The sequence below is a fragment of the Mauremys mutica genome, chromosome 1 (genome assembly GCF_020497125.1).
Source record: "Mauremys mutica isolate MM-2020 ecotype Southern chromosome 1, ASM2049712v1, whole genome shotgun sequence".
Lineage (NCBI taxonomy): Eukaryota > Metazoa > Chordata > Testudines > Geoemydidae > Mauremys > Mauremys mutica.
In genome coordinates, this window is record NC_059072.1 from 251,462,151 (window position 1) to 251,534,239 (window position 72,089).

The window sequence follows — 72,089 nt, forward strand, 5'->3', positions numbered from 1 at the left end:
CTCTCATTCATCCCTACCCCGCCTTCCCACCTGATGCCTACTCTCCCTCATTCCCTTTGCCTAGTGCATGCATAGTTTAATCAGCCCCTTCTTTCTCTTGTTCCCTTCCTCCTCTCATTTCCCCTCACCTTTTCTCATCCCCAATCGTTTCAGTTCCTTCCCTTCCTTATTCCCTGCTCCTCTCTGACCCTTTCTTTTATTTTTTTCTCTCTCCCTCTTCTCCCTTTGATCATTCCCTCTCTCCATTCCCCATGCATGGCTCAGTCAGTCATTCTCCTTTGAGTCATCTCTCTCCCCAGTCCCCCCTTGCACTCCGATATCTCTCCCCCCCCCAGCTCTGACAGACACACTCCCCACATGGAAGAGGGAAACACAGTGAGCCTCTTAGCTGGAGTGATGTGTGACTGCCCTTGCGTCAGTAGTGTGCCGTGTTGTACAGGACACTATGTGCGTTTGCTCTAGTAGATGTGATGCTCCTGTGGGGCTGGAGCTCTTTGCAATGTAACTGTCCCTTTAAAAAAGGAGAAAGCTTCTCACAATCTACCTCTGGACAAAAGGCGCTGGGATCTGACTGCTTGACTCCAGTTCAAGAGACAGGGGAGACAGAGAGCACAGAAAGAAGGGGAAAGAGGAGACCCTGCCACAAAAGAGGTGAATGGGGGCAGGGATTGGAATTAGTGACACTGGGGAGGGAAAAGCTTTGGAGGGGAAAAGCTTTGGCTGAGTGATGCTGAAGATGCAGGGAACTGTGTGTGTCTGGATCCTATTTTTGCTGAATGGGAGAAATAACTCTAACTTGCTACTGTAGCTAGTAGGCAAGCTCAGGGTTTGCCTGTGCGAACTCAGAAACTACAAGCTACCTGCTTTGCTTGAATGTAAAGGTTGGTTATGTATGTCAAAGGTAGTGGATGGTGATATGTGGGGGATTGGAAGAATTTGCTACACTCTGTCTAGATGACAGTAGTATTGTCAATTCCTGGGGGGCGAGGGGTGTTAAACTTCACTTATAGACTTGTATGGAAACTTAAATACTTTTTTTATGTAGAGATCCACAGTATACATTAAAGATAGTATATTTTGCATCAATATCTAGTACATAAAAATACAGGGTTCATTTCTTTGTATAACTGAGAGTGAGTTCAAAGAAACTGTGTACAAAGGTGCACTGAATAGGGATATTTCTTAATAGTATCTATCCTCTAGAGTTTATTTATGTAAGATTATTTCAATTACACTTGTCTTCTATTTGGCATGTTTCACTGTTCTGACTTTTTTAAATGTACAGAGTTTTTCATTTATAAAATTAAAGACAAAATTGAAGAAATTCTTGTGGTGTGAGAGGAATTTTTCTTATCGAAAAGCAAATACAGATGTGCAAGAGCAGGAAAATACAGATGTATAAGTACAGGAGATGAATGGGGAGTTAATGTGGGGAGGGAAAGGGTATAGATTCCAAGACTTAAGTTTTCTAGTGTGGTTATTATTTGTCCACAGCTTTTGATATTCCTTAATGTAATTTTGTAGCATGGATTTAAACTCATTAAAAATCCTTTGTAAAAATGAACAGCTCATATTACTAATATCTTCTATTCTGGAGGCTGTACGCGAAAGTATTTCTTGAGTAGAGAGGTCTACTATATCAAGGAGTATATTAAATAATTAGAATTACAAGTGATTTCTTGCAAGGCCCTAGTTTTTAGCAAGATTGTTTTGTTTAACTCATGTAATGCTAGTTTTCTGTTCCTGAAACAAATTTTAAAAAATTAAGTAACAATTTGCTTTTAGTTTCAAGGGTTTGTCAGAAGTTTCTGAAATATTGGTGTAACCTGGATTGTTTTAAACACAACTCATATTACTTCTGGTTACATCTGAAATAACCATTTAATAAAATAATCCATATACTCTCTTTGATGAACTGCTGAGTTTCCTTTATATTCTGGTTCTAATTGGTCTCATGCCATGTATGATTTGTTTGCTTTGCTTTTATCAAATGTATAGTGTATAATGTATTATTGCATTCTCTCCAGAGATCTTAATGAAATAGCAATCCAGGGAACAGTCGTGATTTCGACATGCCTTTCCATGTGGAGGGGCTGGTAGCTATAATTGTATTCTATCTGGCAATCCTGTTTGTTGGAATATGGGCTGCCTGGAAAACCAAAAATAGTGGCAGCGATGGAGATCGCAGAGAAGCTATCATAGTCGGTGGAAGAGATATAGGCTTGCTAGTTGGTGGATTTACGATGACCGGTATGATAAACCCTCCTTTTTATACCTGAAACATAGCATCTCATTCTTTCTTTCATATGAATAAAAGATATAGACAATATTGTGTTTTGAATAATGCAAAGTGGAGAAAAGAAATCTTAATTTCAATGCACAGTCATGATTTAAGATGGATGATTTTTGTTTGTTTGATACTGTATTTGTTTAATGAATAAGTAAATATGCCAGTCATTTAAATCATCATTATTATATTCTAAAGGAAGAATTAACTCTATTTATTTTACACTGATGCCGTATTAATCAGTAAAATAGAGACATTTTGGGGGAGTAATGATTTTAAATAGAAGACCGAGACATCAGAATTTTTCAGTGGAATGAATATACAGTTACTTTTATTATAGCATCCCAAACCTGTGGGTTAGAGATGTGTTTTGGGGAGAAAAAACTTTAAATGCAGAAAGGAATGGGAAAATATGCTGCAGCGATGAGCATTTTTGATGCACTGGGCCAAATTTAATTCCACTGATTTCAATAGAATTACACAAGGGATTATTTTGGCCTATTTTGCCATAGTTTGGCAAAATGACTTAATAGTGTATTGTGCATATTCATATTAGCAGACAGAGATTAGGAGAAGATTTGAGTTCTACTTTCAGTCATTCCAGCGCAACCTCTGAGACTCAAAGGGGTGCACTGGAGTGTCTGAGAGAACCACTGGACTAACGGAAGACAATGGGGCTACTCGTGTGAGTAACTCTTCAGTAGTATGAGTAAAAGCATCACAATCTGGTCCTCAATTACAAGTGTTTTCAGATATTCTATCTAATTTGTACAAAATTACATTGTATACAAACTGAACTGATATCTTTTTATTTAAACATATGTCATTTTGGTTTAGAATCATTCACATTTGTGATATTCTTAATGCAATTCCAACATGAAGCCCTTACACCTCCAATTTGGATTGATCAGATTCTATTGAAATTTCTTTCTTGTGATGTATTTCCAGCTTCAGAGTTAAGGAAGAGACTCATAAAAACTAAGAGCAAAATTCTGTGGTCCTTAATCAAGCAGAATTCCCACTGACTGCAATAGGAATTTTGCTCATTTAAGGACTGCACATTTGGTTGTTGACCAGGAAAATTGTTCAGGATGTTGTTTAAAGCCAATAGATTCTGAATCAAGACCAAAACTCTACTTCCCTCCCTCCACTGTTGTGTAGTGTAGTGTGTTCCTGTTGCCTGCTGAACTGCCACTTCTCCATTCAAAGGGGGCTGGATATCACTGACTAACTCTGGTTGGAACTTATTCGCCAAAATGAGGCAGTAGAAGTGACTGGAAGATGACGATTCCATTTTGTGGCAACTTCTGAAGTTTCCAAATTTGTTTTACTTCCACCTTGGAATGAAACCAAAACCTCTCAAACATTTTCAGGAAAGGAGGGTGTGGGGAGGCTGATGGTTAGGGTTAGGCCTCCGCTGTGGGAGACCCAAATACAAATCCCTGCTCTGCCTGATTTGGGATCAAAAACTCCACTCTGAATCAGGCAGAGCAGGGACTTGAACCTAGGTCTATTATATCCCAGTCCTAACCACCAGGACACACACATCCTCCTGACACAATGCCATTATTATGAAAACATTCCAAAGGTTTTTCTCCCAAAACAAAGGAAGAACAAAAACAAATTTTTTTGAAACCTCAAAAGTTGCCACAAAACAGAATTGTCATCCTCTGATCATCTGTGCTGATGATGTTTCCTGTATTTACACAGGGTCCAGTCCTGATGTCTTTGCTCAGGTAAAAATCCCATGTACTTTAAAGTGTAAGGCTCGATCATCCAAAGAGTGATGCACATGCTTAATTTTACATGCTGTGAGTAGCCCCACTGAAGTTAATGTGGGACTACCAACCATGCATAAAGTTAGTCCCATTCTAAGTTCAATGACACTTTGCACAGTGCTCAAATATACACATATTCATACATTTATGCAGAATCAGGGCCTAAGTCTTGTTTGAATAGGGATGATTGGACCACACAGTTTGTAAAGCAGGATTGAAAGGCAATTTTTAAATGCAAGATGATGATAATCAACCATAATATACACAAAACTGCCATGTTACACCTTGGTATTTTGATGCCTCCGAACAATGGGGGATTTTGATTTTTGTTGAGTATCTTGTGATATCCAGGCAGAATGAGTTAAAGGGCAGTATTTTAGTTTGAGTTTTGAAATTCCTGAATTTTAGGAATATTATTCCAACATAAATATATACCATTAATTCCCTTAATTGTTTAAATGCTAATTCATTAACAATGCCTGTCTTGTAAATGAGAACATAAATGAAAAACTGCTTACTGAGCATCACAGCACACCCATAGCACAAACATGTGGAACAAAAAAACTTCAAAATTTTAAAACTTCCTTTTTAAAATTGTATTTATTAGAATAGGACCCAATTCTGCTACCTTGATGCCTGCTGAGTAGTGCCTTACTCCACAAGTAGTACCACTGAAATCAAAGGAGTGACCCCTAGGGTAAGGTGTTACTCAACACGAGAGTGGCAGAACTGAGTACCTAGATTTTAATATCAAATTGATGGCCCATTTCTAGAGTCCATGGGAATCTTTGGATTGAATTCAATGGGAGTAGGATTCGGCTTAGATTTATTAAAATTTATTTTTCAAATAAGCATTTGGACAGTTTATAAAATGTATACACCCACTTAATAATGTCAATGGGGAAAATCTAAATGGAGGTTTATGTTTCTTAAGAAACAGCTGTATTAAAAAGTAAATAACATGTTTTAACACAAAATGGTTCAAAGCTGAACATATCTGCTGTTCTCAAAATACAAAGTGTTAGAAGACTGAATTATGGACAAATCACAAAATTTCATTTTAAACCTGAAATTGTTTAAGATGTATTGAAGAACAAATTAAGCCTTTAACTCATGTATCATTTTACATGTATAAATTTGAATATGAGCAAAGTATTAGCATTTTATTTAGTAAAAAAAATTACCTCGGAGATGAGATCTGTGGCAAATTTCAGCCCACCATAAATGTTTATGGTTGTGACTAAACCCTGGGGGAAACCCTGGGAGTTGTTTAATCAAAATACTGCCACAGCCTAACAAAAGTGCTCCAAATGAAGCCATGATAATAATGATCCTCGAACACTGTTCTTCATTTTAGTCAGAGAGAACGCTACATTTTCTTACACGATGAAAAATTATCAATATGCTTGTGTGATCAGTAACTTTGTTTTACAAAATCTCATTAGCTTGATAACAATTTGAGTGATCAGTCAGCAGATTGTTTTATAAAGAAATGCTAGCTGGTTTTCTATCTGCGTAACTACTAGAAAAATCCAATATTGTGATACGTGTTGACATGGAAAGATCATTTAATATAAATTTCTGTATTTCTCATCTGAACTAAAAGCAGAATTTGACTCCACATCATAATCTATAACATTGTAACCTATAACATAATCTATAACATTTCTCTTGGTGTACATTTAAAATGGAAAGTTGGTGTTGTCTGTATTTCATCCAAAGTGCAGGCAGATAAAAGATTAAAATAGTCTCCCTTATGTGACTGACTCTGTAGATTACTAGTTTTTTATTCCCTGTGTCTGGCTTGTTTAAAAAAGGGAGATCACACAATAACTACATTAAAATAACTTAAAAATTGGGGCTTAGCAAAGCTAAGTATCAGAAAATATACATCTAAGAATGAAATTTCATCCTTCTGTCATCCCAGCCATTATGGCGCTTATTTACTTATTTATTATGATGTATGCATTCCCAAAAGAGCACCTTCCCAATGTTCTAGGTTCTTTCAACAGATGTTTAAAAAACTTGCAAATTAAAATATAATTAGAAGCCACTCCTCACCGCCAAATCCAGAAACTGACCAACCAAAAAATTAACACTGAACAATATTCCACCATATCCTCAAATACCAGCCCTTTCTCCTGAAAGCCTGGGAAAATAGATGAGCTCTGCAATGTCCAGTGAAGATTAACCAATTTGGGCTATTTGTGATAAGAGTGGAAAGTCATGGTGCTTCCATGGAGAATGTCCTATCAGCATCCTCTCTCTCTTACAGACTGATTTTGCTCCTGCCCAAGCACCTGCCTTGATCATAGCTATAGCAATGAGAGAGGCAATACCCTAATTGAGTATAAAATAGATTTCCTGAGGTTTGCACATATCTCAGAGATCTGATTCTGGGGGAAGAACTCCTTGTTCATGCAGGGAGGTGGTGAGAGCTAACACCACCCCCACAGAATGGTTCAGGAAAAGGTCTATTAAGAGATCCTTGGGTATAACCAGGTCAAGAGATGTTCTGCGCCATTGTCAGAACATTCTAGATATCAGAAAGAACAATACAATGATCTGTTATCTTACATATGCAACCATGTATATACATTAGTATTACTGCATGAGCAGTTTTGTGAGGGAAGGAAACCGAAATGACCATGAAGTGAAGCCCAGCTGTTCTTTCCTAAAATGAAAGATTATCCCATTAGAAATGTGCTAATATATTAGAAACAGCACCTCAGAATTTTTGTCTTATTCATATAGTATATGATAAAATTTAAAAAAAGAGTTTGGTCTGGTACTAAGGAAGCGGGTCAGTATTTCTGGGTGAAAAAAAGCTGTGCTGCACAAAATAATCCCTTCAGAGCCCTGATATACATACTCCTATATGATTTATAGCAGGTAAAATGACTAAGCAGCATAGGAAGAGAAGTGGGTGCACTGGAATGAGAAAGTCAGGGGTCCAGACCTTTACTCCCCAACCCAAATGCAACCAATGCTTGGTGCAATTGATCTGACTCAGCCAACAAGTTATTCCAGCCTGGGACTTTGAGTACTGGGCACCACTCTACAGATTCTATGTCCGCCTTCCCTAGTGAAGAAGGTAAAACTTCCGTCCATCCACCTAAGCATTTTCAATGTAGACATTACAATCATAGTATCTAGGCACTTCAATCCCATTACTATATACTCTTTAACATACAGCTAGCAACACATATCACAGGCATGTCAGGACACTGGAGAACCAAACTGGACCATGTTTTCTCTAGCTTTTCCACCCATCCCTGTTAGGCGATACAAAAGCCTATAGTATGAGCAGTATGTCAGTGATTCTGTAATACTGGGCCCTGGTGCCAGGGATCAGTAGTGGGGTGAGTGCTCTTTCTATCTCTCGATATCTGTGCATGCATTATTATCATTGCCAGTGTCTCTGTATCGTGCAATAAATCTTGGCAAGCTACCAAGATGTCTACTGACAACAGCAGGATCACAGGTAGAAGGATTTGGCCACTCTTACCAGGAGCAGATCTTCCGCTGCTGTCCCAAATACATCTCCTCAAAGATTTGCAGCTGAATACTGGACCAGGGCTATGATTCTGAATGCAGAATAGAAGATATTCATTATTTCTCTTTGTAGCCAGAACCAGAAACTGTTAGCTTTGTTCCTTAGCCTGTGGAAATGTACAAGATTTAGCTTCAAAATTAAAAAACACACAAACCCATATTTTGTACATGCTCAGTGGCTGAGTGATATTATTACGAAAAGTCTGAGAGAATACTGTAAACAATCTCCCATAAAAGTTTATTAACATTTTTACATAATTTGTTTTCATTTGTGTTCACCCCCCACTTGTCTTTGCTTTCTTCAAATATTCTAACAAATTAGTTTATTGGCATGAATGTTTGTAGAAACAGTGATTGCTGACAGCATATTGCAGAATACTCAGAAAAAGTGAATTTCGAATCACAAGTTTTTACACTGGAATTATGATTCTAAGAGTTACATTCCTTCTCATCTAATCAGGAAATAAGAACAAAATCTTGTGACCTCCGTGTCCAATCAAAACTGCTCAGGTTTTGCATTTCTAAAATCTAACATTTGTAATGAACTGCCCATGAACAAACTACAGAGCCAAACATTAATTCATAAATCTTATTCAGAGAGTATCTGTACAAATACATTAGAGAAAATAAAGATCTATTTGCAGACAATCTGCAAACAGGAAAAGAAATCATATTCACTGCAATTATTTGCTATGAATTATTTGCCCAAATCTAATTACAATACACTTCTGTGTGTGAGCTCTGCATTTGAGACTTCGTCTTGATCCTCAGCCTCCCAGGTCTGGTAATCTGCCACCAGAGACAGAATGAGTGCATTAGCTTCCAGTGGTTGGGAATATCACAAATATTGCAGTTCTTTGTGTGAATGAAAGCAGGACTTCTACATATAGCACAACTCAGTTCAGAAATGTATCTTTAGAAGGCTTAAATACAGATGAGACAAAGTCTAAATATTTTGGTAGAAGGACATGCCCACCATAGCTCTAATTTTTTTAAATGGCATTTGTAGAACTGAAAACTGGCTAAATCTGGAGATTTTTTTAATTTAGCTGGAGAGTGAAACTTGAGACACATTTTAAGGACCCTCATTGGTTAAACTCTTGTTCAATTTAAATGTTAAGAATTTTCTGAGTTGAGTTCTGTTTATAGTTGTATGATAAATGTGGACCATCAAAATAGGGTTTATGTTTTCAGTTCTTCCTCCTCTTCTTTTCAGCCACCTGGGTTGGAGGAGGCTATATCAACGGGACAGCAGAAGCTGTGTATGTCCCAGGCTATGGGCTGGCTTGGGCTCAGGCACCCATTGGCTATTCCCTTAGTCTGGTTTTAGGTAAGCAAAAATAAATTAGTCTCTCCATTTCTTAAAATATACAGATGTTAAAATTGTTATTGGAATGCCCGCAATTAGGGCCTGATGCAAAGGGCATTAACATTAATGGTGGGCCTTCCAGTGACTTTAATGGGCTTTCAATCAGGCCCTTAGAAAGGAAACTAATGCATTACTAATTACTGGAAATAATTTTATATCTTAACTCACCAAGACTTCCTTTGACACCCAGAGGTTAACCCTTCTGAATGCACTCGAGGACTACTATAACAATATAAAGCTTTTATTTTGAGTAGATTTTGTTTCTTTCAGATTGGTCAATGAAAGGTACTATATATGGCCCTCATCACCCTAATATCTGAGAACAATCTTGAATGTGTTTATCCTCACAATACCCCTTTGAGGCAGTGAAGTGCTATTATCAAGATTTTACAGGTAGAGAGCTGAGGCAGAGAGGCTAAGTGATGTGCCCAAGGTCACACAGGAAAGCTGTGGCAGAGCAAAGAATTGAACTGAAGGTTCTCAACTCCTATGCTAGTGCCCTAAACAGTGGACCTTCCTACTCCTCAAATTCAGAATGAAAGTCAAAATATACCAAAATTAGGAGGCTTACGCTGAATGGCTGCTAGTACGTAAGGTATAAAGTATTGACAGTGTAGTTCTTTGTTTGTTTTTTAAATACAGTACTTTTGACTTCATAAATATAGTCTTACAGTTGTTTTAAATGGACATAGTATATTTTATTTGCACAAAAGGGAGTTGTTCTGACATCACAATCCCTTTTTTAATTAAAAAAAAACAGAAAGTAAAATTCATTGTAGAACAGGGGCTCTCAGATTTCTTCATAGGATGGAGCACCACTTAATAAAGCTATTGTCTTGTGAACCACTTTCCTTCCCATGCACAATAGTATAGATTAACTCCTGACTGATTTGTCATCATCTTATTATTTAACATGAGATCCCTGTATCAACTACAGCAATTGTTTGAATGGAAAAGTACTCTCAGGAATGTATGTATTTATTTTTATCTCTTGGTAATGTGCTAAGTGTCCTTTCTGATAAAAATGGATCCCACTGTTTAGTTTGGCTCTTCACTTCATTTCCACTCCCTTCTATTCTGTTCCTTTGTCTCCTGCTGATGCTTTTCTGCCTCTTTTCCTCATCTCTACCTGTACATCCTTCCCCTGCCAGGTGGCTCCTTGCTCCCCCAGATATGCTTTCCAGTCATCTAACCCTGTTCTTCTCTTAGACATAATGTTGGGTAAATTCCTTCCTTTCTCATGCTGGGCATTCATGTCTGGCTTGTGGATACATCACCAAATAAAATTAGAGCAAAAAAAAAATTGCAGTCCTGTTCCAATATGTTGATCCCAAGCTAAGCGCCTTTACATTAAATGAAAATGAACTGAGCACCACCCACAGCAGGCTGAATGCACTAAAGCACAGAGCCTTGCAAATCCCTATTTTGTTTTTCATAACCAGGCCATGTGTGTTAGTGTTGTGCTTGTACATAGGGTAGGGGGTGTTAAATGATTTTCATTCATATTTATCCTGCTCTTTGAACCGCTGTTTTCTTTACATGGAAAAATAAAACTTCCTTTCATATTTAGAGGATATTTTAATTACATTTTACATTTCTTTAAAAATACAGTCCAACGGACACATTTACACCAGTGAAAAGCAGCAGTGTTTTACTGACTATAAATGCATTTCTCCACTAAAGTTGGCGTTTTTTGTTGTTTAATTTTTAGGTGGTCTATTTTTCGCAAAACCCATGCGTTCCAAAGGCTATGTGACAATGTTAGACCCATTTCAACAGCTTTATGGAAAAAGAATGGGAGGGCTGCTGTTTATACCCGCTCTAATGGGGGAGATGTTTTGGGCTGCAGCCATCTTCTCTGCGTTAGGTAAGGGACCAGCGGTAAAAACATTAGTTCACTATCCAGAGGGAATTTTAGAAAATCAGAAATGCATAACAGAAGCACCAGTTCAAAACCAGCTCCTGAACCCAGAAACTACTTTAAAATGCGAACTACCCTGGCCAAACAGTTTTTAAAAGGACAGTTGTCTTGGTTTAGACTAGAGATACCCGATTATCAGAACCTTGATTATCTCAGTATACTTTAAAGCATTTTGTGATTTTCAGTCACACAATTTTTGTTGACAGCCTCAAAATCACAGCAACCAGGAGTAATAGCTGTCAAAGAAAGAGGATAGTCACGCAACATTTTTGATAGTGCATATAAATGCTATAATCCCTAGCATTCGACCATTGTAGGAGACCTAGCTGTAAAACAATTTCAATGGATCATAGAACATAGAAGCTGTGACTGATCGATGAGCCTAAATCTCGTTAAACTCTGAATGCATCTGTATTTAGAAAAATAAATAACATTCTTAGGTTTCAAAAATGATTCAGAGAACTAATGGAAACATGGTTCAGAAAGGAAGAGTAATATCTGTATATAGAAAATCACACCTCCATTCTCCCATCCCTATTAGAGATTTGAATTTAGCTATCCCTTCAAAAATGGAGAAAACTCTTAAGTTAAATCACCATTAGTGGTCGTGACTCAAACCAAGTAACACACAGCGTGCACATATATAGTACTGCTTTACAGGGGAATCTTTTTTTAAACAAAAAATAAAATTTCAAGCTCCTTTCCAACTGTGCTCTGATTAACTGCAAAGCACTGGGGAACTGGTTCTCCATAATTTCATCACAAGACCCTTAAGAATCTGAGAGCAAACTGCCTGCTGAGGTGATGGGAAGTGAATGACTCGAAGAACTTTCTGAGAATTTAAAATGTTCTTTCTTTTTGAATGAAGATTAATTGATTTTTGAGAAGGCTTTATGTTGTATTTCAAAGCAAGAAAGTAAGTATTATGAATGCCTTTCTAGCATATTATATTAACAAGTGGTAATTAAAGACTATAAAATGGAGAGGTTTCTCCATTTTAGCTACTATTTGAACAAAGTCAACCATTTTGTGCTACAAAATTTACTGGACCATTCTCCCCTATGAAGGTTATATCTACTATGGGGAATAAGTTTTGACTCTGAATTTCCTCAGAGTTCTTCACTTGGGAGAAAGGGACAGGATTTGCAGCAGTCTAAGAAAGATATGTGGGTCCATCCCTGAACCCAGGAATCTTGGAGGCTCTCTGAAGGCATCCATGAAGCAACAGCATGCCTCCCACTAGCCCCCTGAAGCCCTGAGACAACACAGCTTCTGCAGGAGCTGTACTGCTAGGTCTTTCCCAACTATGGGTTCACACGGACCTTAGTGATTACATACAGGAGAGATGCCACACCTGCAAGTCATTGTGATGGTTTAAATTAAACATTCTGCAATTAGTGGGGGAAGGATTTTTAAAATGAATGATAAAAGATGCACTCATGTGAGACTTTTTTTTTCATCTAAGGAAAATATACTAATTGCTTTATTGAGATTCACTGTTTGAATGAATGTTAAAGTTTTGTGCTATAGAAATAAAGTGTATTTAATCAATACTACAAAAGCAATTAATTTCTAGAGTAATGTCCATCATGTCCACCACATCTGGAAACACAAGGGGCTGGCCACTTTGCCCCCACGTAAGCAGCTCAAAGTGGACTTAAAGCAATTGAAGAAGGTGGATGGAGAATTCCACCTGGGCAGGGAAATTAGCCTCTGCTGTAAATCCAGTGGAAGTGTCTCTTCTCTCCCCCCCCACTTATCCCAGCCATTCCTCCACCCTCCACCATAAGAGGAGGGGTGTAGGCAGGCCAGGGAGGGGAGGGAGGCTCATGGAGAAGCACAGCTCCACTATACCCATCATCCACTGATGTAAGTAAGGTCCATCCCTGTGCAGCACTAATTGGTGCCAGAGTTGGGCAGCTGTGAATTAGGGAAGCCAACATAGCTTGGATAGAGCGTGAAATCAAAGCCATAGTCTCCTGGCCCTTGTGAGGGCACACAGTGTGAGGAGAGGGTGTATGACAGAGCCTGCCTTCCTTCCCTCTTCCCAGCCTTGGTCAGAAAGAGGCAGAATTGCAGTTGCTACAATTAACAGAGCACAGGATCTGGGACTGCTCTCTCCCTACTCCTTCAAGGGCATATGGTGTTGCAAATGAGGTGTGGAGGAGACAGGGCCATATCCCTGCCCTATAACCAGGCACTCGCTCGTAGAGTTGTCACGTGGAAAGGGGTGTAGCTGCAAACACGTAATCCCAGTATGTTCAGGAGCTCCAGGAGGCTTTCTGTCTCCCTGGGATGAGGCAGAATGCAGCTCCTTATTATCCACTGGATCTTAAAAGCAAAAAAACAGGCCAAAGCAAGCAAAGTACAGTTTTATTTTGCAGACTGTGACATATCTTGAAACTGGCGTCTGAAAGGAGACTGAAGAGAGCAGAATAGCTAAAGTCTTTTGTTTTCCCCTCCAGGTGCCACCATAAGTGTGATCATTGATATTGATGTCAATATTTCAGTGATTGTTTCTGCCCTGATTGCAATTATGTACACCCTGGTGGGTGGACTCTACTCAGTGGCCTATACTGATGTGGTTCAGCTCTTCTGCATCTTCCTGGGGCTGGTGAGCTTGCTCCTTTATATTTTGTTGTTGTGGTGGTCTTGCTCTGGAAAATGGGCCAAATCGAGAGGCCCAGAGCCCAGACTAAATGGCCGATTGGGAACTAAGTATGGTCACTGGGAGTGGGGAGAAGAAATCCTTCCCCTCACCATGCTGCCAAGCAGTGTGGTTCTACAGAGATATTACTTCAGCAGTATAAAATAGCCTTTCACAGACCCAAAGAGCTTCTGCTCGAAGGAGGACTGGAAGATTCTCACAGCAGTGGATCTACACACCTGTCCTATAACCAACCAGTCCTGCCCCCTTTTCCTCATGCAAAGCCTCCACATCCAGAACTGCTCCCGTTTGATTCCAGAGGGACCTCTGTGAGCACAAAGCTGCATTTGTGCCAGTGAGCCCATACACTGACACCGTGTAGGAGTTTGAAGGAGGGACACAGGACTCTATTCTCCAGCTCGTTCCATCCCTTTGAACCACTCAGGCACTGCCAAACCTCTTGTAATTCCTCCGTTGGGATTGCACCTGGTATAGGGGAGTCCCAGCTGACGTAGTCATCTCCCTCCCAGCAGCCTATCGCACAGAGGGTGAAGAAGTGCAAGAGAGTGAGCATCCAGAGGGGGGACTGCTTCAGAAATCCCCAGCTGGCATATGGTCCCTAGGGCACCATAGCCTTCAGGCACAGTTCAGTGCAGTCTCTAGACTGTCCTAAACTATGCCAGGGTTTGGGATTAGGGCAGAGAATTACTGAATCCACTGATCCATTACTGAATTTCCAGAGAAACCCCTCCCTTTCTGTGCAGTTCAACATAAACTGGACGCAGCAAAGAATCTGCCCTTTAATCATTGTATGTGTGTATGGTACATACAACAGCTACATTAAACGAACATTATTAAGATTGCAAAGTCAAACATTCAATTCTTAAAAAGCAACAGAGAGTCCTGTGGCACCTTTAAGACTAAAAGATGTATTGGAGCATAAGCTTTCGTGGGTGAATACCCACTTTGTCAGATGCATGTAATGGAAATTTCCAGAGGCAGGTATTCACCCACGAAAGCTTATGCTCCAGTACATCTGTTAGTCTTAAAGGTGCCACAGGACTCTTTGCTGCTTTTTAAGAAATGAATGTTTGACTTTGCAATCTTAATAATGAGAGCACAAGAGAGATAGCCTCCCTGTTCTCAGTTCAGGTGCCCAGACCTGGACTCAGCACAACTCACAGCACCCAGAGCGTCAATTGAAAGGAAGGTGCTGATCAGCTCTGGGCTGGAGCATGCCCAGTGTGGATAGAATCTTCAGAGATTTTAGTTCCTACAATCTAAGAAGATCCTACTGAGAATATGTGAATTGTGATTTTTCTAAAGCTTGGAACTTGACTAAATTTGAGCAGAATGTCATGGGGATGAACAAGGCACATCCCTGGGGCAAACACCAGCCCCTCTTGCCAAATTTCAAGTGACTGCTCCAATAACAGGGACGTGCAGCTGGTTTCATTTTCCTAAAGGGGACTCAGCTTTCAAAAGTTTGGGAAACATTGATTTATAGCATAATTCCCTCTTATCTATATACATTTGGTTTTTATGTGTACCTACATTTTGTGCCAAACTTTCCACTGGCATAACTCTGCGGACTTCAGTGCTGTGGCGGATTAGCCACTGGACCAATGGGGCCCCTGCACAGGAGTGCCAAGCAGGCAGGTGGGGGTGAGCCCCTGTGCCCTAACCCCATTTCCTTGGCAGGACCACCAGGCGAGCAGAGTGTGGAGCAGGGGAGTGGGGGGGCTTCAGGCGGAAGGGGTGGGGAGGGGCCCCCCACTTGCTCTGGCCCAGGGCCCCACAAAGCCCTAATCCACCTCTGCTTCAGTGAAGTTACACCAACAGAGAATATGATTCTCTTATGATTAAACTTGGCATTTGAGCTAAAGCACACAGTATGAGGAAAAATACTGAGTAAAATTTTTCATACAATAATTTCATAATTTTTGCACAGACTGTTACACTCAATAAAATGTCACTCTTTGGTTATAGTGGATCAGTGTTCCTTTTGCAATGTCACATCCTGCAGTTAAAAACATTGGATTCACAGCTGCGCAGAAAGAGTCTTGGCTTGGATCCATTGAATCACTTGATGTCTATTCATGGCTTGACAACTTCTTTTTACTGGTAAGTAACGCCTTGTATGAGAGAATAAAGCATTTAATCATTCATAGTGTATTGCCATGTGACGTGTAAATGTAAAGTGGCTAATTAAAAGTTGCCAGTAAACTATGCATGGAGGTTTTTAACTTCTTCACTGCTGATGAATATACCAGCTATATCCTGATAGTCAATTGATTTCAATGAAATTTCAGTAGAATATGGCAGCAGAGCAACTGAAGTAGAGGGCCATCAGCAAAGCAGTTAAATATTGTTTAGCTAAAAGAGTTGACCTAGTTAAAGTTAAGGAATAGAATAGGGATACGATTTAACAGATGGCATTCTTGCCAGAGCATTATATTGTAGAAGGCAATAAATACTATATACAGCTGATTAAAGATGCCACAGGTGTAGGTGAGTAAGAAAACCTTGGATGGATGGACAGACAAATGCATGCCAGAGTGAAACTGAGTTTAATATTTGCAAAATCCATTTAATATAGGAACGGCTGGTAACTCCGTGTATTCTTAAGGTTGCCCAACACTTTGCATTATAGCATCCTTCTTTTCAGTTGCTTATAACTTTGGACGTATAATTTTCCATTCCAGGTGAATGCCTCAGGCTGAATGAATTTATTTATTTATTTATAAAATTTCAGCCAAAATGGTTCAGCTGTTTCTGAGAATGGAGTTAGAAAATACATGGGGTTTTTTTGCCTATATTAAAAGATTCTGCCAACCTTTCCTTTGAGAAGCCAAGCACCCCCATGCTTTAGAGCAGGAACTTGGAATTTGATGCCCTGTGTGCCAAGGATGTAACTTTTGCTATCCCTCTGAAAATCAGGCAAATGTGGCCAAGTTGGGGAAGGAGTAGAGGAATAGAACATATTACTCAAAGGGAAGAGGTTTGTTTGGTGGTTCTGAAGGTTCCAACCCTGTTGATGGCCCATGAGGTTGTCAGTATGGTGCCACGTGATGGAATTTCTGTTTCTCCATTTGCTTTTTTTAAAAAAACATAGGTAGTTACATGCATAAATGCAAAAAAAAATTGTGTTAAAAAAACACTATTAAGACTGTAAAGCCAAACATTCAAAAATGAAGAAATGTCAGAATTAAGGTAGCCTGTGCAACCTTAATTGGGCCACTTTGTGTGTATGCATTATGATAACAGTTGTTAACTATATGATCACATACTATTTTTTCTACAGGACCCCTGCCACACTCAATGCACAGGATGGCTGGTGCTCAATTAATGAGCAACTGCTTAATAGTTTGTTTTTTCTTTGTTCAATGTGTGGCCCCATTCCTTATATTTTGGACACTATTCAGACCCTGTTCTCAAGACAGACTTGACATTGCAACCTTAGTAATGTACTTTTAATGTAGATTTTTGTGTGTCATTTTAAATTTACTCAAACATGATTCCTGTTATTCAACAAGATAGAAGAAGAGATGCACCATTTTAAAAAGAAAAAATATTGTTTCTCTACCATTATGATGGTTTGAAAGTTCTGTGCCACTGCTTTCTTAGACTTTCCATCGGTATTACTTTGGCTGCATGGCTTAGAAGAATTATTTGAAGACTGGGTTGAAAGTACATAGTTGCATGATTTGGAGGTCTAAAACATATGTCAAATACAAAGAAATGTTCATTTCAAATCCCACTGGTGCCTAAGGTAGATCTTGTTGGCTTTAAGAGGGTGCTCTGTATGTCAATTCTCCATCTATGAAATTAGTTGATAATATTTCCTAATCTTTTTTGTAAGGCTTAATTAGTATTTGTGATGCTCATTGAGATTTTTGGATGACTGGTGAAGTGCAAAGTATTAATGATAATTATTCAAGGGACAGAAAAGGAGAGATGTGATTACACATCAAAAGATTTCAGTGTTATTTGAGATGGTGAAAGTATTCAATTGTTATGGGTTGTGCCTGCTGAAATTTTCGAGAGTATATATAATTGAGATAGTAACAACACTGGATAGGAGCAGATTATTGGTGTTTCTTGTTACGGTGTATATAAATATATCAAAGAAACCCTCAGTAAACCTGAAATGATAGAATATTGTTTATTGTACTTGCAGATGTTGGGAGGAATCCCATGGCAAGCATATTTTCAGCGAGTTCTTTCTTCTTCATCTGCCACATATGCTCAAGTATTATCCTTTCTGGCTGCTTTTGGCTGTCTTGTGATGGCCCTTCCTGCGATACTCATTGGTGCAATAGGAGCATCAACAGGTAAATGACTGACCACAGTGAATGTAACTATGGCTATCAGTGTGTGAAAACCCTTATAGAGTGTGTGTTCAATATAATCCAGCCAGGTAATATCATTAAACTTCTCCTGATTTCCTTTACACAAGAATAGACCTGAATGTAATTGTATAGAACATTCTTCTGACTCCAAGTATCCCGCAGCTCAGTCTAATGATGTAAATATTTAATATATTTTCAATACACTCATGAACTACCTATTGTAAATGTATAAAACTACCTTCTATTGAATGGAATCAGAGCAAGTTAATTGTGTATGTCATAGACCTTATGCAAATACCATCTAACAGAGATTCTACTATTGTTCAAGTGGTACAACCGTGTGCTATTACAGCTGGAATTTTGTCCCTGTTGCTGCCATTATTTCGCCTCTCCTAGATGTTCACAGACTTGGTACAATATTTTAGTTTGCATTACATCCTGCTATTAGCTATTTATTATTAATCATATAATTCCTGTTTATATTGCCTAGGAGCCAGTCAATGATCATGGACCCATGTTGTTAGGCATTGTGCAAGCATAACAAAAAGATATTTCCTATTCCAAACACCTGGGCAGTGGCTATGTAGGTAAAGCCAACTGGTGTTCAGCAATCGCTGACACATATCCTGGGCCATTTCTTCCTTCTACTCCAGTTCAGCAACAGAATGGCAGGAAAGGTGGTTGCTCCTATTGTTGCACTGCTCTCTAGGGAAGTCTGAGGTCTTAACACATCATGCTGTGCTGCCCCAGGGAAGTGGTCAATGCAGAACAGTGATGTGCAGCACCAAGAATCTGTTTTCTGTGATGCTGCTAATGACTGGGAGGAGTTGGGGGCAGAAGACCTTTCGTAGACCGGGCCTCATGGTTGACGGGGATAGTCCAGTGCACTGATTTCAAAGAGTCAGATGAGGGCAGCAGGCTATGTGGGCACCCAAAAGATTCCAGGCAGTCAGGAAGGTTTGAGGGCCACTGCATCAGAACATAGCAACAAAAAAGAAAGGGGCCTTTCGGGTGCAGAGGTTAGTGGGGATGGCGCTAGCACAACTCATCAGTTTCATTGTGAAATCAGCACAGTTAGTCAGGTATATTTGGAGTGTTCATTCTGAAATGAGCCCACTCCTCCAACTGAACCTCAGGTGGTACAAACCCCCTGCAAAGCAGAACAGCTGGTTTAGATTTGCTGCACCATCTGAACTCAAATTGGCAAGGTTTGCATAGGCTCAATGAGCATGAATGAACATGACAATATGCACTGGCTCACTGATTATTCACAAAGGCAAAGAAGTCAATATGTATCCTACACAATCAATTACGTATATATGTATATATATTTGTATTACAGATTGGAACAAGACTATGTATGGTTTACCAGACCCCACAGAGAGGGAAGAAGCAGATATGATTTTACCAATTGTGCTTCAATATCTTTGTCCTGTCTATATTTCTTTCTTTGGCCTTGGTGCAGTATCTGCTGCTGTAATGTCATCAGCTGACTCTTCAATCTTATCAGCGAGTTCTATGTTTGCTCGAAACATTTACCAACTTTCATTTCGACAAAATGTGAGATTAAATTTCAATTTATTTTTGTAATGAAAAGGGCTTGGGGAGACTTTCAAAGTGACACTGAAAATTTTCTCCATTTGTTTCTATCTCTAGTAAGATAAAAAGTAACATTTCTCTTATTACAGTATATTAAATGAAGAAAATGAAAAATCACAGAAATCTTGGTAATTATGATTAATTTACATAGGTGAAGAAGTAACATCTGCTGAAACTGCATTTAGCTCTATTCATGATGTTACAATATACTTGAGCAATTCCTAATTATTATTGTCAGTACAAGTTTTATTAAATCATTAACTATGAGACATTTTCAGAACACCAATTAACATAAAAAATGCTTAGAAATCATTTGACAAATTGAAATTGAACAGAATGAACTATATAAAAGCCTGTCAGTGTAAATGAAGTGATATGTTCTCACATCAACAAATTGTTTCATGATGTGCTTATTTTTAAAATTCAGTTCTGTCTACTTGTTCTTTTGCTTGTGCACTATATTAAACTATTTTTCCCTAAAGCTGCAAAAAATTGGGGGTGACAGCCACGCTCTTTGAATTTTTTTCTTCTTACATGCTATATATCTTGCTAAATCTTTCACAATATCTGATTATGCAAAATCCTCTGATTTTTCAGTCTTGTGTATGATCTAATCATAATAAAAGTCATACATGCATTACTATGGAAAACTAACACTTTTTTTTCTTTTTTCTTAGGCTTCAGACAGGGAAATAATTTGGGTCATGCGAATCACTATTTTTGTCTTTGGAGCATCAGCGACAGCAATGGCACTGCTAGCTAAGTCAGTTTATGGACTCTGGTATCTCAGTTCTGATCTTGTTTACATCATCATCTTCCCTCAACTCTTATGTGTGTTATTTATCAAAGGAACCAACACTTATGGTGCCATTGCAGGATATTTGTTTGGCCTCCTTCTCAGAATTACTGGAGGAGAACCATACCTCTACCTTCAGCCCTTGATCTTCTATCCTGGTTACTACGCAGATAAAAATCATATATACATCCAACGCTTCCCATTTAAAACACTTGCTATGCTCACCTCCTTCTTCACTAATATTGCAGTCTCCTACCTAGCAAAATATTTATTTGAAAGTGGTTCTTTGCCACCAAAATTAGACTTCCTTGATGCTGTTGTTGCGAGGTACAGTCAAGAAAACATGGACAAAGCAACTCTTGTAAAAAGTGACAATATTATATTAAATGAGCTTGCACCGGTGAATCCTCGGCGCAGTCTGACACTGAACTCAACTTTCACAAATAAGGAGGCCTTCAGTGATGTTGATTCAAGTCCAGAGCTATCCAGTGCTGAAGATAACTTGGTGACCAACACAAAATGAAATTCTGCTTTCACGTAAAATGCAGTGCAACAGGGTATTCCATCATGAATGGTAAGAGGCATTTTAGCAGAAGAAAAACAGGGACCAGGAATAAAATGCCACTGCACAATTCTTTAAATCACTTCTGTGAGAGTGGGAGCCTGTGAAATAAACTGTTGTATTTTATTATCAAACTCGTTGCGTTGGGTTATAGAATATCAAACAAAGGATAAATTCCGCATCTCCCCCCCGCCCCGCCCCATGCAAACAGATCTTGATACTACATAATTTAATAAATATATAAAACACAAAATATACGTAACAGAAAATAGTGAAAACTATTTAGGTCAGCCAGTATATAAAGATACTTGACATTTGTATTCAGTCATCTGTGAGATTATGATATGGTCACTCTAAAATAATGAGCAGTCAACATTATATTGCACTAACTCAAAAATATATGGTCACTACTATAAGTGATTCATTGCTAATTATCAGGTTGCTTGAACAAGTGATAATTAACAATCTTTCTTGCTTTTTCTTATAACAAATTTCATAAAAATACATCCAGTATTTTATTATTTGAATTAAGTGTGTGATTAACAATAAGTTCCTTATAGGAGGGTTAAATGTGTTATTCTTACAAAAGGTTAAAAAAGATATCACTATTTTAAAGTGGTGTTATCTTATACAATATGCAAGATAACCTTAAATAAAGTATATTACTACAGATGCCTTTCCTTTCTAGCTCGGAGAGGCTGTCACCAATAGAGGATAAAAAACTTGTTTATTAAAAAAATTAAAGCAATAAATCGAGTTGAAAATTAAGCTCTGGGTGAAGTAATGGAAATTTATGCTTTCTAGAAGTAAATACAGTTTTGCAGTTGTGATAAAAGAAACAATTTCTTCACTCAGTGTCAAAATGAATATTGGACATAAACAGTCTGCTGGTGTGGAAATGTAACAGTGCAGAGTCCATTAACAGTATGGGGAGTCAAGAGGGCTGGATGGAATATGGGGGTTGGAAATCTGTAGAAAATTTTAACTTTTCATCAACAAAACAAAACTTTTTCAAACAAAAAATGCAATCTATTTTATTTGGGGGGTTGCTGTGAAACGTCTATGGAAAGTGGACATGTGGAAAAATTCACTTTGTTGAAAACTCAATTTTTTATTGAAAAACAGTTTTGACAGAAAATTTTTGGGCAGCCATAGGTGTCAGCCTTCAAGGTCAGAGTAACTAATAGGAAAGGCTAATCCATACACCCAACAGGTGGCACAGTGATGCTTGTCAGCCAAAGGGAGTCCTCTTTTGTTAGGAGGACTGCTATTGGTCAATCCCAATGCCTCTTTGGAACACTAGGATTGGTCAGCAGGTGGATCACACCCATAAAAGGTAGCACCAGACTGAAGTTGGCCTCTTACTGCTCAGCCCCCTGGCACAGCAAACTAAGAACAAATAAAATTGCAGCCACTTGACCATATCTTAGATGTCTGTGTCTGTTCTCATTGGTACTCATCCTTCCCAATGGGAGGCCTAACAACTAAATTGCTCTACAATGAAGAGTTACACTCCAGTAATTCTCCAATGATCCTTGTAAAATTAACAGATGACAGAAAAGTGTAAAACTGAAATTCATATTTCCTTATGTTTTGATTACTGGTGACAGTTTTTTATTAACTCTCATGAAACTATGAATTATAGCAGAGAACAGAAAATGTAAGAATAAGTTTTGCTGCTAAAGGAAGAAGCCATCAACTTTTGCATTCAGTGTCAACGTAACTTTCACAAGGTTGATCCTTAAATTTTTTTGCTCCTTTTGTGGAGTTTTAATTCTATCTGTATATTATCTATGTACATAAAATTCATTTTAGAAATGCTAATGTTTTTCCAAAAATCATATTTCAAAAATAACACTGCATCTCAGCTCGGAATGTGCACCTTATGAACTGCAGTACTAAATTTAAAAGAAAAAAGTCAAGCTCTAAGGACTATAGATCAAAACTAGACCTCCTTCAAATACGCACATGGCCCAATACACAGTAGAAATGCCAAGTTTCTACCGTGTGAGTGAGTGGAAGAGCTGATTCAGACCACTTAGGGGGCTCCAAAACCTGATGCATGCACAGTGGCATTCTCCATTGGACCATATAGAAAGGGAAGGAGAAGTTACTGGGGTTTGGCCAGTGGGTCTATGCACAGCTTAGATCTGCTAGTTCAAAGCCCCCCACTGTCTGACACAGTGAGCCATGCCTGTACTTGCAGCCATAATGCAGCTGGCCTGTGCCCTAGTTCCAGGATGAGTTTGAGGACTCTATCTGGTAACCATTTGTAAATGAACCATGCTAAGACTTGATACTTTGGCTCTGTATAGGGGAAGCCAGGATCTCACCCTTCAGGCTAAATCCTAACATCTTCCATGAACTTGGAAGGCCTGAACATATCAGAACTCCTGAAGATCTGCTGATTCATGGGGACAACCTGCAGTGAAGCTGTACTGGGGGCAGGGCTGAGCACAGGGGCGGCTCTAGTAATTTTGCCGCCCCAAGCACGGCGGCACGCCGCGGGGGGCGCTCTGGCGGTTGCCGGTCCCGCGGCTCCGGTGGACCTCCCACAGACGTGCCTGCGGAGGGTCCGCTGGTCCCGCGGTTCTGGTGGACCTCCCGCAGGCATGTTTCATAATAAAAATCAAAGTGTTTCATTCAAAAAATGTTGAAACATCCTGTTTCAACATTATTAAAACTTTTTGTAAAACTTTTTATCTCCTAAGTGAAATTTCACTGAAACCAGCACAAATGTGTTTCAGTTTCAACAGCACTGCATTCGCTGATGGAAAATGGTTCCATCAGCGTTTTCCCAACCAGTTCTAAATGCGGGATTCCACATCTGTTGCCCACTGAGTATCATTATTCCATGGCATCTCAGTGCAGTAGGGGTGCAGAGAGCCATTGAACCAAACTGTAAACCCAATATATAATGGAAACCACTTCAAGCCAGGGGGTGCGGCAGCACCCCCAGCACCTCTAGTTCCAGCACCTATGGCAGAGGGGGAAGGACAGTCTGGAGTGTGGGCATTGGTTCTACAACTCTGCCAATCCACAGAACAAACCTATATGCTTGCATAGAGAGGAGTTATAGAAACTGCAGAGGGACTGTACGGATGCTCTCCTTCAAGTGTGGGAAGATTCCAAGGTCCCTACAGAAAACTCTAGCATAATGCCTCTCTACGCAGCTTGATCTACACTACAAACTTAGGCAGGTATAACTACATCTCTTAGGGGTGTGGAAAATCTACACCCCTGAGCAACATAGTATACCAACCTACCCCCGGCGTAGACAGTGGTATGATGACAGGAGGGCTTCTCCCGTCAACATAGCTGCTGCCTCTCAGGGAGGTGGAGTACCTATGTTGATGGGAGAAGCTCTCCAGTGCACCTGCGCCACTGCAGCACTGTAAGTGTAGACAAACCCCAAGACTTCTTGCCTTAGTTCAGTGTATCTAACATTAGAGAACAAAGATGTGAATAAAAGTAAGGGCCATACCCGAACCTTGACTTTTGTGAAGAAAAACCCATTGACTTTCTGATGTTTCTTTCCTAGTTTTGCATTTTGTAGGCAGTAGTACTAAATCCTCTATACAATCAATAAGGCAAAATTATGGAATAAGTTCATTTTCAGACACTGAGGTCATTATTTCTAGGCGTACCATTGTTGGTAAAGTATTCTTATCATGATTGTATGCTTTATTTTCATACTCTTAAAATTACTGTGGAAAACATGCTTATTTGGTAGGTTTGTAGAACTTTCTGCATGAGATTTGTTCATAACATCCAGCTTATTACATAGACATGATGTCAAAAATGAATGCAAGTAATCTACGAACTATTATTATGTCTATAACTGTCCACATAGGATGATATGTGTATTATAAATAAATTAATCTTATGTGAACCTGAACTGAATGTAAACTTTAAGTGAATCAAGTACGGCAACAGTCAGATTTAGCCTTTTATTTTCCTATAGTACAATAATTTAGGATTGAAAATATAAATATCACAGAAATAAAATGGTCATTTATTTTGCCTTCTACCCGTTAAGCTCATTTGAACAAGTACTATGTGCAATTAGGCAGTAAGTTACTGTAAGTCTGCTATTTAACAGGGTAGTATTTGTGGCTATTGTTATAAAATGTATATTTTTGTCTGTGTCAGAAATATTATATTAAAACTCTATACCTAACAAGTCAACCAAGAACCATACTATAGATGTCTATGTTTTAACTGCATCAGTACTGTATTAAATAGTGCCCAGGTAATTCAGGAAAATATTGTCTAGTTTTGGCTCTGGTTTTGTTCATCTATTAAAAACAAATATAAATTTATTTTATTATCAAGCAGAGTAAATTGTGTTTGGTTTATATACAATATATAGTACCTCAGAAATAAATCGTCCTACAACTGGAACACTCATAAAGACCCAGGGAAGCTGCTGATCCTCACTTTATTTCACTTTACTTTGACAGGGCCAGATTAAGGCATATGCGCTACTAACTCAGGCCTAGGGCTCTGGTTCCTGCAGTCATGGGGTTACACCAGAATCTAATCTTTCATTTTTAAAGTAGCTTTCGATTCCTTGTGGTTGTGAAGGAAGGCTTGAAAACATGAACCCGATGAGTGTAACTAATGCCGTGTTATCTGCTTGATTCTGCAGACAGCCTGCAACCATAGCTCTGAAACATGTGACCTGCCCCATTCATTTTAAAGCAGTATTAATTCCCAGAGCCATTGCTCTGTGGGGGCCTGCCAGTACCACTTCATCAGAAGACTCTGTGTGTAGCAGGAAGAGGAGAGTGCAGTGGGCTTGGCCTTCTCATCCAAGCAGAACCTCACTCCACAACTGCTAGAAAACTATATAAATATAAATATAATTGGAGATATACCTGTCTCCTAGAACTGGAAAGGACCTTGAAAGGTCATTGAGTCCAGCCCCCTGCCTTCACTAGCAGGGCCAAGTACTGATTTTGCCCAGATCCCCAAGTGGCCCCCCCTAGGTGATCCTCCTGCTGCTGTCTCCCTGGCTCTAGAGGATGAGATGTCACTGCGACTGCCCCTGCTGTTGGTGGAGGGCAAAGCGGGTAACTCATGCCACTGTTCTGCCTCACTGAGAGAGGGGCGGGCCAGCCCTGTCACACCGTGTGGCAAGTGGAGCCACAGCTGTGGGGGGGGGGTGGAGCCACTGGGGTGCAGTGGGTCATGCTGTGTGCCTAGATTCCTGGATTACCTACATCCAGTCCTGGTAATCTGGAGTCTAAATCTGCTGTCCTTACGCAGTGAGAAATTTGCCTAAACAAGAACTGCAGGTTGGGCCCCATTTGTGGAAAGGTGAGCAAAAAGCCCGACCGTCTGAATGAAGTGGCAATCCAAAGTATTCTGTTGGGGTTCTTTTGTTTTTGTTTTTGTTTTTTAAAAGGAGGGTGGGGGGATTAAAACTGTTTCATCTTTTTTTCAGCTTTACAAAGGTAGGTAGCAATAGTATCTCCATTTTACACAGGAAGAAACTAAATGATAGAGAGTCGGATTTTCAATAGCATTTAGGCACCTCTTACTCCCTTGGAAAGCAATGGGAGTTAGGCACCTAAACTGCTTAGGCACTTCTAAAAATCCCACAAATTCCTATTAATTTCAAGGGGAATCAGGGACCTAACCTGCTTAGGCTCTTCTGAAAATCTCAGTAGGCACCTATCTGCATCTCTAGGCACCTTTGAAAATGTGGCCCAGAGTCACTGAGACTAAGATTAAGTCACTGATTTGTTCATCCAGCTTTTGGAAAATGTACAGGATGCACCTGGATCACAGGCTGAAACAACTGGCTAGGATTACAAGAATGTTGGTACCCTGTATGACAGGTTTCAGAGTAGCAGCCGTGTTAGTCTGTATCCGCAAAAAGAACAGGAGTACTTGTGGCACCTTAGAGACTAACAAATTTATTTCAGCATGAGCTTTCGTGAGCTACAGTTCACTTCTTCGGATGCATCTAATAAATTTGTTAGTCTCTAAGGTGCCACAAGTACTCCTGTTCTTTTTGCGGTACCCTGTATATATATTTCAATAAAACAAGCAATTAATTCAACCTACAGAGACAGAAATAGGAGAAAACGTAAACAAGAGACTGTGATGTGCTTTTTTTTTAAAGGAAGATCTTTTTGATGTGTTATATATATAGTAGGTAAAATGTGATATACATGCCAGTCAGACAGGCAGCAGCCATAGGAAAATTCCCAGACTCTCTATAGGAAAAACTTAGAAAATTATTTTTTACAGGCTAATTTGTAGTGATGTAAAAGTTTTTGGTGAATTTATTAGATTGTAGAGTGGGTCTTATTGCACTACTGGTGATCCTAACAACTACTAAAAACAGAATGCACATGACAAATATGGGAAGACATACCACATTCTCCGATAATTTGGCATACGCACAAACACAAATAAATATGAATACAAAAAAAATGCACAAATTTTGCTGAAACCTTACAATCCAAAAACCAGCATTCTCCCTCCACTTTATGTATTTATGAAATTACATGGTCCAATCTACTGTAATAGCTGAGGCCTCCCAAATACTTAAAATGGAAATGACCATAACAATATATCACTCTTTCTTGCTTCTCTGCCTGTAAAGACGTGGTTTGATTGGTTGTTTGGGAGATTTGGTGTGTGCATGAGAGTGAGTAAAGTGTGTGAGTGTGTGTGCACATGCACTTAAAGTCCAAAGGAAATGGTACTTTCTTGTTCTAACCTAGTGCATAGTGGAAAGGTTAGCACTGTCACATGCTGTAATATAGATTGGCAGACAGTATTTAAATATCCTTTCATTTTTTGAACGTAGTGTGTGCAAACACTTTGATAATGAATATAAAAACTGACAGTGGAGAGGCAAATGATTAAAAAAGAGGCATAACTTTTCATTTACATATTTTTTAATCATTGAACATTTTAAAAAGTTGCTTTCCATCTTTTGTATGCAGCGAGCTGACTTTTTAAATAAACTATGAATCAGCTGTTTCTTAGAAAATTTCAGATTTCACAATTTCAAATCCAATACTAATCAAAATATAGGGATGATAACCCTACAAATACTGACTAGTACTTCCATTAAGAAAAGGAGTAAATTCAGGAGCAGCACAAAGTTTTAATCATGTTAATGTCTTTCTGTATATTGAGGGCTTGATTCTAATTTACACAAATGTAGATTTACATCATCCTGGCTGTGAAAAGAGGCCTTAACGTGTGTATAAATGAAACTAACACCAACTGAGAATCAGTTCCTGATTTATTATTTTTATTACTCTTTCAAAGTATAAATCAAAATACAGTGCTGGTATCAATGACGTTGACGCATTAAAGTACATATACTTCTTTGGAAATGGATTGGCACTTTTCACCCAACTATTAATAAAGTTTCCTGTAAGTAAAAGGAATTTGATATTCCCAGACAATTTGCTAATGCAATGTAATCAATAAATGCAGCAGTGCTCAGAGCTTGGCACCATATTTTGTATTACTTAGCAGTTTGCATTCATCAATGGGGTAGGATGCTATTAGCATGGTGAGTCAAATTCAACTGAAATTCTAGATCAAGCTCAGGTCACTGAAAAGAGTGGGGCAACTCTGTTACCCCCTGGTATTCTGCTATCATGATCCCCATCAATGTGATCTGGGAACAATACAGGGCCTGCATTAGTATCTTTGGCTGATGATCTTGTTCTGATGCTGGATACTGGTCTAGTGTCCCAGTTGTATTAGATCTGTCAGCAGCCTTTGATAATAGTGACTACAAAGCGGCGTTGACTCTCCTGTGACACTGGGCAGGGGTGAATGTAGGGGTGTACATTAGTGTCCCATTCTTCCTTTTCTGGAAAATTGTATAGGATGGTGCTGAGTGGCTGTTCATTCACTCTAAGTATCTGCTTATGCATGGGTCCCTGGGTTTCCATCCCCTCCTGTTCAACTTATTTGCCTCTTGTTGAACTGGAGGGGATGACAGAATGGAAAGGTTATAAGGTGTTTTGTACAGGAACTCCTCACTTAAAGTTGTCCCGGTTAACATTGTTTCGTTGTTATGTTGCTGATCAATTAGGGAACATGCTCGTTTAAAGTTGTGCAATGCTTCCTTCTAATGTCATTTGGCAGCTGCCTGCTTTGTCCACTGCTTGCAGGAAGAGCAGCCCGTTGCAGTTAGCTGGTGGGGGCTTGGAACCCGGGTGGCCAGCAGCCCCCCCATCAGCTCCCCCTATCAGCTCCCCTAAGTTCCCTGGGCAGCAGCTGCCCAGCAGGCTATCAATTGCCAGGCAGTTCAGCTGTCCCTCCCCCCACTGCCATGTGCTGCTCCTGCCCTCTGCCTTGGAGCTGCTCCTGGGAGCCTCCTGCTTGCTGTGCGGGGAGGAAGGGGGGGCTAATGTCAGGGTGTCCCCCTCCCCCCTGCTCCTGCACCCTGCTTACCCCTTCTCCATATAGAGCACGGAGGGGACAGGGATGGAGCGAGACATAGAGAGCTTGGAGCCAGCAGCTGCTGTCTCAACTATCTGATCCACTTAAAAAGACAATGCATTTAAGAGTGGGTCAGCTTACTTAAAGGGACAGTGTGTATCTCTCTCTCTCTCTCTCTCTCTCTCTCCCACACACAAGGTGTGTGTCTGTCTCTGTCTGCTATGCTGTCTCCCCTCCCTTGTGTTCATGCTGCCTTGTGTGAGAAGCTACATTAACAACAATGTGTTAACCCTTGAGGGCTCAGCTGAGTGCTACTTCATCATTTAGCAGCAAGGCATTCCATGGGAAATATCCCTCCCTCTTTCACCCTCTAACTTCACCACCCGTCAAGCATCACAATCATCATAGCTGTGAACAGTATTAAATTGTTTGTTTAAAACACATACCGTGTGTATATCTATATAGTATATAGTTTTTTGTCTGGTGAAAAAAAATTCCCTGGAACCTAACCCCCAACCCCATTTACATTAATTCTTATGGGGAAATTGGATTCGCTTAACATCATTTCGCTTAAAGTTTCATTTTTCAGGAACATAACTACAATGTTAAGCAAGGAGTTACTGTACTGCACTGCTCTGAATATGCTGATAACACATAACTTTTTGCCTCCTTTTCAAAGATAGATGATATACAGCAGCTTCATTCTTTCTCAGTGCCTAGCCGAGAAAAAGACTTGGATTTGAACTGTTTGAATCTCAATCAGAATATAAGGGATGTGTTATCAGAGAGAAGCAACTCAAGTTGGAGACGGTTGTTATTGCTCCATCTATTGGTGGAGTGTGTACACCCTTGCCAAAGCAGTTCATAATCTCAGAAGAGTTATGTCCCCGGCTGCTTGTGGATTCTTAAAAGCCTTGTCTAATCTAGGAACAAAGCTGCTTAAAAAATATGTTACAGACTCACCACAGACGCAGTGCTATTGCCTGTGGGTTGGGTTTTATTTAATACTGAACAGATCCATAATGCACTCTTTTTATTATTTTTAGATTTTGCACCCAGTAAATCAACACCTTGAAAATCCCCTCAGCATTCTAATTCACCCTTTCCCAACAAGCAGATTCCCATTCCAGCATTGATTAACTGCTGCTGATGTCACTGTAGTTATTAAGGCCCCAAAGTTATGTTATTACCATTTAAGAAATGCCCAGGCATCAAGGCCTTTTAGAAAAGCTAGACCAGAGGGCTAAGAGGATAAAAACCCAAGGTCTAACAGCTAGATTTTTTTCAATAATCTGAGAAAACTCAGAGCTGCTGCAGCCTTTCGCAAGAGGGTACTGCTGGTGAAGCTAAACAGACCTCTTCTTTTTCCCTGTCTGTGAATGATTTAAAAATTAAATTAATATCATATTGATTTATTTTCATTTAAGTGATAACATGAAGAAGCGATGTTTACAATCCATGCTCATGCTTTCAAGTTAGTGAAATAGAAGCTGTGCTGAAAGAGGCAGCAAATAAAAAGAACTGAAACCAAATAGTGTGTTTATAAGGCCCCTTGGCCACAGAGTGGAATAATCAGAAAGGTAATAGTTTGTACATTATTAATCAAACAAAGTTTATTCATACATACCGAGATCCCACCATTATTGTTAAAACAAAAACAGAAGTGTTAAATTTATACAGCTCTTCTGGCCTGCTGGAGAAACAAGTTTAAAGAGCATCAGAGAATTTGGAGACATTTTGTATAAATGATGTGAAGTTTAGCAACTTTGGACATTTCAGCAACTACTGTAACAGTGTTGATGGAGAAACTGCAACTTGAGCAAGCAAAATTGCAAAAGTGGCCTTGGGATGCACCACAGAGGGGCCCATGGAAAGTGACTTGCAGTTGTAAGTTGCTGAAGAGAGTAAACCAATCCTTGTCCAAGGTATATCCTAAAATGATTGTACTAACAGCTATGGCCTAGCTTGTCATACATGGACCATTAGTGATGGCAAAACAGAAACAAAATGAGCACCAGTTACGTTCTATAGGAAATGATCTTTTATGCATTTGCTGATGTGATTTCACTGTCAAAAATGGGGCTAGGGTGTTTCAGCTTGCACTGCTCACTGGTTTACCACTCAGTCATGCTATTTCCTGCTACATTCACATTACTGTCCCATGACGTGACGGACAGAGAAAAGATCTTTACTGAGACTGAAGAAACTGTCAATAAACAGATCACTTTCCAATGCTGCCACTCCCTTAACCTTCATGAGTAATATATATGTATAAAGAAATCTGAAAACGGTGTCATAACAAATAGTATCTAGAAAATGCTCAACTTAGCTTAGAAGACTTGGCAATGTGACTGTCGAATACCTAGATTGCAATATTAGGACTATTTGAATGTTTTCATTACTCAGTTCAGAAATGCAAGCTAATGATTTGGTCTTCCTAATTGATAGATGCCAGATCAATCCTGATGACAAATAGCAGGTATGTAATTAACTAAGGTACAAACTGCAATGCAATATTCAAAATAAAAGTCACGTTGGTAATATATTGCCCTTAAGCATGCACTGAACCATAGTAACAGATTTTATCAGTACAAGGTATGTAATTTACCACAGCATTGTAAGTGCATGGTCTGGAACTGTTTTCATGCGTCTCAAGGTACTGCATCATGTTTTGGTCTTTGAGGTAACAAGAATTAAAAATCAACAAAGAGTCCTGTGGTATCTTATAAACTTACAGATGTATTGGAGAATAAGCTTTCATGGGTGAATACATTTGTCCAATACATCTGTCTATAAGGTGCCACAGGACTCTTTGTTGCTTTTTACAGATCCAGACTAACATGGCTACCCCTCTGATACAAGAATTAAAAAGAAATTTTAATTTAAAAAAATCCCATTGTTTTTTACAAAGCATGTAACAGATTCTTAGAGAATTGGAGCAGGGCAGGAAATAATGATAGGCAGCAATAATAACCTGTTTTAGAACTAAATGAAGGCCCTGCCAGAAGTTTTGTATTTAGGAACAACGGTATTACTGTATTGAGGCATATGAGTAGCCCATCTAGTCTATGCAGTATCCAGCAGTGGTCATACCAGGGTCTATGATTTGAGGCTTCCGAGGAAGGGGTTAGAATCCTTGTCATGGTCAATCATTTAAGGTGTCAAGAAACTGCTTCTCTAAACCTTGCTCCTATGTAACATAAGCAGGTAGTTGGTAATGAGAGTTTGCAGTTAGGAGCAAAAAAAGATGAGAGTCAGTCAGTGATGCAGCCTGGATTGCAATGGATGAGGTAGAGAGAACTGCAGCAGGAAAGGAAACCTGTTGGATCCGCCAGGTTCTGACGCTGAAGCTTGAAGTGACTGTCTCCATCTTTTCCACAAAAAGGCAACTCCGAGTCTCCAGTTCCAGCTTTCACAATACTGCCTGATGGTCAATGTGAAGAATCTCTCACTAATCCTCTTTGTCCAAAGTCTGCTGCAAATTTTCTTTGAGTGTCTTCCTGTGAATCCTCCTGTTCTCTTATTAAACTATCGAGTGGCTCAGGTTTGGATACAATGATATTTCTCTCACACCTGAACAAAGAGGGCTGATGAAGTAGGATGAGGGTCACAGACTTCTTCCAACCTCATTGCAGGAGTACTGCTTGCTGTAGCTAAAGACAGGAATTAATATTAAGACTCCAATCATATCTATATTTTTTATATTTCTCCACAGCAGTGAACAATGCATAGGACTATTGTTTCGAGTGTTCTTTGAATTTTTCTATAGCTTGCATATTTTGCTCCTTATGCATATCAAATATAGATAATTAATTATTATTATTTATTAGTAGTTTATTACTAAAATGCCCAAAGGACAAATGATTAGAGTCCCATTGTGTTAGGTGCTGTGCAAACTCCTGCTCCAAAGAGTGTTCAGTCTAACAACAGAAGGCATGAGTGATGGATGAAGCAGCAAGAGGAGAGGTAGCAGTGGTAGAACCATGCATTCACTACACTCGCATGCACACTTCTTTCAGGTTCTGAATCACTCACATCTTTGTTTTTAAAATCAAGTAATAAATCTCAGCTATCTTCACTTGACACTAAATTGCCCACAGCCCTGCACCTTGTGATGTAATTTCCACCTCTGTACTGTAAAATGGTTGTTCAGTGCTGCCATTCTGATTTCGTAGCATCTTCTATTAACAGTGAATACCAGTTTTGCACAGGTGTGAATGACTGTACAGTGTACAGGGCACTGGAGCGTCAAGTCCAGAGCACTGTAAGTCTAAGCTTTGTTGTCCAGTGAACAGGGCACTGAACTGGAAGGAGCTGGATGGGTGTCAGAAAACTGGATTCTATTTATGGCTCTACTACCGACCTGCTGTTCGACCTTGGCCAAATCACTTCACCCTTCCATGCCTCAATTCCCCTCTCACCTTGTTTGTCATGTCTAATTAGATTATAAGCTCTTCCAGGCAATGGCTGTCTCTTACTGTGTGGCTGTACAGTGCTTGGTACGAGGAGACTTAAACTTGCTTGGGGCATGTAGGTGCTACTGTAACATAAATAATAAATAATACCAGAAAGGTCAGTCATTACATCAAGGGACTTCTGCAATCACTGGCAGTTGCCAGTACAATGCCACAAATAACATTAATTCCAATTACTGCTGTTCTTTGTCTCTCTTGTGCTATGTGTAATCATAGAATACCAGGGTTGGAAAGGACCTCAGGAGGTCATCTAGTCCAACCCCCTGCTCAAAGCAGGACCAATCCCCAATGCCTGATGTTTTAAATTAGCTTTCTTTGAATGCAATGACATGTTAGTAATTAAACGTGCCTGGGAATTTCCTACAGCACAGATCTTTATTCAAATAACATGATTTGTGAAACTGCTATGCAAAGACAACCCCTCGTAGTCAGACATTGGATTTAGCAGGAGATTCACCATCAACTATAAGCATCAAAATTTCTTATAACTTCAGTGCTATGCCTGTATGTCTCACACTATCCCAATTTCAATAATTGAGGCTTTGAAGCCTGTAGGCTTAGCAGGTAATGCACTGACAATTCTTTATGCATTTTGCTATTGGTTTCTATAATTTACCTTTTTCATTAGCTGAGCTCCAGGGCCTTTACCATGTTCTTCTAATCTTGCAAATATTTGAGCTCCATTGCCTTTGCTTTGGGAATGAAGAAATATTCTTTTTAAAATACTATTAACCTTTCTTTCAGAAGCATGTTGCTAAAGAAACACAGGCATAACAGGCACCTCGCCCATTCAGCTGATGTCATTGCTGGTAAATAAGGGCTGCCTGTAGAGAGCAGAGGGATGGCAAGGGGTTGTGCACAAATCATTTGTTCTGTTGGAATTCACAAAGGTCCATGGCCAAAATGAGTTTTGGTTTGTGTCAGCTTTGAACAAACCTCAACACCAAGCAGAACTGAAACTCCAGTTTGGAATGGCTTTTTTGCCAGTTTGTATGGTCCCTTCTGTATCAAACCACTAAAAATAATCCTGTGTTAGAAATCCGCCCTTTCTCTGGATCACACAGTGCATCTTTTCCTCACTATGTTGGGCTTTTAGGCCCAGATCTAGGAAGGCACTTATGCATTTGTGTAACTCAAAGCAAATGAGTAGCCCCTTGGAAGTCAATGGAACTATTCACACGCTTCGTTACACACTGTTTAAGTGCCTTTCTGAATCAGGGCCTTAGACTGTGACCTTTTCAGAACAGGAATTGCCTTTATATTGGTCTCCCACACTGAGCCAACTTGTCATTTTGTTTACAAAGAACAAATACATACAATATTTTACACATGGCTCTCGTGATACCAGCCCACCAAGCTAAAATTTATTGCAAATTCATCAACTTAGTAAATCTTGGCTTGAGTTTTGGATATATATGGCAATAAAATCCCCAAGCAGTACAAACTGTTCTAACACAGGGGCAGAGCAATGGGAAATTAAACCAAAGGAACAAAATCTCTGCTTATACTTAGAGCTGTAGATGTAATACCTATATATATAGATGTATCTGTAGTTATTGAGTGTGCATGCGCACACACACACACAACATAGTATAACATTTTCATGTTTTTTTGCAAAAAAAATCATAGAAATTTTGAACATGAAAGATTTTGACCTATTTTAATAATTACATTTAAGGACTTTGATGAATTAATAAATACATAGTAAATGGATGAGAATGGTCTGTAAATGAAGGAGATGTCAATATTTGGTGGCAACAGAAGGCTGTCTGGAGTGGACTTTCCTGTGGGACACTATTGTTGATGCCCCGGCTCCCTTCCCTTAGGGGAAGCATTAGGAAGGAGAGGTCATTCTACTGGTGCTTCTTCCTGACCTAGTGCATAGCTAACACTCACTCTGACTAAACCAGATCGAGGAGTGAAGGATCAGGCTGGTGAAAGCTAGATCATCCCTTTGCATTTTGTTAATGCAAACAATGTGTCCCTGGTTCCTGGAAAAGGTTGAAGAACGCTTGTTTGTGTGTGTATCATGCTCCTTTCTTATTTTTATTCCCCTCTCTCTATTTCTCTTAATTTGGCTCCTTCTGGATGCAGTATAGTGAGCAACAGATTCCAGAATTGCTTAATTAGGGCAAGGACTAAATCAGACCCAGCGTAGCAACAATGTGTTCCTCAGTCTGTAAGCTAAAGGCCCAGTGGATTACAAGGTATCTTTGACTGCAATATCCCCAGACTTAATGCCCAGCCACCTTGTGCTCCCTAAAATTCTGACTGATCAGACCTTTGTGATTATGAGAGGTGGCAGTTCACAGACCGAACCTATTTTGCAAACCCCAGCAGGGGAGAGGAAGAAATAATACCAGTGTTTCGTCCAGTCCCATGACTGGTGAAGACATGCCAGTTGCTAAACTGGGGCCCAGTCTTGCAAGATGCTAAGCATTGTTGGGGTTCCCCCAAGACTCTTCCACTCAGTTCTCCAAGAATTCAGTTCGAACACCGTCTTGTCACTCAGGTTCCTTTATTTGGCAAACAACAAAGCTACACTGAGTCGATCAGCCTCAAGCGCAGGGCGTACTACACATCCAAAGTTACATGGCAAACCTCTTCCTTTATATACAGTTACACATCATAATGAATTTACTATACATTGCATTACACGCTTTGGGATTGGCTTGGTTACTTTGTAGGAACCAAGCCCTATACAGCATGTTCTGTCCATGCACTGTTCACGCCTGATTCACTCCTTATCTCCTTTTACATTCCTTACATTACATTCCTCCTTATTTTATCCATTGTTATCTTGTCCACTGTAAGTGGTTCCGTGAGTGTTCCCCCTTATTTTAGCACAGACATTCTGTGTCCAGCCTGCTGATCCATTTACCTCCTTAATCCTGTCTCCCAAGAAATGAGGCCTCACCCTTGTCCAATTAATCATATCAAGCCAGTCCTACCAGTATAACTTTAGGCATGACAATTTCAGTCTTGAACTCTAGCACATATTATGTGGCTCGGGCAGATACATTATTAGTATTATGCTGAACTGTGAGAATGATCAGCCTTATAGAGCTCCTGTATCAAAAAGCCTTCTACAATACTGAAAAGATATTAAAATGCAGGCAGGAATATATTTCATATGCTGCTTAATGTGATACAGAAGTGATGTTGTATTTGGCCATACATAAGGATATTATTACAATACTTGACATCGTTCTTGCCCATTTTCCTTCATTTTCTTATGTACTTTTAAACATCGATCTACATTTTTGACTTATTTTAACAAAAAATTGGGGTTCCTTCCAATATAAATTAAAACAGTCTCCCTCATCCCACAAGACAATGAGTGCACCTTATACTTAAAGACTGTTACCCCCTTTCATAGGTGCCAAAGGGACCTTCATAGTAACTCAAGAGATACAAATACCAATATAGTATTTTACACAGTCAAAATGTCTAATCCCGTTGCTGCAATCCACAGTGATGTGAATGGCACACAGATCATATTCTTTGAGCATGAGCATGTTGCTGGCTGGTTGTTACTCTCCAAATGTCCATCAGTAGATGAAATATTTTGAAAGTCAATCATTTCCAGTAGCCATCAAGTGAAACGGAAAGGTAGAGGGAAATACAAGTCATCTCCATCAATTCTGATCTTGTTGCAGTCAAAATCTCAAATGCAAGGTCAATGCTGAGAGGAAAATGAGACATATCATAGACTGAAGGTCTCATTTTCAATAAATAAAATTCCCAGCTGTATATTGGGTCCTTCTCAGTGTACCTTGAATGGCAGAACATTTTAAATTGCTACCACCAACACTTCAGGAGATTTTACTTTGGCTATCAGTTTTCTTTCCCCAGTGTCTTACCAGCATTAATGTAAGCCAGTTGTGTCAGTTGTTCATGTTTTGTATAAATCTAACATATAAACCAAGCTTTTTCCTACAAAGTAGTCACAAAATAATCCATTACACCTTCTAAAACAAATCATAGTCATTTACCATGTGCTGTTGCCCAGCAAACTGGAGCTGGAATTTTCAGAAGTGGTCGTTGATTTTGGGTGCTCCGATTTTTGTGTACCTGGCCTAAGGCAACTAGGCCCTAATTCTCAGCGGTGCAGAATGCTCCCAACTCCTACCAACTCCAAAGAGAGCTGTGGATGCTCAGCCCCTCTAAAATAGTAAAGACAAAAATAACTAGCTATTTCGGTTATCAGTTTTATAAAGTCCTTGCCTCTCCCTCACTGATGTCAGGCTTGTGTTTTACCCCCAAAATACCTGTAAGTGTTTACTAGCTTTTTCAAGTGCATCTGTTTGTTAACCAAAATGCAGCCCTTAGAACATTGGCATTTTTGAGGATTTGCACCAACTGAATGTGCATGAGGATTTGATTAGGCAGACAGATCAGATCTAACAACCAGAGCTGCCTGGTAGTTTTTCATTATAATGATTTGCTGACGGAAAATGCCCATTTCAAAATCAAAATCTTCCACAGAAAAATTTCAATTTTGCCAAAGTAGTTTGACTTTCCATTGGGAAAATCAAAATGACTGCTCCTCAGCTATCCACCAGGAAGGCTCTTGTCAATTTCACTTTCTGCCTGACAATTGACAAAAGCTTTTCAAGAGGGCTTCCAAGGCTGTGAGCCCTTCCTCTGCCTTCCACGCACTCAGGCTCCCACCTTCCCCCAGTTCCAGGGCCAGATAGGCAGAGAGACAAGACAGAAATTATGGATTGCACGTGGGAAACTGTGAGCAGAATTTGGTCTTTACATTTCTAGAAAACAGTTCACTGCAGCCTCATTAATGTCAATGGGACAACTCACAGGCTATGTCTACACTGCACTGCACACTATTGGTGTCAGCAAATAGGGTAGGGATAGCTACACGCTGCAGTGAAAAGCAGGCTGCATTCACACTGCAATGTATCGCTACACGTGTCAGTGAATGGCTCTGATAGGGAGAGGCAGCAGGGAAAGGCACAGCAGTAGGGAGCTCCCCCCTGCCAGAGCCTTTCCTTGCTGATGGAGTTTTTCACTGTGGCAGGGAAATCTTAGCCAGAATCTTTCCCTGCTGCTGGAGTCCTTCCCTGCTACTGAAGCTTTTCCCTGCAGCAGGGAGACTTCAGCAGTGGGGAGGCAGTGGGACACTATACTGCTAAAAGTAGCACTGGAAAGGGGGGAGGCACCACTTGGACAAGTAGAATACATACTCACAGGGTTCAGGCATGTCTTAATTCTAATCATATTCAACTCTAAACAGTGCCTCACTGTTTATGCTATTTATGCCTGTGCTAGGAGTCCATGCAGTATATGTACTCTACACACCGTCAAAAGGAGTGTGCAGTGTAGACGTACCCATAGTGCATAAAGTTAAGCACATGTGGAAGTATTTGCAGAATTAGTTATATGAGAAAATATGGATACTTAACAATATTATGCTTTAAAGTGTGTGGCCAAACAAAGAGAAACAAGTTCCCTCCCAGACAGGATAGAAGGCAGCTATTTACTTGTCTCCTATACAAATTAGGCACAGTAGAATCAAAACAACGGAAGGGGGACGGAAGGCCCACAGGAAGGGAAGAACAGCATGAGGTCATACTGACTCTTGAAACAAGGTATTCGAACTTGGGAAGATATAAGCAAAGATAGGAAATGGGTCCTTCAGCCAAGGGGAGAGGGTGTTCAAGTCTCTGGAAACTGACTATCGGTGAGAAGCGATCTTGAACAAAGCCTGTATCTTGCAAGATTAAGTTTTAGACGTTTAGATGTGTGTGTTTTCACTTTTGTTTGCTTGTAACCCTTTCTAACTTTATTCCTGTTACTTGGCATCACTTATGCTATGTTCTGTTGTTAATGAATTGTTTCATTTTTACTGTAAACCAACTCAGTGTCATGTTTAATGGAAAGGTGCATTTACCCGAGGTAAGCTAATAAGCTGTGAATGTGCTTTTGTGTCTTTAGAGGAACAAACAAACCTTATTATTTCTCTGAACTGCCCAGGAGAGGGCTGAACATTGCAAGGCACGCGGGCTGGTAAAGTTCAGGAGTGGCAGTGTGTTGGAGTCACCTTGCTGGTTATAACCAAGGCTGGTGGAAGCCAGAGTGGGGCTGAAGACAGGTTGCTGGGGTGTGCTTGCATGCTGGTAGGCTGTCTGTGAGCCCCACAGGCCCTCAGCTACAGCAGCAAGGCATTGTGAGGCACCCAGGGTTGCAGGGCAGGTGGTGACAGAACCTCTCATTGATCTGGACTGAACCCTCAAACTCTGAAACAGTCATAATAAATATTTAGGTCACAACCCTGCAAGCTGCTGCATCCAGACAAACTCATACCATGCTGGGGCTCTGTGCTGAGGTAGGATCTGCCTATAGAGAACAGCTTGGAGAATTGGATTCTCAATCAAAATTTTGAAATACTTCCTCTATCAGAATGTTTTAATACAATCTGCCCTAACTGTGAATTTTCTAGTAAACGTCTTAGATTGTAAATGCATCAGGCTATGGCCCATGTCTTGATATGTTTGTACAGCACCTAGTACAGTTAGGTTCCAATCTTAGTTGGGGCTGCTGGGCACTACTGTAATCTGAATAGTAAATACTAATGTTCTGTGCTGGAAGGAGAAGAGGATATGGACTAGACAGAGCCAGAGGGGAAATTTCAACCAGATGCACCCAAGGGGAAGGAATTGGACTAAGCCTATCCAGAGAAGAGACAGAGCAGACCTAACAAACAGGACTAGAGGAGAGATGCAGTGCTGAAATTCACACCTGCCAGACAGCCGCTATTGGAGACGGAGAGGAGAACAGGTTAGACGCTTTAAACTTCATTTGATGCTGAGGTTTGACATTTGAAGATCTCTCAGTTGAAAGGAATTTACCTTCATGCGGTGAACAGAATTTACCAAGTTACCAGGAATATTCCACAGTGGAGCTATCATGCTCTGCGCCTGGGAATTACAAATACGTTTGTGATCGACAAAAGCAGGCACACTTTTCCCCACAACCCCATTACCTGTCCTGACCCTTCCCAGTGCAGTGTTGCCCACTTATGGGAACATTTATCCCAGGATACCTCCCTGGGGGCTAGCCCTTTAAATTTGCCAGAAACACACAGCTGCAGCCCTGAAATGGCCATTTTACCGCTTGCAGCTGTTACTGCTTCCTGCCTCTTCCTCTTCCAAGAGGTAAGTAGTCTAACTCCTGTTAAGTTTCCCCTTAATGAAGCAGCAAAGAATCCTGTGGCACCTTATAGACTAACAGACATCTGTTAGTCTATAAGGTGCCACAGGATTCTTTGCTGCTTCTACAGAACCAGACTAACACGGCTACCCCTCTGATACTTTCCCCTTAATGTTTCTGAGGAGAAGGTGTGTTTTCACAGCCTGGTTTACTACAGGTCACTGTACTGGTAGTTATACAGTGTCTGTATATTCTGGAATGGCTACAAGGCTGAAGCATATTATGCTGCGTAAGCCACTGCAGTGCTTCAGTTGTGGTGAAGTGATTCCTATGAATGTTAAAGTGTGTCAGTTTTAAAGCACTTTGGGATTCCTCTACAAATAAAACACTATTATTAAACATAGCACTCCTCCTATCTTCCTGTTATGTGAAATGCTTTTGGCTAGGTTTTTGCCTCGTTTTTTTAGGAAACTATATGTTTGGTGGAAATCTCACACGGTACAAGAGATGCCTCCCCTCCAGAAGTCTGACAGTTTGGAAATCCAAATGCAATGGAGTGCTACAGGTGTAATATGTACAGGTGTAGTATGTACACAGAGGATTGGTTTGCTGAGTACAATGTACTAAAACTAAAACAGGGAACAATTCTAAAATCAATTCTAGCAAAACCTGGCACTGGTGCTGAAAGTCACTTTGCTTCTCCCTTTCAGATAGCTTCTTGCCCGGCAAACTGGAGCTGGAATTTTCAGAAGTGGTCACTGATTTTGGGTGCTCCAATTTTTGGGTACCTGGCCTAAGGCAACGAGGCCCTAATTCTCAGAGGTGTGGAATGCTCCCAACTCCCACCAACTCCAAAGAGAGCTGTGGATGCGAAGCGCCTCTGAAAACCAGCCCATGTATATTCCTACTTATCTCAGCTGGGCCCGGGAAACCAGCACGGACTGGTGGGACCACATAGTGCTGCAGGTCTGGGATGAATCACAGTGCGAAACTTCAGGATGCGTAAGGGCACTTGACCAGGCCTCAGTGCACTCTGAAAGCTTATACTTGGAGAGCTGAAATAAGTGCAATGTATTTTCAAAAGCAAATCAAATGTTATGCAATGAAAAGCATTTATATTATAAAAGAATAAATGTAATTATTTCTGTATGATTTCCAATAGTGATTCATTAACCAGGGTCCAACTGTCTACAGAAAGCTATGAATATTAGTATATATCCAAGGTATTGATGGTATGCTTATAGCTGAAAGAGGACATTACTACAATTCTTGCAGTTACAAATTGTAAATAAAGAATGACGAAGAGACAAATGTCTCCCTGGGGTGCTTTTAAGAAGCAAAACCTTAATAAGCTCATCACTTATAAAAGCTGAATGCTTGCCCAGGGACAGACAAGTAAATGGGAAAGGCATCATGTGGTTATGTTTCTCTTCAAGTATAACCTTCTAAGACTCTGGCTAAGCTCATTTTGTGATTGCTACCACACAATGGAATGTGCACTAAAGCAAGACTGAGTAAGACAAAGATTACATTAGCCCAAAGTGACATCTTAGTCTGTAGTTACTTTTGAAATGGACAACAAGGCAACCTATTCCGAAGGAGATTTTGGGGGTACTTTCCCTCTTATCCTACTAGTCTCTAGCAATAACAACATCTGCCAGAAAATCCTATTGTGTTTCTGCCAGCGGTTAAACTTTCCAAGGCAATCACTGCTTACTTATTTACCTACTAATATCTGTAGATACAGTTGGTCAAAGGAACAATGTTTCTAAAAATATTCATTTCCTGCCTCTCTCCCAAATTTTGTATATACACAGGGTTATTCTTCTGGGTTCTGTTGAATTAAACTTGATACTCATTGTGGAAAGAGAGACTCTCAAAGGGGAGAAATAGGTTTGTTTTACATTATTTTCCCAGGTGAAGTCATTACTATGATGGATGAATTGTGAAGGATACTGGCACTAAGCAATGGTGCCGGTCCCAGTGGAAAGGAATCCTTTGTGGCTAACTGCAAAAAGGAATGTTTTGAAAGTCTGCCCAGGCTGCCTATGTTTTCCAATTTAGTTTTTGAAATGAATGCTTCAGAAAATAGACAATTCCATTCAATTAGCCCTGGCACGCTTTTAGCTTCTTGCAATCAGAACATGAGATTGAGGTAAATAACTGAAAGAGAGACTGATCATTGGGGTAATCAATTAGATCTTGTAGTACCATCCATTAATAGGTCAAGATATATGGACAAATAATATATAGCCCCAGGCAGGTGCACAAGACCCTCTCCACCTTGTGCCCTCTAGAAAAGCCAGATTTAATCCCAGTCCCTGTACTTAAGGATGGCTTGTAACTAGCACTAATTGAAGTACTAGCTTCCCCAAAGGGGTCCAAGGCCATGACTTGGTTGGGAGGAAAAGGTAGCATACACTGTGAAAAGGTGTAGCCAGGGGACATCCTGGCTCATGCTCTCCCAGAGCTCCCATTTTACAGATCAGGAAAAGGAAGTAGAGTGAGTGGCTAAAGAGAAGCACCTAAAGTCACCAGAATTAGTCACCATGAACAGAATGCAATTTTCTCAATGTATTCTATATTGTTTTCCACAAACATTTCTCTTCTGTTTTGCTATTCAAAACCTGAATCCAAGCTATGTATGGATGGGTCACATACTGTAGTCACATGGTAGTGTTTCTGCTCCCTGACCGGGCAAGCGTATTTCTTATTATCAGATCTCTGGTTTGAATGTTTGCAAACCAAGAATTAAAAAATCACTACTTATGAGCATCTGTGCCAGTAAAACTTGACTGCTTTAGTATTTATGGAAAGCCAGCGTGACAGGGCAATTTCCTGTAACATTCTTGAACGATCTCATTATATTATGTTTATGCTTAATGAGGGCCAAGATTGCATGTAACCTCTTGGGGGAGGGGGGAGGGAGAGATGACAGATATGAGAACTGTGAGTTCAAAAGACTATACCAAAAATGTGCCAGACAAGTATGGACAACAAATGTTAAGTGGATTACTTGGGGATTCCCTAGGGAGAGGTTACTGCAAATTATCCAACTCCGGTTATGCAAAAACCCAGCCTTTTGAAGCTACTTCCCCGCCCCGCCCCACCCGCCGAGGAGAGGGTCTTTGTCTGATGATAAAGTGTTACCAAAAGCCAAGGTCAAAGGCCCCAGCTATATAAGGAAAGGGCTGCCCTGCCCTGCCCAGCTATTATTCCGATTCTGAATCGGAGACAGTTATGAACTTGTAACACTGGGAAAACCCAGTTTGGGGTTTTGAAATACTAACACCTTCCAGAGGCCAAGGTGAGCTCTGGAAAGCTTTTTAACATGCGAGTAGGTTCTCTTATTGGTTTTATATGTTTTCTCTGCAGTGCTTTCACCTTAAGAATACATGTGCTTGCTTAGAAAGAGGTGTGTGGTAACCTGTAACTGCAGGCAATATGCTGGTCATAGCCTTTGGAAAGAAACCATAGAGCAGGCATAGAACTTTTAGGCAGAACTGGCTTGCTGGAGCCAGTGTAGGACAGGGAACTGTGCATCCTAAAAATCACCAGCCAGGAGGGAGTGAGGCACAGAGCTCCCCCCAGGAAAGGTGACAGGTGGGAGCTGGAAACCTTTCAGTGGGTGCCCTTGGTGAATCACAGAGGGGGAAAACAGGTGCAGGTGCCCTGAAACTGTGACAGCTAGCGCAAAAATGTCTGAACACAACCAAAGTCCATTCCTGCTGTTCCCCAAACGCTGTGCAGTACCTGCCCAAATTTGCTGCTAAATAAGGTCCTGACAACGCTTACAGCTGTACAGTGCTTTGAGTTAAACCAGCCTTCGTAGAGCACAGTAGGGAAACTGCTGCAGTCTGTCCACACTGACAGCTGCAAGCGCACTGTCGTGGCCACATTTGCGGCACTTGCAGCAGCATTGGGAGCGGTGCATTATGGGCAGCTATCCCACAGAGCACCTCTTCCCATTCTGGCAGTGTGTGTTGTGGGAAGGGGGCGCCAACTTTCAGCGCCATCTTTCAACAGTTTCTGTGCAGCGCGATCTGTGTTCCGTTTCAGTCTGCAGGAAATGGAGCCCGAACTGCTGAGGAGTATGCTGACGAGTCTCACCAGCACATCACATTTGGCAGTTGAGCTATTTCTTAAGATCCAAAGTGACAGTAAAGAGTCTGATGATGATAGCGAGTCGTGTAACACGTATGACATGAATTTGCTTGTGGCATTCATGGACATGCCCAGCACCATGGAACACCACTTTTGGGCTCGAGAAACAAGCCCTGAGTGGTGGGATCACATCATCATGGAAGTCTGAGATGACGAGCAGTGGCTGCAGAACTTTCAGATGAGAAAAGCCACTTTCATGGGACTGTGTGAGGAGCTCGCCCCCACCCTGCGGTGCAAGGACACAAGACTGAGAGCTGCCCTGATGGTGGAGAAGCGGGTGGCTATTGCAATCTGGAAGCTAGTAACTCCAGACAGCTACCAATCGGTCGCGAACCAGTTTGGAGTAGGAAAGTCGACCGTTGGAATCGTGTTGATGCAAGTTTGCAAGGCCATTAATCGCATACTGCTCAGAAGAAATGTGACTCTGGGTAACATGCAGGACATTGTGGATGGCTTTGCACAAATGGGTTTCCCTAACTGTGGAGGGGCGATAGATGAGACGTATATTCCTATTCTGGCACCACCCCACCTAGCATCCGAGTACGTTAATCAGAAGGGGTATTTCTCTATGGTTCTCCAGGCGCTTGTGGATCACCATGGTCGTTTCATTGACATTAATGCAGGCTGGCCCAGAAAGGTGTATGACGCACGCATCTTTCAGAACACTGGCCTCTTCAGGAAGCTGCAGGCCAGGACTTTTTTCCCAGAGCGGAAGAGCACAGTAGCGGAAGTCGAAATGCCCATTGTGATCCTTGGAGACCCCGCTTACCCATTAATGCCATGGCTTATGAAACCATACACAGGAAACCTTGACAGGAGCAAGGACCGGTTCAACTACAGGCTAAGCCAGTGCTGAATGACTGTGGAGTGTGCTTTTGGCTGTTTAAAGGGCTGCTGGCGATCTCTGTATGGCAAGCTGGACTTGGCCGAACACAGCATCCTCGCGGTTATATCCGCGTGCTGTACCCTCCATAATATTTGTGGAGGGAAGGGTGAAAGCTTCACTCAGTCATAGACCTCCAAGGTTCAACACCTGGGGGCTGAATTTGCACAGCCAAAGAGCAGGGCTATTAGAGGGGCCCAGCGCAGGGCTGCAAGGATTAGGGATGCCTTGAGGGAGCAATTTGAGGCTGAAAACCAGGAGTAATGTCTGGTGCCCTGCACAGGAGTGAAGTGCAGTGGTTCCACTGTTAGTAGGAATCTGTGTTTGCTAAACTGACTTGCAGGGCCTGTTTCTTTCCTGGGCTAAGGTATCTTTTACTTTATGCAATAATAAAGAATGTTTTCAAAGCCAAAAAATCCATTTATTGAAAAGAAACACAACTGCTTGGGAATCAGAAAGGACAAGGGGGTGGGGTGGGGAATGGTACAATCACAGATTTGCGTATGTCCTGTCTGGAGTGCTGTGCAATGAGTGCTGCACTTCAGGATGGCTATAATGCATGGTGATGGGGGCTGAGTGCAGTGGGTAAGGGTCATAGTTTTCAGGGCTGGGTGGTGAAGATACAGATGTTGGAGGCAGCTGGTGGCAGTAAGAACCCGGATGTTGGAGAAAGTGGGTTGGAGGTGACATGGGGGCACAAGGGAAAGTTTTGGGACAAGGGCTGCGGGGGGGGGTCCATAGTGCTCCACCTGCATGGCTACATGGTGCTCCATAATGCTTATCATCCGATCTGTGCTTTGCTGCCACCCGTGCCCTGCGTGCCCTGCGTTTTCCTGGCGGATCTTGCTTTCGCTCTCCTTCCACTCCTGCGCTTTTTGATTCTCTTTAAGAGATTGCTGCATCACTTCTTGCAGCATGTCTTCTTTGCTTTTTCGCAGCCTCTTCCTGAGTATTTGCAGCCTCTCAGCTGGTGATAACATGGATGGCTAAGATCTCAAGGTTGCATCCGTAAAGGCAAAATGCAACACTTAACAGAGGCAGCATTGTTTATACCAGACAGAGTAATGATTTCCCCGCACTTAAGGAGGGCACACACACTTAAGGAGTCTACACAATAGCATAATTTTCCCAGCCCAAAGAGAGCGCACATAACCCATGGGAGCCCCAAAATGGTGAGTAACGGGGACTGATTGTTTCAGGGCTGTTCTGTCCTCTGGGTTTCTGTGCCTTGGGGAGAGCCAACAGCTGCAGGGGGCACCTACACTGAACACTGGCCCAATATTTTCCAAAGGAGTTCGTCTTGGAAGATATCTCGCTGCTGAGGGTGACCTGGGAAGCACGGGAGGGTCTTCTACTGCAATGCGGATTTCGCCCTGGCCTATATGCAGCTTGCCTGTGTGCAGCAATGGTCCCCCTCCCCTCATGGCACAGTGGTGTGGACACGTTAGCCTGACTGGGACAAGGACCATGGTGGCTCTTCCAAGAAACCTGCGCAAGCGCATTGCCCACATTCTGGATGAGACTTTCGAAGAGATTACCAAGGCCAATTACCGCAATGTGATAGACCACATCAATGCACTATTCTGCATCCAGGCATGCATGCAGCACTAACCTCCTCTCCCGATGAGCCCGCACCAAAAAAATTCCTTCTAAAAAAAAAAGCTGCTTACCGGGAACCTGCTCTTCTGTTTGTCCTCCACCAAGTACAGGCCGCTGTGACTGGCTACCTTCCTCCTGGCTTGAGAAGAGGTCCTGGCTGCATGCCTCCAGGGATTCTGGGGTGTCTCCCCCCGCCCCAGCACCCTCACTCCCACTTTCTTCCTCCTCCTCCTCCTCCACTCTGAAGTGTCCATGGTGGTGCTCGGAGTGGAGGTGGGGTCACCCCCAAGTATCGCATCCAGCTCTTTGTAGAATCAGCAGGTCGCAGGGGGAGCACCCGAGTGGCCATTTGCCTCACGGGCTTTGCAGTAGGCACTCCGCAGCTCCTTCACTTTAATCCTGCACTGCAATGCGTCCAGTCATGGCCCCTTTCCATCATGTCCCTTGATGTCTGCCCGAAGGTATCGTAATTCCTACAGCCGGAGCACAGCTGGGACTGGACAGCTTCCTCCCCCAAATACTGATGAGGTCCAGCACCTCGCCATTGCTCCATACTGGGGATCGCTTGGCGTGTGGAGACATGGTCACCTGGAAAGATTTGCTGATAGCACTCCACATCTGGCTGAGCAAACAGGAAGGGGATTTTTAAAATTCCCAGGGAATATAAAGGGTGGGTCTGATGGTTGGTCACCTGAGGCCAGGGCAGTAGAGTTCGAATTGATGATCGGAGTGGCTAGAACAGGCTAGATACTGCCAAATACTTCTGGAGGCCAATCAGAGCACATTGGGCAGCCACACTGGCACTGCAGTGCAGCAGCGGCGGCGCAATAAACTTTATTCCTCTCGGGGAGGTGGAGTACCAGCAGCGCTGTAGCCGCAGAGACACAGCGCTGTACGTGCCTTGCCAGTGTGGACGGGGAGTGGGGAACTTTATTGCGCTGTAACTCATAAGTGTAGCTAAGGCATAAGACTTAAAAGGGAAGACATTTGAATGAGAAAACATCACCCTGTTGGCACTCTCAGCAGAAAGGCCAAGATACATGGACTAGAGGATAAACCAGGCCCTTATGAATGGTCCCTGTAGTTCATAATGGCAGCAAGCTGCTGGAACAATGTGAGGAAGATTCCACTGTCTAGGCCCAGATTTTTCTGGTTCCCAGGATGAGCAGAGGGCTGACATATCCAGTATTGTTAATCTGGCACCTTTCATGAGCAATAAATGTAACTTAATTTCTTTGAGGCAGGGATTGTCTTCATTTGTTTGTACAGCGTATGGGCTCTAATCCTAACTGGGGCCTGTGGGAGCTATTGTAATACAAATATCCATAATTGTATGTGATGGAGAGTACATAGCAGTTCCATGAACTCCCCTGCCCAGAGCTCTGACACCAAGGAAATTAAATGAGCCACAAAATTATTGGACTTTCACAAATAGGACCACAACTATGCAGTTATATGTGTGAATATGATAGGAGAAAACTGAATGTAAACTTTGCTGTAAAATGAACAACTAGCTTTTTATCTTTCTTTGTCTCTTAAAAAAGAAAGAACCCACCTAGTTATAAAGCTGGGTCCACATACCTAGCAAAATATATTTTTCTTCTATGACAGAAGTAAAAACGAAATAAAATAATAAAATGTCAGTCATCACTCCACAGATTAGATAAATAGGGTGAGATTTTCAAAAGAATCCAAGTGATTTAGGACTAATTTACCATTACTTTTAATGGGAATTGTGTTCCTAAATCACTTGGTCGCTTGAGAAAGCCTCACCCATAATTTGGTAGTCCCCAAATCTGCACGTCTCCTCTCTGATACTTTTATTGAGCGGGAAAGGTAATTTCGCCAATCCTTTTTCTTCTGGCATTTAGTATATTTTGTATTGTGAGAGGTGGAAAACACTGTTTACAACTAGTGGCTTTGGGGATCTGATAGCCATGGCACTATCACTCTGATGCTATGTTCCCTTTTCTCATGTATCAAAGACCCTGCACCGCAGAATGTAGAGTTAAATTTCACCTTTTGACAAGTATTCTTATTCACTTAACTAAAACTTCAGACTTCTTTCCAATACAACTCTTCAGATCATTGTGTTTTTGACAGGAAAGAAAAAGAGCTGGTTAGGCAAAGTATTTGAATACTTATTTTTGCACTTAGTGATTTGTAAGGCTGGAACTTTTTAAAAAAAAACTTGTAAAAGCATAGGTCATGAAAGCATTTATAATGATTAAAAAATATTTATATGCAATGTTGTAACCAGAGCAGTCCCAGAATATTAGACAGACAATGTAGGTGAAGTAATACCTTTTATTGGACCAGTCTCTGTTGGTGAGAGAGAGAAGCTTTTGAGCTTACACAGAGTTCTTTTTTTCAGGACTGGGAAATGTACTCCAGAGTGTCACTGCTAAAAACAAGGGGGAACAGATTGCTTAGCATAAGTAATTAGCACATATTTCAAGGGACCATTCAAGGTGAAATGGCCTTTTAACATTAACATTAAAAAAAAATCTGAAAGACTTTCAAGCCTCAAGGAAATGTAGTTAAAGAATTTAGGATATAGCTTTTATTTGATAAAAGAAACTTGTCTTTATTTGTGATTGTTTACTGTGTTATGTGAGGCAATCAAAGACTACAGTGGAAGAGTAAAGCCGGGCTTCATCTCAGATAAACAGTTCCTCCTACAGGCAATATTTGATTATGTGCATAATCATTAAATAACTAATAAATGTCAGATATTAGCAAACATCTGTATAGTCAACAGCCATCAAAAGGGAGAAAAGATGATAGCTACTGTGTATATCAAATGTAATAAAGTTAATGGATCGTTAAACTCCCATTAATGTTTTTAATGCTGCCCTCCCTCTCAGAGCAGCCTCAGAGATGGGGGAGACTGTTTGGACCAGCAGGAGAAAGAATGTCTTTGGGCCAATTTAAGGATTTCCTCTCCTCCTTTTGGGTGCGCAATCTCCTCATCAGCTTGGGGAGATGAAATGATTGGCTGAATAGAATGGTGCAGTGGAAGCCTGTGCCCCCTGCGGAGGGAGGGTTTATAAGCCCTTCCCACAACAGAATGATGCCTTTGGATAGGGGGAAGAAAAGCACCTGCCATCTCCTTCATGGGATGAGAGTAGGACTGAGTTTTGGGACCTTGCTGAGGGCATCATACTAGTTGCTTTGGAGGGTCTGAGAAGGAATTTTCCCTCACTGTCAATAATCCTGGGTAGCATGGGAGGTTTTCATCTTCCTCTCAGCAGCTCAGAGATCCCCTGGGTAGGTTGGGTCACAATGTGTTCATGTTGTCACACCCTGGCAGGTACCCAGTATGACAGATATGGAAATTTCCTGCAATATCATTGAAAGACTTTATTGTATTAAGTTTGTGGGAGCCAGGATTGTATGTAGCCTCTGTAGGGGGAGAGGTGAGCGATATTGCAACATCATGCAGTATCTTTGTAGTCCACAGTTTTAAATGCTGGTTTATGTATGATTGTGTTCCCTATGCTATGGGGGAGGCTGCCCCAGGCCCTCTGGGCACTAAAACAGTGGGTGGTGATTAAGGCAAATCAGCCAGGTTGTAAATGGCCCCAAAAAGAGGCACCACTCTCCGGGAAGGCTAAAATATACTGATTCAAACTGGGTTCTCCAGAGACCAATGGACAAAGGACTTTTAAATAAGGAGTTTAAACGGACTCAGGACCTTCTTTCTGATCCAGCACCTTATGTCCAATCGTTGCTGGGAAGGATTGAATGGACTGGACCTACTAGGGCCCATAAGACAGATGAGTGGCTTCTGGAAAGCTTTTAGCATGTGTATAAGAGTGCTATTGTTTGTATACGTTCCCTCAGTAATGTTTTTACCTTAAGAATAAAAGTGCTTGCTTAAAAAGAGCTATTTGGTAATTGTAAGCAATTAAGGTGTTCATTACCTTCAGAGAGAAAGCAAAGCACAGATGCTAGCTTGCTGGGGAACTCACAGCATAGGCAGGGAGTTATGCTACCTTGAAAATCTCTGTCAGGAGGCAGAGAGATGTGGGGCACTTCCCAAGAGAAGTGACATCTGGGAGCTGGAAGCTTAAAAGTTGGTTCCTTTGGTGGACCACAGAGAGGGAATACAGGTGCATTTTCCCTGAAACTCTGACACCCAGTGCAGATAATCATTCAGTAGGACATCTGGTTTCCTGGTGAAGTGGAATTGGAAGCAGGATTGGGGAGAGCATCCCCTAAAAAAGGTGGGAAATGGCGTATGGGCGCCTAAAATCTGGTATGGTAAGGAAACCATCCCTTTTCCCCAGCCCCTTACCCTTTCCATGATGAGAGGGGGATGGGCTCCCAGCAATGGTGCTGGGACTAGATTAAAGGCGTGGAGGGGATGCTAAAGGCAGTTCTCCTTCACGGTGATATGGGTGACAGACAGAAGGATGACATGCACTGGGTGAGGTATTGCCAGAGAGTCTCCTACATTTAGTAAGTTAATAAAGTTGCAGCCTAAATAAAGCATAGTCCTGCTGTCTTGTCTTCCTGTGGGGTATGTGCTAAAAAAGCCTGGCATGCTATCCACCATTCTCATGTCAGTCACTTTTGAGACTCTGGCTTTGCCAGGATGTGTGCATATTAATGTGTTTCTAAAGGATTGTGTGTAGACATTATAATAGTTATTTAATTTTATACACATATTGCATTTAGGTATAATATTGCCCCTCAAAAAATTAGCCAGCATATAACTTTTAAGGGTTCTCTATTAGGGTTATTACGTGTGTGTACAATAGAGCTGAGTCAGATTACAAAAGAGAACAGAGAAAGAGACCACTCACCCAATACATTCCTGTATTTCAAGGAAGGCAGAACAAACAGACCAAAATATTGCTCTTCTCTCTCTGCCCTCCCCCTTCCCAACAGAGTATTTGTGTTTTCTCAGGCTTACAGCAATATTTCATGAAGACCTATTTACAAATGCCACTCTTTTCTGGTCAATGTTTTTCAAACCTCCTTTATGACCATTTCACTGGCTGATTCATCTTGGCTCCTCAGTTCTAAGTGATAAACATTTGCAGTAGTTGCTATCTCCTGACTAGACAAGGGTCCAGCAAGGTTTGTTTTGCCAGAATGCATATTCTTGGAGAGCTCATTATTGTTCTGCTACTCATAGCAGCAGCTCTTGGCCATTACATGATTGAAATCTGTACCTAGTAAATGGCTGATCAGCTGCAGCTGATCTCCCTTCATCTCAGTTAGCACTAAGTGGAATAAACCAACACAGCAGGAGTAAATGAACCATGGCAAAATTGATCTTAACCTCCACCCTTTTGATTTAGCAGTCATGCACTAGTTCAAGAGACAAGATTGTTTCTGTCAGCTTCACCAGGTTTTCTAATAGAATTTGACAGAGATAATGTATCTTAACATAACAGACTGAATTATCACAATTAGGAAAAGTGGATATTGGTCTAACTTGCTTTCCTAACTTGCTTGCCTGCTGCTTTTTCAATTTCCCTTGGATTTAAATTCAAGCAACCACTGCCTGAGATATGAAATTGTTCTAATTCATAGTTCTGGAGTTCCCCTATCCCAAAAACCAACCATTTAACACCAGCATAGCACCTTGTCCCATTTCCAGGAAAAAGCAGGGGAGAGAAAATGGACCTCTGAGGAAATATACAGAGCTACTGATATTTAATTTTTCCAAGCTAATATACAGGGCCAGATTCTCATTTACAGTGCCAGCTCCTCTACACTACTCTGGCAGTATAAAAGGGTGTGTTATGGGGTGTAGTCCCCACACCAGCCTTGGAGGAGTTGAATTAAGCCAAGTGGGTCCAATCCCCCAGTAAATGGGGGGGGGGGTTAGGCTTTGTGCAAGGCACTAATTAGGAGGAAGCTCACCTGTGAGGGAACAGGCATGGCTTCTATAAAGCCAGGAGGCTGGCACCAGAGGGAGAGGAAAAGCTTTCAGTGTCCTTTCCTGAAGTAAGGGAGAAGGAAGAGGGGGAGGCACCTATGAGGATGGGTTTATCTAGTAGAGAGGGGTCTGATTAGGAGGGCTGGAGAACGAAAAGCATAGAGAAGCATAATAGGAAGTATGGGGGATGAGAGCAGTAAGGTAGATATAGGTGCAGACCTTAAATGCTTGCTGTAGGGCCCTAGACTGGAACCTACAATAGAGGGAAGGCCTGGGTTCCCCTATTATCCACTGCAGAGTGGTATGGCTGGAGGCAGTGAACAGGAAGACTGCCTGCTGTCACCATAGATAGCTGAGTCACAAAGCAGCTATATGGCTATCATGTAAGCAGGAGGAGAGGCAGTGCTGGTTAAAGAGAAGACAGAGGATGCTGAACTGGGTGGAGCTAATCCCCAGAATAACCAGAAGGTAACAACACCCAATAGTAAGTGACAGGGCTTAAAAGTGAGTGTAATTGCAATTTTGCAGAAAAGTTAGTGTATGAGATGAGCATTTGGCATCAGTCCTTAACTCTGTCATGTGCATACATTTCAGCAGTGATATCACATGTTACTTCTAACATATGGAAGCAGAGTTGGGTATTTGGGCATTTTAGTCAACATTTATAGAGATACAAACCTGGATGCCTAACTTTAGGCGTCCAAATCTGTAATCTAAAAAGGCATCAGTATTACTGTTTTGTTGTCAGGGCTCCAACTCCTGAATGCCAGACCAGTCTAGCTGGGCCATGAAAAAGAAAATGTAATGCCCAAATCTTAACCTTTCTGTATGTGAAATTTAATGAAAGCTACACTGTTGCTCATATAATCTCTCCCCCCTTCAAATGATACCCTCTCAGCTCAGAATCATACTGAGATAATGCCCTGCCTGAAGAACACAGGAAAAGAAATTCCCATATTGGAGAGTCTCTTTCTTCAGTCTTTTTTTTACTTTGATTTAGCATGCAATAGAGAGAGCTTTCTTGGAATCTTCGAGTGTGTGAAGCTTCTGGGAAAGGAGATTAAGTCTTGGCCTCTGGTATCTAGCACTTCTGAGACAGAGCTGGCAATATGCCTCACTGAGCCATTATTCTGCACACATGAGACTCTAGTAAGTCGTAGAAGTACAACATTATCAGATTTTCTCCATCCTGCAAACCTAGCTACAGTGTCTCTCCTATTTCCATCCAGCAATACAGTTTTTCTGTAAGACCCTTCAGCAGTGCTCTGCACATGACATTTGAAAACATGCCAATAGCCCCTCAAAAATGTAGAGAGGCTAGTATTTTATAAACAGCCTACCTAGTACTTGAAATCATCTCTATTTGCTGTGACCAGATTCCCAGGGGGAGCCAACTGAGATCACTCAATCATGGTGAACTGCAACAAATGGGGCAGACAATCCCCAAAGCTGGTGGATATTCCAATACTTAGATTTACCAAGTCAACACAAAACAGCTTCTAAATTACCTCATTGGTTACCCAGAAGCCAACAACGCAGTTCCCTTAAAGTAACCCAGCCTCAGGCCTCCACCTAGACACCCAAATGATGATTACTGAAAATCGTATTCTTCTTATAAAAAAATTCTATCACTCCCAAAGGAATGGATACATTACCTCCCAGATAATGAATATTCCATATCTTACCCAAATACAGGCTTACAGCCAATTCTTATTAACAAAACTAAAATTTATTAAAAAAAGAAAAGAGAGCGGGAGTTGGTTAAAAGATCAGGATATGTACAGACACGAGTTCAATTCTTGAGGTTCAGATTCATAGCAGAGATGGTGAGCTTTGTAGTTGCGAAGAGTTCTTTTAGAATTTAGTCCATAGGTTACAGTCCAATGTCCAATATCATATTCAGGGTGTTCCAGTTTAGGACTGGGATCTCAATCTTGTGACTCAAACTTCCCCTGATGAAGCTTAAGCAGATCTGAGATGACAGGATCAGAACCCACTGGTTTTCTAGCAGCCACATGACCATACAGTCCTGAGCGAACAATAGGCTTTTGATGTAACCTTCTGTTTCCTAAACCTCACCAGTAATTAACTACATGGATTAACATAAAATAATCTATCCATTAAGCAGTTCATCATAAACTTTAAAGAGACATATAGACAATGGCATTACTGCACCCAAGATTAATCTAAATGTTAATATTCCCTTTTGATCTTTGAATCAATAGCTGTCTGTTTATTCATAAATGTTAGCCATGTACACACATACAATTAGTATTACTTCTAACAACATAGGTTTGCATTTCAAAGTTCTAGCCCAGGGGTTAGCAACCTCTGGCACGCGGCTCGCCAGGGTAAGCACCCTAGTGGGCCGGACAAGTTTGTTTACCTGCTGCCTCCGCAGGTTTGTCTGATCGCAGCTCCCACTGGCTGCGGTTCACTGCTCTGGGCCAATGGGGGTGGCAGGAAGCCGCGGCCAGCACATCCCTCAGCCCGCATTGGCCTGGAGCAGCGAACCGCGGCCAGTGGGAGCCACGATCGGCCAAACCTGTGAAGCCGGCAGGTAAACAAACTGGCCCAGCCCACCAGGGTGCTTACCCTGGAAGGCTGTGTGCCAGAGGTTGCCAACCCCTGTTCTAGACTATTTACCAGGGAATGGTCCTAATTACCATTTCTAACAAGTCTCTACAGGTTAACTCTGGGTTAATTAGCCTGCAGGATGCTTAACCCTTTGTGGCATTGTGTTACACTTTGTATAAGATTTGTTGCAATTATATAACAGTGGTAGCAATAACTATTTGCATGGTCATATTTTAATTAGACAATGTCACACTTGCTATTATTTATAGTGCCTTATACAGAAGTTTCTTTAATTATTCCTTTTTTATCTTGATGCAATACTTATTAGTGCAGATCTGCAATATCCCATATAAAAATAAAATGTTTCCATCACTTGACTTTAGTGTTAATTTATCAGATAGTATTTTATTAGTATTTAGTTCCCTTAGTATTGCAATTGTACACTTTTTAGTAATGTACTTCCTACATCTAAGCTTGCTATAGTAACCTGTGAAATTGCTGGCATGTATTGTGAATAAACCGGTGTTGAAAAAGCCACTCGCCTATGGTGGGTTTAATAATTTTCCCATGTGAGTGGCATTAGCTGCTGCAAAATGTAAGCTTTTATGTTGTTTAAAAAAAAATTGTTGTGACTACAACCTTCCAAATATGAGCCTAGTGTAACCTATATAGTGGTGTCTGATGGACAGTTCCAGGGTTGCTGCTTGTGCTCAGAGCTTTCCAAAGTTGCAAAAGAATGAAAACCAACTGCTTTTATTTTAGTGTTTGTGGGTGCTATTCAGAATCTTGTGAACAGCGGTGAAACTAATAAAAGCCAAGTTAATTTCACTCTGCTGTCTGGGGACAGTTCTGAACAGCAGTTCTAGAGACTCCAGTGAAGGAATAGGGATGGGTAATAGAGTAGTGGAGATATTCACTCACAGCTGCCAAAGGAGAGGTAGACACTGTGTGCATTAACCTTTGTAACCCTGACCCAGGCTGGATGATTGGGACCAGAAAATAAAGTCTAGTGTCTTCCTAACACCCCTGTGCATCACATCTTTATTACAGAGGGTGAGCTATTCCTAGACTTTTTAAAAGTCAGTCCATTACATCTCTTTGTACCTTTGAATGCTCATGTATCTTTGAATGCTGAATAGTTGCTATATTTTCGCTGTATTGAAATATACACATATACTAAAACTTATGGTATCGCTCTGAAGGCACCCCTGCTTTACTGCTGTATAAATATGTGTCTACTCACAACATCCATTACCCGCAACTGGTATTAATAGACCTTCCAAAAGTTTTGCTGGAAAAAATTACAAGGTCTCCTGGATTTTAATTAACTAAAAGAGCAAGCGGGACTCAGAATTAGGTTCTAAAATGGATCCGGGGCAAAACGTGAATAAGATGAATGACAAGGTTGCCTAATACCGCAAGCTGTCATCATGTACAGCTTCTGTAGAGTATTTATGGTCTCTTGGTAAGCTAGAAAAAATACACTAAACCTAATGGAGGCATGAAGAAAAAGGGCTAATGGGGCCATATCCTGAAACACATTAATATGATTAGTATGATAATGTTTAATCTTGACTAGGAAGTGAAGGGATCAAAGTGTGGTGTGACATTAGAATGGAATTTGTGATCTAGCTTTCATACTCAAGTAAAAAATCAAGGGTGATTGGGCTTCAGGATTTATTTCAGATTCTGTCATCTTAAAAGAGACAAAGCATGGAGAGTCAGTCATTAGATGTGGATTCCATTCCAGGCTCTGGAAAATTACTCTTAAGCCTATAAAAAACCTCAGGAAATATCTGCCCTCACATTGCGAGACACTGGATAACCCAGACAGACCCAGAGTCTGTTCCAATATAGCATTTACTGTGTTTTTCCTGCACTTTTTCTCCAGGCTACACTGCCAGGTGTGCACTGGCTATTTCCAGGTGCATCTTCTTCCAAGTTTAATTACACTGAAATATGAATTGCCTCCCATCCTTCCATCTCCTTGCTATCCTGCAATTTGTTAAACCACCTAGGAGAGTGAGACCTTCAATGATAACTGTAAAACAATAAGACATTCACATATAAGCGTAACTGCTCTTTCCTGCCAGCTCTTATTGCCTCCCTGAGCAATAAAATGAGGTGCAGAAATAGCACAAAGGAAGTTTCCATTCAAGGCACAGAGGTTATATGGAAGTCTGGTGCCTCAGACCTCTTGATGCTCTTGGTTTTAGGTTTATGTAAGTGTTTGCCTAAAACTTCAATAAAACTCATTTACTACAATATTTCCTAGGCTTAACTAATAGTTTAATTTTGAATTTATTCTTGGCTCTTCCAGATCTGTTCCCCAACCTCACTCCAGTTCGACTCAGTCATCTGCCTTATCCACATGCATTCTTCTCATCTAATCTATTGTAGCCTAAATACTTGAAGCTGCACTTTGTACAACCACAATTCCTGAAGCGCAACTACAAATAGGAGTGCATCTTTGAAAATCTAGGCCTGTGTGTCCCTCCCATCTACTCTGAGTCTACCTCATCCAGTCACCCCACTACTCGTGATTTATGTTAGAACATATAGAATTAAGATAGACCGCAATCCAAAGCACTGATAATCTTCTTAGCATATGCACTACATGCCTTCTCTAGCCCAATCTGACTATATGTGACTTTTGCCTGAGGAAGGACTAAGCTATGATGGAGAGATTCTGCTCTAGTTGCCCTCAGATGTGCTGGAGAAGATGTCCAGAAACGACATAGTCAATGGGGTCTCCAGGAAGAATTCTGGCTGAGTCATCCATAATCCCCCTAGAGGGAGTATGGCACTCCTCTACCAGCCAACAGAACTGGTTATTGGAAAGTCAGGGGCACAACTATAGCCCCACATTCTTCCCTCCTGATCAGTATTTAGACAGATGAAAACAGTGATACCAATGGGGAGTAAGGCTTCTGTTGCTCAATGGATTCTGACCAGCTCCTGAGCAGGGGCATCGCCTTTAGCGCACACCTGATATGAGATGGTCAGAATCTGGCTTTGAGTAAAGAAGCTAACGGGACACTGACATTATTGAGACTACTCTCTTAAGTCAGGGCTGCAGATCAAGCAACTAGTAAGGTCTTAGTTTCAGGAGCAGTATTGTCTGAGGAAGGAGAATTAGGTGATGGTCCAATGTGCTTTCGGCTTTGGATAATACAGAGGTAAATTGAGATCAAATGAATCTATGAGAAACCAATTTACTCCAGTAGTGGAACTATTCTGCACTGCTGAGGAGAGTGGAGGTTGTTTATTTGCTGGCAAACTTGTATAATAAGGTTGCCGTAAGTCACTTTAACTCTTTTTTGGTGTAATTGATCTAAAGTAAATACGGGAGCCCCTGATATTTTTGGTCTGGGGGACTTTTTGTTTGGTTATTGAGGTGTTTTGGTTTTGTTTCACCTCTCCCGTGCCAAAACAGTAGCGGTGTGATTTGAATAGTGAGTTACGTGATAGCTAGGGTTTGCTTAATGGACCTGGGAAAGAATAGGAAGAGAAGACTGCAAGGGCTACTGGCAAAAGATTTGTTGTTTTCTAATGCTGGGGTCAGGTTGAAAGAGTCTGGGGAACAGTGCCTGCTTTATTGGTAACCTTTATTGCTGGAAGTGCTAGAAATTGGGGAAGGCAGAGTATAGAATCATAGAATATCAGGGTTGGAAGGGACCTCAGGAGGTCATCTAGTCCAACCCCCTGCTCAAAGCAGGACTAGACCTCAGTCAGATTTTGCCCCAGATCCCTAAATGGCCCCCTCAAGGGCTGAACTCACAACCCCGAGTTTAAGCAGGCTAATGCTCAAACCACTGAGCTATCCCTCCCCAATCATCTATGTGTTAGTTAGTTTGCTTGGAAAATTGCGAGGGACAGACTGTGTGGACATATCCAAGCCTGGATTTTTACTGGACATATTTGCTGCTTTGCCTTGGGTATTGTTTGTCTAGTATTAGTTCTCTATCCCTGCTCCCACCTTTCACTGCTTTTTCTTCAATGAATAACATTAATCATAAAGGTTTTGGATTTCATTTGGCTTTGCTTGTGGTATAATTATTATACATGGCTAATTTAACAATTAGCCATTACGCATTTTATAAAAGCTAGATATTATTTAAGGGTCTGCTCCCATTGAAACCAATAGTAAACTCTCATGGAACTGACCGGAACAGGAGTGAGTCCTAAAATAACCTGTCCTTTTAAAAAGGGGTAGGAAGAGAACCCACATTTAGCACCTTTTTGCTGACAATAACGGATTAATTACATTTGGGCTTTCATGTTCAGCCAGTCAGTACAATGATAAAACAGACCTGAGCCTTCCATGGGATCCTTACCCCTGCATCCCTGGGTAAGTCAGTAGCTGCCAGCTACGCATCACTGAGGATAAAACATGGCCAGCAGTGAGGATGAAAAGCTGGGGTGGAGTCATATTTACCATATCACAGGCAATACAGTAAGGGTTATAAAAAGCAAACTTCATCAATAATTCAACGCCTGAGCAGATTCGCCTCAGCATCAGAAAGCTCCAGCAGGAGAAATCAAATTTGTTTCCTTTATTCTGCAATTTGATGATGTTTATAACTTTATTAGAAATGGCACCAAAAGGTCTGGTCATCGCACGTCTTTTTATAGAGGAATAAACTGGAAGAGCCATCAACCGGTAGCAAGTTCGGGTCATTGCTACTGACCTGGGCTGGATTTGAACCAGTAAATCTCCTGAGCCATTCAGTAACCAAACATTAGAACTAATAACTGTGCAGCCATCCTTGTAATGAGGGCTAAATTCACAAAGGGATTTAGGTGTTTCATCACCTACCTTTTGGGCACCTAGAAAATCACTGGGATTCACAAAGCCTGACTTAGCTGCCTACCGTCCCTGTACAATGCATGGAGAGAAAGAGATGCCTAAGCTAGCACGTTAAGCAGGGAGCTGCCTAAGATAGCTAAAGGGGAGATGCTGAGGAGATGGGTGTGTCCTAAGCCTTGCCCCTCTCTCAGAGTTAGGCATTTAGGTGCCTCCCTGAAGCGTGGGCCTATCTCTGGTGGGGATTCTCAGTTGCAAATCCCTCTACCCTAATGTGTTTCTTGCAAGAAATGCTGGTGGCAGTGGTGGTCACTGGAGATGGGGAAGTGGATCTAGGTTTCTCACCTCCCAGGTGAGTGCTCTACACATCAGGCTGTGGAGTCATTCTTTCTCTTTTTCTGGCCCAGTGACTATCCAACCACCTATCTACAGTGGAACCGCTTCAACAGCAGAGATTGAGGCAGTCCCACATCAAAATATCCCATAGCCAAGTGATTAGAGCACCCTCCTGAGAGGTGGGAGACCCCTGTTCAGTTCCTTTCTTCCCATCAAACAAAGGGGGAAATTGAATCTGGCTCCCTCATGTCCCAGAAGAGTGCTCCAACCACTGGTCTAAAAGAAATTAAAACAATGGGAAGGGAAGAAGAAGACCCAGAGACCTTCCAAAAATGGAAGAAATCAACATAATCTGCTGTATAAAACTATAGACTAAATCCAGCCCTGAAGGGCATAAGGGCAGAGGGGAATAGTTTGCTAGGAAGCATCCCCCACCACATGTCCTACTCAACACGAATGATATAGGAGGGTTAAATCTCTCAATAATTGATCTTTCCTATTGGTCTGAGTGAGTGGACTTGGAACTGGCCAAAATCTGCAGGTTAAAGAGCCAGTTTCCACATACTGGACATGCCAGGAGCACTCTTTGCTTCTACTCAGAGTAGCAAAATGCACTCTAAAGTAAAGAGGAGCACTGCCTTCCCTGGCTAGGTAGAGTCCTCCTGAAAAGGTCACAATGGCAGCATTTCTGTAGCCCTCTTTTGCCTGTGTGCGCAGGGATGAATTTATCCTTACAGGAAATCACAAGCTTACAAAATGTTCAGAGTTTCAAATTTGTATTTAAAAAAACAACCAAAACCCTGAATGACAGTGTCAAGACAAATTTGCTCCAGTCACACACCTACCACGCCATGAGAATCACTTCAGTAGGAAACACAGATGAAAGATTCTAGCAATAGGTCTCCATTCATACCGTAGCATTGTGAGTGTCCTAAAGAATGAGATGAAACTACATTGTCTAAAAAATCCAACACACTTCAATGCAGCCGAAGTCCTTATCTAGAGCTGGCCACGGGCAGCTCCATTCACATGAACACTTTTTATCACAGGTTCCATTCCCCAAGCTCTCCCTCAAACCATACCCACCTCAACCCCACCACTAGAGGTTGGAGGAAGCTGATTACAATATGATAAATTGTTAATTTGAACATTAAATAGTTTTTTTCCGCCAAAGACTCCAACTCTGAGCATTTAGTTAGAGTAACATAATTTTGAATTAGGTAAAGTACTTAGTCCTTATAATGAATATAACACATTTTTTTCAAGAATACTACCTGTACAAAGCTCTGGTGCAGAAAGTAGGCTATGAAGAGTAAATTATGGTAAAGCTAAACATGCAGGATATGTGACTGACACTAATTTGCAAAAATGAAAGAATTCCGTTGTAGCCAATGATCAGTATCAAATGTTTATCCTTGAACAAGTGAAATTATATTAATTTAATGGACTAGAGTCTCTAATACCCCTATATATATCTTCAGTTCATTACATTAAATACCTTTACCAAACCCATGAGCAGAATCATTGCCACAGGACATACACAATTGACTCTGAAAAGGAATATTTATTTGGGAAAGTCCACAGTGGTTTTTAGTAGTCCCCATTTTTAAACATACTAAACAGGAAGCTTAATAGCAGTCATATTAATCCGAGGGTCTTTGCTTACTGTGCTGATTTCCCTTTGCTGAGGCCAATATCCCTTATTTGGCAGTCTGTATGGAAAAAAGAATTTTACTTCACCTACTAACAGGCTTCCAATTTACCTATTCCTGTTAACCATTAGAACTGAACTGAGTGGCTCTAACAAATCATTCTCTATATATCCTGCAGTGGTAAAAATGGTTTGCCAGTCAGTTCAGGACTAACAGGTACCTCCAGCGCTTCATAAATTTCATGGAGTTTAAGGCCAGAAGGGACCATTAGATCATCTAGTCAGGGGTCCAACAAGACAACCTTTTGTGAATCATCTCCCACCATAGCCATTATTTTACTTGGAACATTTCCCCTCACAAGAGTGAGAAGGACTCTGACACTTAGCATTGCTAATGTGTTTGTGGTATTAGGTAGCCTTTTAAAAGCATGTACCTTGATATCCACAGAGTTTTCAGGGCAATGTTTCTCAATTTCAGCAATGAAGCGTGCCTAACAGGCATTGTTACCCTTTGTGCCTGTTCACAAAGCTACTCATTCACAGGGTCGCAAATATATAGTCATGAGAGAGGGCCAAATTTGAGTGAGTGCTGTTGCAATGTGGCACGCAGGATCACAATGCCACGCAAATGTGGTCTGGACTATACATTTATAGACTATAAATACTGTATTAGAAGGCTCACCACACACCTGAGAAAGCTGGGGGTATGTGCCTCTCATTGAAAACCTTTGATCTACTCTGACCTCCCATACATCATAGGCCATTAAATTTCACCCAGATACCCCTAAATTGAGCCCAATGACTTTAATTAGACTAAAGCATTTCAGTCCTCAGGGGACTAAGCTGTAGCATGCTACAGGCAGAGAACAGGAGAGAGACCAAAGGGTCACCCATACATGATGCCCCTGCAATGGTGGGGAATTGATTAGTGGGCTATGCCCAGCTGATCCCAGCAGGTGATCCATGCACCATGCTTCAGAGGAAGAATTTACCCAATCTGAGCTGAAGGAAAATTCCTTCCCAACCCCAAATCTAGCAATCAGTTGGTCCCTGAGCATATGACCAAGACACACCAGCCAGGCATCTAAGTAAAAGGATTCTCTGCACTAACTCAGAGCACTGGTCCCCCCCCATCTGGTGTCCCATCTCCAACTGTAGCCAATCTCCAATGCATCAGAGAAAGGAACACCACCCTACACCTAATACACCAATTATCCATTGGGGGAAAGTGGGGAATTTCTTCCTAATCCCTGCAGGCAACCGGCTGAACCCCTGAAGCATGAGACATTGTTATAGAAATTTAAAAAATGCAAAGCTACTAGTGTTATGAGTGTGTTAAGGTCATTGTAGGCAATCCTGTTCTCCCCAGGGCCCATGAAGGAAGGGCATGAACAGGGGGATCCAAGTGTTCTTTTGGCATATGTGTTTCCCAGAACCCCAGAAATGACTGTTTTCCAGTGGTCAGAAGTCCAGTAACAAAAGCCAAAGTTACAATCTTAACCAACAGTGCCTTTGCCAAACCTCACATTAAAATACTACTGGCCGACCTGCACTGCCTCCAATGGGCTATCAATGGAGGACATCAGACCTCCTCATTGAGAGAAATTCAACCAGCCACTACAATTTTGTCCTTTATCCTGCAGTAGTGTGATGCTCCCCAATTATTGCAGAACTGACTCCCATCTATTCATTTGCTTTTGGGTTTGTTCAGCAACTACACCTTTGTGGCTGACCCACCGGCTGGACAAAGAATGCACATGGTAAGCAAGTTTGGAAGATGTTGGCCAAAATTTTAGCAATTGGACCAGAGGATAATCTAATAGAACTTGTAAAGAAAGAGATCAAGTTGATTTCATTAAAAAGATAAGCTTCCACTAATATTAGAATGATACTTTTAGCAAAGGTTCTTTTTCTGCTTTTGGCATGAGGAAACTAAAACTTCAGCATGAAAAATATGATAGTCAGCAACTTCTTTTTCTGACAAGGAATGGACCTATCCTTCCAAATATTTGACAAGCATTTACAAATAAACACACTATAGACAGTGTTCCAAATGAGTAGAATATCCATTAATAATTTACACTACCAAGATTTAAATTAAATACAGACATCTTGTTAGCTAGATACTCTCAAAATAACACAGGCATTATCAGGAAAAGATGTAGTAAGGTTTTAGTTTTATCCTTTTTCACTGTACTCTGGATCCCATTTAGTACTTAACTTTTTGTAATCTTGAAATAAATTCCCAAACTCACCACATTCACAACACCAGAATGGCACTACAGATCAAAGATTTGCACAAACTTGCCATGACTGAGAATCCAGACTGGAATGGAATGACAATCATTCATCTCAAAAGTGCCAAAGTAGTTCAGATACTGTGTGTCATGCTGCAGCATCATGAGTGGCTAAAAAGTCCAAATCTCAAGCGACAGCCCTTGCCCCAGATAGTGCAGGCATAAGGCCCAGGGCCAGAAGATGAAGCCAGCACACTATGAGCAATTGAGGCCTGCTGCGCTTTCCTCTTTTTCAACCACCTCTCTTCAGCCTACTGACTTCTTGGTGCAGCATAGCCTTCCAGTATAACCTGGTGCTAGCTGCATCTTCCCAGCTTGCAGTTTAGAATTTGAAAGTTTTCAAGGTCCTCTTACAAATGCCCTTGAATGTGAACCTAGGTCAGCTCAGAGGCCTTGGAGCATTCACAAGTTCTCCGTACAGAAGGTCCTTTGGAATGCATCCATCTGGTGAAGATGAGCAAGCCAATGGATCACTATGTTTGAGAATAGTGATTACACTTGGTAATTTTGCTTTATCAAGTTCTTTGTTGTCAGGACCTTTGGTTTCACACTTGATATATAGAGCACAGCAAAGACAGCAAGTAGGGAAGATGTTTAACCCTCTGTTATGTCTGCTGTAGGTGGAACAGGTCTTGCCACCATAGAGCAGCATGTTCAAAATGCACATTTGGTAGACCCTATCTTGTTGTTCAGTATCAGCTTCCTGATATCCTTCGTGCACCAGGTCAACTGTCCGAATGTGGTGGTTGCCTTTCCTGTGTAAAAATTAAGTTAATCATCTGGTGATAACTTAACAATACAGTGGATCCTAAATAACAGAACTTGTGCACAATTTCTAGAGTGGTGCTAGCTATTAAAACATCTGGTGTAGTCAACACACCTTGTGCCATAATCATTTTCTTTAGACTGATGGTTAGTCCAAATTCATCACAAAGTAGTGCAGCAAAGTTTCTGGAGCTCCTCTTCACTGTGTACAACAAGTACTGTGTCATCAGCAAAAAGAAGTTCTCTGGTCAGCAGTTGTTTGAGATTGCTTTTTGCTTTTAGACATGCAATGTTGCAGAGTTTTCCCTCTTATTTTGTATGGAGATGCACACCCTTGGTGCTAGATGAGAAAGCATGATGAAGCAGCAGACAAATGAACAGGCCAAAGAGTGTTGGTGACAAAACACATCCCTGTTTGACACCACTGCAGATTTCAAAGTTATCAGATTGAATACCTTCATACTGGACTGTAACCTTCATGGCGTCATGCAAGGATCATATCAGACTGAGGATTGTGAGGGCAACCAATTCTCTTTAGCAATTGAAAAGGGCCCTTTCTGCTGACCAGGTTATAAGCCTTTGTAAGATCTATGAAACCCATGTAGGCAGGTTTTCTTTTTTTCTTGACGTTTTTCTTGCAGTTGGCTTTAATGTGAAGACCAAATCAATAGTTGATACATCAGTGCGGAAGCCTTACTGACTCTCTTGATATGCATGTTCAGCAAGGACTTGCAGTCTTTGAGAATGACATGTGTACAAATGCCTTGCCAGCAACACTAAGGACAGAAATTCCTCTGTAGTTGTTGCAATCACTCTGATCTCCTTGGCATTTATAGTTAGGATGCTGGCAACGTTCGTGTCTTGTGGTACCCCTCCCTCCCTCCAGCAGGCCAGCAAGACATTGTGCAGATGTTTAAGCACAGCTGTCCTCCTTGTTTCAGTACCTCAGCTGGATTCCATCTTTTCCTGTGGACTTTCCTGGTGGTTGGGAGGTGATTGCCTTTTTGAGCTCATTTACAGATGCTTCTGTATTAAACTCTTCCACAGTCTGGAGTCTGGGGAGAGCATTTAGCACTACTTCAGAAACAGTGGTTTTATGGGACCAGAATTTGTGATAGTGTTCCACCCAGCATTGCAGCTGTTTGCCTCTGTCCATGGTGATGTCTCCACTAAGACATCTTGGCTGAAGGACCTATTGCTTTTTGAGTCCTTCATACATACCTCTTAGCTCACCATTCTCAAAGGATGTTTGTATCTTCTTGCTACTCAGGTCAAGGCAGTGTGATTGAGCACATAGACCAAGAGCACATTACAACAAAGAAGGCAATCTGAAGTTGCTGATAGAACAAGTCCTTCTCTTCAATGATGCAAGAAGTGTTGGGGCATATGTACTGACGTTTTTGGCAAAGCCACCCGTGGTAGATATTTTTATTGATCTTATACATTCTGATGTTGCACCATGTCATTCAACCATGGGTGCTAATAGGTTGGTTTTTTTTAACTGCAAAACCCGCCGCAGGTTTGCAGAGGTTTGCTTTTCCCAGGATAGAAAAAGGTGTAATGCATCTCATGTAGAGAGTCTGTGTCAGCTGGTCGGGTTGCAGAGAGAGCAGCTGTGTCAGTGTCAAGCTTCTCCGGCTCTTTGTCAATGATGGTGGACAGCCTAGGGCCACTGACCTCATCTCTAGATCATTTGATATACCAGTGCACATAGTCCTCACATTCCAACAAGCAAGTTTGAAGAGGGCAACCATCATACCTGAAACTTGGGTGCATACACCTAAGCAGAAAAAAATAGGGAGGCGGAGACTTCCCTTAAGACTAAAGCACACACACACCACACCCCCATTAGTGGTACTGACCAGGCCCAAAGGCTTGAAGACCAAAAGGTTTGGAAGCCAGTGTACCTGCAGGAAATGCCAGAGAACAGAGCTGAGTTACTATTTTCTCCACAGCAGATTTGGTCCAGGGTTTTTTCCCCTACCCTTTGTTCAGCCAAGCACTAGCTGCAAGGCAGCTGCAGCAGATGGCGTTACTCCTTTGTGGATATTGTTTTTCATTCCAATGGGTGTCTGACATACCCCTCCACTGCTCAGAGAAGGATGGGGTTCTAGTTTAGTCACTGAGCACTTAACCTGTGGCAGGTTGTATTAGGTTACATGTTACCAGTAGCAAGCCTAACATGACTAAGGCCTGGTCTACACTAGGACTTTAATTCGAATTTAGCAGCGTTAATTCGAATTAACCGCGCACCCGTCCACACCAGGAAACCATTTAATTCGACCTAGAGGGCTCTTTAGTTCGAATTCGGTACTCCACCCCGACGAGGGGAGTAGCGCTAAATTCGACATGGCTATGTCAAATTAGGCTAGGTGTGGATGCAAATCAAACTTAGTAGCTCCGGGAGCTATCCCACACTGCACCACTCTGTTGACGCTCTGGACAGCAGTCCGAGCTTGGATGCTCTGACCAGCCACACAGGAAAAGTCCTGGGAAAATTTGAATTCCTTTTCCTGTCTGGACAGTTAGAATCTCATTTCGTGGTTGGACATCGGGGCGAGCTCAGCAGCACCGGCAGCAATGCAGAGCTCTCCAGCAGAGGAGTTCATGTAATCTCTGAATAGAAAGAGGGACCCAGCATAGACTGACCGGGAACTCTTGGATCTGATCAGTGTGTGGGGCGAGGAGTCTGTGCTTTTGGAGCTGCGCTCCAAAAAACGGAATGCAAAGACCTACGAGAAGGTCTCCAAAGCCATGAGAGACAGAGGATACAGCCGGGATGCAACGCAGCGCCGCGTGAAAATCAAGGACCCCAGACAAGGCTACCAAAAAATCAAAGCGGCAAACCGACGCTATGGAGCCTGCCACCACTGCCCCACCAGTGACCGTGGACTCTGACGATGGGACAGTGTCGACGGCCAGTTCCTCGGCGATGTTCGCGGATGGGGAAGATGAGGAAGGGTTTGTGGAGGACGAGGCAGGCGACAGCGCTTACAATGCTGGTTTCCCTGACAGCCAGGATCTCTTCATCACCCTCACGGAGAGCCCCTACGAACCCTCCCCGGCCGTTAACCCGGACCCTGAATCAGGGGAAGGATCACTCGGTAAGTGCTTTAAACATGTAAACTTTTATTCTTAATATAACAGGAATCTGAAGTATGTGAAAAGGAGGTCTCTATATATATGGGGATAGAACAGAAATCCTCCTGGGAGATCTCCACGAAGCTCTCCTAGAGGTAATCGAAAAGCCTCCGCAGGAGGTTCCTGGGGAGAGCTGCCTTATTGGGTGCTCCGTAGTAGCACACCTTTCCGTGCCAGGCTTTCATGAGGTACTCAGGGAGCATTGCCTCCCCGAGCACGGCTGCATAGGGCCCTGGTTTGTGCTGGCTTTCACGCAGCATGCGCTCTCTATCTCCTTCAGTGACCCTCCTCAGGGCGATCTCACTCGGCGACTCCTGCATCTAATTAGGAAAATTACCGTAATGTTACGCCCGGTCCAAAGTATTTTAAAAAAATCTCCGGACAGACGGCGTAGCAGAGAGTCAGCACACTGCTGCGTGACAAGCGTAACGGGAAGCCAAAGAATCAAATGGACGCTCATGGAGGGAAGGAGGGAGGGGGGGCTGAGGACGCAAGCTATTCCACAGTTCCCGCTGTGTCCGAAAATCATTTGCATTCTTGGCTGACCTCCAAATGCTTCTAGGGTCAAACACAGGGTCTGCGGTGGTTCAGGGCATAGCTCGTCAATGTACAGCCACCCCCCACCCCCAGAAGGAAAAGGGAAAGAAATCGTCTCTTGACTCTTGTAAATGTCACCCTATGTGTACTGAATGCTGCTGGTAGACGCGATGCTGCGGCACGCTACGGTAGCATCCTCGCCCCCCCTCCCCCGTCTCATGGCTGACTGATGGTGCAATACGACTGGTACCCGTCCTCATCATCAGCCTTGCGGTAGATGATGTAGTGCAATAGGACTGCTACCTGTCCTCATCATCAGCCCATAGGTAGACGGCCTGCTAACCGTCTTCATCATAGCAACAGGGGGCTGAGCTCCATCAGCCCCCACCCTTCATGTGTAAAGAAAAGATTCTGTAATGCCTGGACTATCATAGCAGCTGGAGGCTGCCTTACCCTCATTCCATTTCCCTAACAAGTCACTGTTTCTTATTCCTGCATTCCTTATTACTTCAGCATACAAATGGGGGGACACTACAATGGTAGCCCGGGAAGGCTGGAGGAGGAGGGAAGCAACAGGTAGGGTTGTTGCAGGGGCACCCCCTGTGAATGGCACGCAGCTCGTCATTCCTGTGGGATCTGACACAGAGCGGCTGTGCTCTGTAGTTCTCTGATACACTAAAACCCTAGTACAGTTGCCCCATATTCTAGGCGGGACTGTTTCTATTTTTAGATACCATAAAGGAGGGATTGACTCGGGGAGTCATTCCCAGTTTTGTCTTTTGCGCCCCCGGCTGATCTTGGCCAGGGGCACTTATGACAGCAGCAGAAGGTGTAGTGCAATAGGACAGCTACCCGTCATCACCTTGCCAATTTACATTGGCGTGGTAGATGGTGCAGTATGGCTGATAACCATCTCTGCTGTCATGCAAAAGCAAAAGAATGCTGCTGTGTAGCGCTGCTGAATCGCCTCTGTCCGCGGCATCTAGTACACATACGGTGACAGTGACAAAAGGCAAAACAGGCTCCATGGTTGCCACGCTATGGCGTATGCCAGGGCAATCCAGGGAAAACGGGCTCAAAATGATTGTCTGGCATTGCTTTCCCGGAGGAAGGAATGACTAACTACATTTACCCAGAACCACCCGCGACAATGAAATTTGCACCATCAGGCACTGGGATCTCAACCCAGAAGTGCAAGGGTCGGGGGACACTGCGATGGGGTAGAACAGGGGCAGAGTTTATGCTTTCCGGATTGCCTGCTGCAGGAGTGCGGACAAGATAGGTGCTGTGCATGGTGTTGTTCACAGACACAGACTAGACTGTGTTCATTGTTCGCAGAAATGTATCTTTGCAAGGAATTCACTCCCTCTTTCCCATCACACAGCTTTGACTGTCTCCAGACCTGCCACAGCATCCCCCTCACAGAAGCTGGCAAAGATTAGGCGGCGAAAGAGAAAGACACGGGACGAGATGATCGCTGAAGTTATGGGGTGCTCCCGAGCCGAGGCGGCCCAGCAGAGCCAGTGGAGGGAGACCCTCTCTCAGCAGCAGCGCTCACACAGCGAACGGGAGGAGAGGTGGCGTGAGGAAGACAAGCAGGTGACTCAAACGCTGCTTGGACTAATGAGGGAGCAAACGGACACGCTCTGGCGCCTTGTGGATGTTCTGCAGGACCGCAGCCAGGAGGACAGAGCCCCCCCGCAGTGTATCTGCAACCGCCCTCCCCCGCCACAAAGTCCCATACCTCCCGTCACCCAAAGTAACCAGAAGGAGTGGCGCCAGGGGCCGTGAAAACTGTCACTGCACCCCAGCAGAGTGCTCAAGTACCCAAAAGCTCTCATACCCTAATTTTTGAGAATTCCTTCCCTTCCTGACTCACCGTAGCCCCAATCCCAGTTTCATCCCCTGACTGTCTGGTTAATTATTAAAAATACTTTGCTGTTAATTACTGTTTCCCTCATGCTTTTTTACACAACGCTGCGTTTGAAGGGGTGGGTGGGGAAGGGGGTAGGGTATTGCATAGGACAGTCACCTTTAGCAGGGTACAGAGACGGGGGCAGGATCAGCAGCAGGTCACACACACACTGCAGTCAGTACACACCCTGGTCGGTATGGGAGGTGGTTTGCAGGTTCTGTGTGGGTGGGGGGGTTACAGATCTCATGCAACGGTCCCTGTCCTGGACCACAGAGCCACGCAGCAGAGGAATCTGTATCCGTCCTCCCCCGCCGCAAGGCCACATAGCCCCCGCACACAGAGTCCCAAAAAGGAGGGATGGCAGGCTCCGTTGAAACAACCAGTCCGGCACTGCGGACCGCTCTGGGAGCAGGAGCCTGTCATTCCTCGAGTTTAGAGGCGGTCTTTACATCACCGCACATCCTATCCAGCACAGTCTGCGTGCCAGTTTCAACCCTTTAACGCAAAGTCATCAATAAAGAAACCTTTGTAAAGTCACAATGGACCATCTGTTTTATTTTTAAACGTGTGTTGGAAGTGGGGG

General features: G+C 41.9%; 1 protein-coding gene and 1 long non-coding RNA gene across 3 annotated transcripts; both read left to right on the plus strand.

The window, feature by feature from the left end:
* Positions 1–470: 470 nt before the first annotated feature.
* SLC5A7 (solute carrier family 5 member 7) lies at positions 471–21,051 on the plus strand. 2 transcript variants are annotated; one of them, XM_044992455.1, is made up of 9 exons: positions 517–651; positions 2,028–2,250; positions 8,837–8,950; positions 10,701–10,856; positions 13,376–13,524; positions 15,547–15,681; positions 17,738–17,891; positions 19,252–19,469; positions 20,186–21,051. In XM_044992455.1, exons 2-9 carry the CDS (start codon positions 2,073–2,075, stop codon positions 20,825–20,827), a joined length of 1,746 nt encoding a protein of 581 aa, XP_044848390.1. In that variant the 5' UTR covers positions 517–651; positions 2,028–2,072; the 3' UTR covers positions 20,828–21,051. The 2 variants fall into 2 exon arrangements, with proteins under 2 accessions (XP_044848397.1, XP_044848390.1); XM_044992462.1 differs by lacking the exon at positions 2,028–2,250 and having other exon boundaries at positions 471–651.
* Positions 21,052–31,672: 10,621 nt separating this feature from the next.
* Positions 31,673–41,433, plus strand: LOC123375578. The gene is made up of 3 exons (XR_006581520.1): positions 31,673–31,772; positions 40,378–40,566; positions 41,406–41,433. It is a non-coding gene; the product is annotated as an uncharacterized LOC123375578 (long non-coding RNA).
* Positions 41,434–72,089: the final 30,656 nt, after the last annotated feature.

Coding starts and splice junctions, on each gene's coding strand:
- SLC5A7 (XM_044992462.1), top strand. CDS start 471: ATGCTCCTGTGGGGCTGGAGCTCTTTGCAATGTAACTGTCCCTTTAAA. Junction 8,951..10,700: donor TTCCCTTAGTCTGGTTTTAG/GTAAGCAAAAAT, acceptor TTTAATTTTTAG/GTGGTCTATTTTTCGCAAAA. Junction 13,525..15,546: donor TCTGCATCTTCCTGGGGCTG/GTGAGCTTGCTC, acceptor CTTTGGTTATAG/TGGATCAGTGTTCCTTTTGC.